The 60,948-nt window shown below is 40.5% G+C and overlaps 3 protein-coding genes across 7 annotated transcripts in view; all 3 read left to right on the forward strand.

Annotated features, from left to right (window-relative positions):
* The window catches only part of LOC119560340 (putative inorganic phosphate cotransporter), a 7,042-nt gene extending 3,498 nt beyond the window's left edge, over nt 1-3,544 (forward strand). The window contains exons 2-4 of one of the 3 annotated variants that reach the window (XM_037873736.1): nt 1,883-1,958; nt 2,014-2,153; nt 2,210-3,544. In XM_037873736.1, coding sequence (XP_037729664.1) covers nt 1,928-1,958; nt 2,014-2,153; nt 2,210-3,517 — 1,479 coding nt within the window. In that variant the 5' untranslated portion in view covers nt 1,883-1,927 and the 3' untranslated portion in view covers nt 3,518-3,544. Of the gene's footprint in view, nt 1-1,882; nt 1,959-2,013; nt 2,158-2,209 lie in introns of those variants that run through there. The other 2 variants (XM_037873753.1, XM_037873744.1) reach the window with 2 other exon arrangements.
* Nucleotides 3,545-8,616: 5,072 nt separating this feature from the next.
* Nucleotides 8,617-11,081, forward strand: LOC119560380. Its single transcript, XM_037873791.1, has 2 exons — nt 8,617-8,711; nt 10,240-11,081. Exons 1-2 carry the CDS (start codon nt 8,693-8,695, stop codon nt 10,995-10,997), a joined length of 777 nt encoding a protein of 258 aa, XP_037729719.1. The 5' UTR covers nt 8,617-8,692; the 3' UTR covers nt 10,998-11,081.
* An 18,981-nt stretch (nt 11,082-30,062) lies between these two features.
* On the forward strand, nt 30,063-60,637 carry LOC119560357 (CCR4-NOT transcription complex subunit 9). 3 transcript variants are annotated; one of them, XM_037873773.1, is made up of 3 exons: nt 30,063-30,082; nt 59,496-60,358; nt 60,416-60,637. In XM_037873773.1, the coding sequence occupies exons 2-3, from the start codon at nt 59,500-59,502 to the stop codon at nt 60,472-60,474; spliced, it is 918 nt and encodes a 305-aa protein (XP_037729701.1). In that variant the 5' UTR covers nt 30,063-30,082; nt 59,496-59,499; the 3' UTR covers nt 60,475-60,637. The 3 variants fall into 3 exon arrangements, with proteins under 3 accessions (XP_037729701.1, XP_037729692.1, XP_037729708.1); XM_037873764.1 differs by lacking the exon at nt 30,063-30,082 and having other exon boundaries at nt 59,361-60,358; nt 60,416-60,633; XM_037873780.1 differs by lacking the exon at nt 30,063-30,082 and having other exon boundaries at nt 59,363-60,358; nt 60,411-60,628.
* The last annotated feature ends 311 nt before the right edge of the window (nt 60,638-60,948 follow it).

Below are 60,948 nucleotides of genomic sequence, written 5' to 3' on the forward strand. Positions count from 1 at the left end.
GGGGCTACCATACATATTTTCCAAATTTCCTAGTTCAAAATTCTTGTGGATATGAGACGAAGCTTTTGTTTGGAGTGAATAATAACTCCGACAGAATCAAAATCGTTGTTAAGATTAACTTTTTCGTTCTGTATCGAGTTGTGTATAAGAATTCCTACTCCACCGTGGGAGTTGTTTGATGTGTTTTTACGTATGAATGTGAAGTTGATAGGGATGGGAATGTTATTAAGGGAATGTAAATGGGTTTCTTGCAGGCAGATGGCTTTTGGGTTATAACATTTAAGTAATAATTGTAGTTGGTCGTAATTGTTTATGTAGCCGTTACAGTTCCATTGCAGAATTAATACCATTGTGATCATTTAAATAGTTATTTTTTATAAATCTACTGAAAGTTCTTCCTCAGAGCTGTTGTGATTGGCTAGTCTACTTAATTCTTTGGCTAATTTGGTAGTATTTATAGGCTTTGTTTTGTCTGATTTATCTTTGGCTTTGAGAGGGGGTTTTGATCTTAGGTTTGTTTTATTATTATTTTGGCTTCTAAGCTTACGGTCGGATCCAGTCATCTTCTTCTTGGGGCGGGTCGTAGTGGAATCTGAAGAAATCTCAGTCTCCATTTCTTCGATGACGGTGCGTTTGGACGAAGTGCTGGGTTGGTGATCCATGATGTCGTTGTATGTCCTTAACTGACGGTTGGTGCTTGTGATGGTAGGTCCTTGGGTGCTGGCAGTCTTTTGGTCTTCATTTACAGTGGTAGTAGGTTGGTTGGTGGAAGTTATCTTGGAGTACGGAGTAGATTGATGGATGTGGCGCATATTATACATTCCTGTGGCGGTTTTGTGGTCAACTTTTTGTAGGGTTTTTATTGTTGTTATTTCCTTTTGTTTGATAAAGGCGGGGCATGTTTTATCTAGTGGGCTGTGATTGAACTGGTTGTTTATGTCATACTTGTAGTTTATGCAAAACTTTGGTTTGTCGCATTCGGTGTCCTCTGTGGTGTGTGCTTCTGCGGAACAGTTGGAGCAGGTTTTGGGGCTTCTGCAGAATTTGGTCGGGTGTCCAAACTTCAGGCAGTTACGGTATTTCAGTGGGCGTGGAATGTGTAGTCAAACTTTAACTCTCTCGTTTCCTATCATCAAGGTTTCGGGTAGAGTTGTTGATGAGTCCTGATTCTTGTAGAATATTGTTCTTCATGATACGTATTTCTTCAATGTTGGTTACCTTTTGCGACTTAAGCTCGTTTAGTATATCCAATTCATCTATGTTGCGAAGTTCATTAGAGTAGATGACTCCTTTTGAAAAATTTAAAGTTTCATGCTCAGTTACGGAAACAGTGAAGTTGTGGAATTGCGTTAGCTTTAGTAATCTATATGCCTGCTTTGTGCCTTTGGTTTTAACTATTAAGGTTTCGTTTCTATTCTTGTTACAAGACTCCACTTCGCCACCGCAGGTGAAGTCAATGACCTTTTTAATCACGAATGGTGAAACTTTTTCAAATGTCTCATTGTCCGTTCTGGTGATCGTGAGAAATTTCGGTTCGAATAATGTTGTTCTGGTAGACAGAGGGGGGAAGTCTAAGTCCGGTGGTCGTTGCATTATTGTTGTGCCTGGGCTGCCGCCCGCTGCACAAGGCACTTGTGCGCGTTTGTAACGGTTGCGATGTGATTTTTGTTATTGGGTTTTTTTGAAATTTTCTTTGAGCACTTGTTTGTGTTTACCAAAATTGTTAAAATGTTGTATTTCTAACTGCTGGTACTCGCGGAGTTCTGCTGATAGCACGTCTTTACTCGATGAGGTTTGGACTGGTACTGTGTTGCTGTTATAATTTTTTTTTTTTTTTTTTTTTGCTGGTATTAATATTTTTGTTTACATTGTTATTTCACAGAGGCTGTCTATGAACAAAAAAACCAAAGAAACTTAAAAATAGAAAATGGCTGACTTAGAGGAAGTTCCCGAGAAAGGTAAGAACGATAAAATCCTTCCCAACAGCTCTACATATCTTATTTTATTTTATAGTGCCACGCCTGGGGCTGCGACACCTGCAGGCCGGTCTTCTCTTCTATGGACTGGCGGCCAACACAGTCCTCCAACTAAACGTTAGCGTGGCCGTGGTGGCGATGACCAATGGGACCTCATCGAACGATAGCGACCCGCCCGTGGGTAAGCGAAAAGGCAGCAATAAGACCAAGCTCACCCGATTTCCCACCTTTAGCACTACAATTGGTCGGAGGAAAAGAAGTCGTACATCCTGTCGAGCTACTACTGGGGCTGCGCTCTGGCCCAATTCCCTGCGGGCTATCTGTGCAAGCGCTTCGGCTCCAAGGCGGTCCTCTTCTGGGGCACTCTGGGATCATCCCTGCTCAGTGCCCTTACAACCTACGGGGTTTATGCAGCCGGCTGGAAGGCGTACTGCGCGGTTCGACTGCTGCAGGGTCTTTGCCAGGTGACATGGCCCTGCATCCACCAGCACCTGGCTAACTGGTGTCCCACGGCGGAGAGAACGCGTCTGGGAGCGTTTGCCTACACGGGATTCGATTGCGGCAACGTGCTTGCCATGTACGGCGCGGGGACGATAGCCAGTTCCTCGCTGGGATGGCCGGGCATTACCTACTCGGCAGCCGTGTTGGGCCTGGTTTGGTGTGTCCTCTGGCTGCTTCTGGGAGCCAATAAGGCCAGCGAGGCCAGGTTCATTGGCGAGGCGGAGAAATCCTATATTGTGGGCGATCTCCAGCGGTCGGAGAGGAAGGAGCCCAAGAAAATGGAGATCCCCTGGAAGGGCATTTTCACCTCAGTCCCAGTCCTCGCCCTGCTCTGCGCTCGTTGTGCCGACAGCTGGGGATTGACCACCATGCAAACGGAGTTGCCCACCTACTTGAGCGGCGTCTTGAAGCTGGATATGAAAAGCAATGCGATCTACTCGGCCCTTCCCTTTCTACTCATGTGGGTGATGTGCTATGTTTACCTGATTATCGCAGATGTGCTGCTGCGAAAGAAGTGGATGAGCTTGACTGCGTTGAGAAAGACCTACACGAGCATTGCTCTCTGGGCACCGGCCACCATAATGCTGATGCTCGTTTTTGTGGGGGAAGGGCAGAAGTCCTTGGTCCTTGTGTTGGTAACTCTCAGTGTGGGCGTGAGCAGTGCAGCGACGATTGGCAGCGAGCTGAATACAATTGATTTATCGCCAAACCACGCCGGGATCCTGGCCGGCCTCATGAGCAGCTTCACCAATCTGATGGCTCTGCTGACGCCCCTCGTGGTGGGCGTTTTGGTCACGGACACCAGTCAGCGGAGCCAGTGGCAGGTGGTGTTTGGCCTTGCTGCAGGAGTTCTCTTTGCCGGGAATGTGATTTTCCTAGTTTGGGGCACTGCCGTGACACAGCCGTGGAACGAGTCCAAGGAATCGAGGCTAGAACTAGAGCCGGAGGAGAAGCTGTTTCAGCACACCAAACTCGAGATAGCAGCTGATGGTTCTGATGGTAACGGAATAGGCTTAAGACTGAACTGTGCAAGCCCTTGAGAAATATATTTATATTTTTATTTCGAAGCTTGTTATTACGATTTTCGTTCAGGAATGTGTTGGATATTGTGTTCTTAGTTTTTTAGGACAGAACGTTGAAAGGTAATTGAAATGGAAAAGTGTCTATTTATTGGTAGTGAAAATGTGCAAGGCAAGTGCATTTCTGCAAGGTGACTTTAATTATGAATTTTGTATTGCAGCTGGATATTAATGCAGGAAAAATGTAAGGAAAATGAAGAAAATTAGAAAATATAAAATTGATTTACCAGCATATGAGAGATGTCAATTTCATAAGCCTTTCCTGCCAATTTCTAGTCATAATTTACGACCGTCTGGAATGCTGTTCCAGCTTGCAACAGATATAATTCTTCCTTGTCCGGCTTAGGCCCTATCACCCTTTTGCCGCCTTTTCCGGACACCTGTGCAGCAGGCGGACTCGGTCCGAAGCCTGCATAAAGAAGACATTAAAACATGTAACTACAACCAGGAATCGCATAAATAAATAACAACAGCTGCTCACTTTCCGTTTGCAAGACAAGCGCTTTGTGCTCTGCTGCATATTTATAGGCGCATAAAATATTGTCGTTTACTTTTAATTTAATGACAAGAAATTTGTACGCCTTCCCCTCTCATTTCATCCTGGTAATGGCCTGTAGCAATTGCAATCTATCTTCCTGTTTCGCTCTCCGTTTACGACAAAGCAAAACAATTACAAAAACGAGTATCACATGGACCAGAAGCGATAATCAGCAGGGGAGACAAGGCTTGAATCATCCAGAGCAGCGTAGACCGCCCGTAGCCGCCACTTTGGTCAGTGGGCCATCCGTCAGTGGTTGAAATCAAGGGGCGGCAGAGTACGCAGCTACACTGGGAAGAATTCAGATACAGTGTAAAAAAAACCCACTTTAAGAGGAATAGAGCTGCAAACTCAATAACGTATTCGGTAACGAACTGTTATTGATCCCTTATGTACTTTCAACTAAAAGTATACAACTACGATTGCTAAAACTAAGGATAAGAGAGATTAACATTCCATTCGTATCATTCGATCGACACTGTTTTTATCAGTGTAGTCACTGTTTAGTGCGCTCCGGCACGTTGATAAAACATTTCGCTTCGTTACGTTATATTTTATTTTATTTACAATACGCACGCAGTTTACTTTCCTCCATTTCACCCACTACCGCCCCGGCAGCATTATGTATACGCCGCTTTGGCCATCAGCGAGAAGCATCGTTTCGGTCATTATTTGGTTACGTGCGCTAAATGAGACGCAACCGAGACACGCCCATCCGCCACATTTGAATTACGTGCGTGAAGATTACGTTATTTATAACTGGCCACAATGGACCCTCGGCACTCATTCTACTTTTCTCACCTTTATATGTATGGTTCCCATCTTTCGAAGCAGAGCCTTTTAGCGAAAATTAAATGTGGCGCTTAAAAGTTAACAACTAGAGACGGCTAATGATGCTGGCTGGCAGGGTGCATTTTCCACCGATCCGCTTGCAACTCGCTTTGCAACCGGTTACACCGCTCCCGAACTTAAACTACCCTTCTTGGGATACTTAAGGTGCCTGACGCATGGCCTTAATTAAAAGGTGCTCTCTCAGGCAGTTCTTCGAGAGAAATGAAAGTGGACACCAAAAAAAGACGCACCAATTAATTAATATAAATTTTTTGTTATTAGTGGCTACGAATACAATAATTAGTTTATAAATGCAAATGGGAAATGTATACACTTTTGAATTTACATTTATTACTATTATTAACATTTCTTAATTATCGTCAATAGTTTCTTTCAGTGTATGAATGTGTGTATAAAAATCAACTTTAACTGCAAGTCAAACTCAAATGCAACACAAACCGAAAAACTTTTTTGGATCCCTTCCTCAGGAACATGTTGCACGTTGGCAACTTTTTTAGGCACCTGGACGCGTGCCTGCCGAGCGTGGCAGCTTCTAATTAATGTTCACTATCCCCCAAACTTTTCTCAGTTGCAGCAATACTGCATCAGCTACAGACTCTTTTCTAGCTGCACCTTAACTTTAAAAAATGTGTAGAATATTCTCTAAGTGCCGACGGGCTATACTCTACAGTCTCGGAGGACTCAATTTGTTTTGAGTGACAAGTTGTATGTCTGATGCCCAAAGAAAAAATAATAAAATGCCCGTGATCAGAAAATATAATATACTTTCTCGGTAACGCAGACTATGGTAAAAGGATGCTGAGCAATGACCAATTCACTCTGCTTCAACTCATTCAACGAATCGTTTTCTATATTGAGTTAAAAATTTTCATTTGCTGCATGTGCTTTAATTGCCCATCTCCCCCGCGCTCTTCTTTTATCCCGCAGCTGTTTCAGTCAGCCAAGTGTAGCAAACTTTTAAATTAAATCCCTGTAATGCTTTTTGGACAAATGGATTTAGCCCAGGCCATGGACATGGACATGACCATGCGGCTGATCCCGTTCTGGCTGGCGGCTTCTTGGCTTTTTAGCTGAAGTTGTCACTGGCTGAAAACTCGAGCGGAAATGTGCAGCTTGAAAAACTTGCAAATTGAATCTTAATTGTTTTAACATTTTCGGCATTGGCTAATTGCCATGATTAGCACGTTAGGAAAGTTGGACTAAAACTTGATCATATTAATTTCGTTCACTGCTATGTTTCTATGTGAAAAAAGGTTGATAAGAGAATAATTTGGCTAAGTCATGTTATTTGATAGTTTCTAAATTTCATAATTATTTTATTTTATTTTTGGTCTGTCTTATGACTATAGGTGCATGTATGAAAATACACTACTTAGAAAACCTATAGGTGCACAATCTAACGACGAACTTATTCTTAATTGTACGTTGTGTAAATAATTGAATTTTACCAAGTTCCTTTAGCAATTTCCCCTCATCGTAAACTACTTAGTCTAACAATAGTTTCTTTCATTTTTAGCCAATTGATTTGCATCGCAATTTGGGCCAGGAAATTTTGAGAATACCAGTACAAAGGCTTGCACAGTTATCTAGCAAGCGGAATCATATTTTCTAGGGCAGCCAGGGAATTTGGATGCCTTTTGTTGGCATAACTGAATATTTTATATCATTTGCTTGGCATGTGGCGGTTGCCAATTGCCAGTATTGTCAGTGTCATTCAAAAGCGTAAAAAATACGCGAAAAACGCAAGAGGAAATTTTGTTGGAAATAAATAAGTAAAGGAGTTGCGAGTAGGACAATGACAACTCTTTGCCAGCCTTCATGCCAGGCTGAAATTCAGGCACATGCGATATGACAGGATGCTGCGATGGGGTGGATGTCAATTGTGGGACATAAGGGGTGCACGGAGCGCAGGGGTTGCTACACGGACTTAACGCACGCCAACATCAACAATGAATGTAATTCAATATGCAAATGGGCTGCAACAATTTTCTACTTTTTCCACTGATTCCATGCACATTTAGCGCAGGTTCCGAGCTGCAATTTTCGTTTCCCCAGCAGTCTACTGATTATGATGCGTTATTGTATCCATTCTCTGAAATTGAATCGCAAATATTGTGCCGCTAACCAAAATAGAAACTCGATTGGGTAAGACCTCTCGTCTCTGTCTTAGCTTGTATTTCACTCAGAGCCAATAGCTGATTTAGTTTTATGTATCCCCATTTATGGTTTTATATCCACATTTAAAGCTCTTTTACGGTATGCGGCATATTATTATTTTGAGACAGGAACTAAACATGTTAAATTTGTAGTCTATTTGTAGTTTATAAAATGTATTTATTTAAGAATGCACAAATTTCGGATATTCCGAATCAGACTACTATTTTTCTGTGTGCATAATACCTGACAAGCGCCAAACAAACGTTGGACATGGTCAAATCATGTCGCTGTGCTGTGCAGCCATTGAAATCGAAGGTTAGGCAAGATGACAGCCACGGATTCAACTCTGACCCAATCGGGCTCGGCACAATGCAGTTGGTTTGGGCATCGTGTAGTAATTAATTAGACTCGCAGGCATTTTATACGAACAAAGTGCAATACCGTTTCACTAATTGAACATGAACATGGCCGTCACCATGAGGATGATGCACCACTTGCGGTGCAGTCACCCACCAGCCGTCCGCCTTTTATTGGCCCCACTCCCGACATATACTGACTCAATTCATCAGTCGTCAATGATGACGTCCAAGTGTAGGCCCACAGTACTCGAAATCTCCACACTGCATTCAGGTGGGTGGGTGGTGCAAAGTGGCCAGGGGTTTTGCCTTTGGCCAGACCATCTTATCGAAATCAGGGTGGAGGATGTGTGGTTTCATCCCAGAGCTGCCTTTGGCAAATGCGACGTGCACGAATATTTCCCCAAATTAAATAAGCACAAATCAAATATTTTACAATTTCTGTCACTGCATGGGGAACGGCAACGGCAGTCCGAGTCGCAGTAGAAGTAGAAGCACTGAGAAATAAATGCCTTAGCTAGAACTATAATCAGTCCGATTTACTATAGACTGTCTTGACAAAAAACGACCTTTCTATAAATAAGTTAGTAATTACGGATTCTTCTAATATCTAAAAGGAATAATTCCAGAATTTTATGCTTAAGATTGCTGCCTGTTGAGTGCCCTTTTTCTGTGAGTGTGTGGCAGACATTTTGGCCAAACTGTTGTGGCATGTTTTGGGGACTGAACTGGAGCCTTTCTTCAGGCATTGATTTATGTGGTTTCGTTGTTCGGTTTCCTCTGCTGTTGATGATGTGAATGTGGAAGTTGGTGTTCTGCTCCTCGCAGTCGTCTCTGTTGCAGATGAGTAGAGTTCATTGGGCGTTGTGTTGTAGTTGGTGGTCTGGCTTATTGGCTAAAAAATTAAGTCCATAGTGGCATGTGTGGGCAGGTCTATAATAAGTTTAAAGAGATTGTGGTCGGTGGACATAAAAGAGATGATTAAACATTAATGTTGATTGCTGACGGCGCGAGTTTCAGCAGTTTATTTATTTCACGTATCGATTGCAAGTGAAAACAAACAATGAATCGGGTAAACAAATGCATATTGTAGTCGAACGCTTTGTTTTCGTTAGGTTAGCAAGCTTTGAAAAATTTGTTATTATTACTGAAAAGATTTTGACTTGGTTTTCGTTGTCTGACAAAAAGACTCAGTTGCATAAGTACTTCAATCTGAAGCTGATCGCAGGAATTATGGAAAACTCAACTTCTGGTAAGCAAGTGTCTTCTTAATTCTGCGAAGTTCATTGATATTCAGCGGATATCTCACTTTGTTACTTTAGTCAAAATTTTCAATATACAATAGTCTATACCACATTAGATTACAATAATCTGGTCTAGCTAATTAGCCAAAACAGTGGTTGGTCTATGGCAAATTATGACAAATTAAAAAGCGGCATCACGGTGCTATGGGTGCGATACAATGTCGGGCAGGTGGGAGTTATCCTGACACACAACCCCCACTCTCCAAAGCTCTTCGTAATTACTGCGAACATTGCAATAACAAAAGGCTGCCAAATGGCGTTAGGGAGGCAGCAGACCCAGACCCACGAGTGGGCCAAAAGGGTGACGAGACAAAAGCTGCTGCTGCCCCCTCATCTCCAACCCGTTCCCGTGGCCGTTCCCATTCCCATCGTCATCATCATCAGCAGGAGCAAACGCAGTCACGGTCGTTTGTGGCTCATTGGTTTGCGTCCAGCTTGGGTTATTTTTCATGCCCACCCCAAGCGCCCCACATAAATTAACCGAAACGTATTAATTCTTTTTTACTTCCTTCTTGCCCGCGTCCTTTTTTATATGCGTGCAAAAATTTATGCTTGAATTAAATATGATGACCAAAAAAGCAGTCGCACAAGGACACGAGGGCACCCTGCGATCGGTAGCAACATTGTCCTTATTTACACATGTACGACACGGCGTATACGCATTGTAATGTACGACAGCCGGCCTCAATTAATCTTGCCACGTGTTTTATGTGCCTCCGCCTTGAGTGCGGAGTTCTGTAAGAGAGAAAAGCTACTGAGGCTCGAAGTGGACCATCGTCATGCGGCTGGGCTATAATTGAATTTTCATAACCATTAACCGCCGCCGACTTGGTCATTATTTAAATGTAACGACGCTTTATTATTACCACAGTAATCGAAAGAAAATGATTGCGACTTTATAAATATAAATCAAATTAGAAGAATATCTCTTTGGACGCCACCACATGTTGCACGGCCATTTGTCCAGCATGTGGCCAAAAGCTAGGACAACACCACAACATTTATAGCCAAACAAAAGAGTCCACTAAAAGGACATTTAGGCCAGCGGAGGCCATTTAAAACGTTCCATAAGGAGACAGATTTATTTGAGCCTCGGGTGGTTTAAGTGCATCTTACTTAGAGCTATAAAAACTTGAACTTTTGTTTAAATGAAGTGAGCAAAAGGCAACTCACCAAATAAGCAATTCCAAGCGATGTTTTGTGTTCTGCAACAGAGGTAGATATTGTTTTCGTTAAATTGTCTTTAAGTTGGTAAAAATTATAAAAAAAATATCACGATTATTTATGTATCGTCCAAATGATGCAGTAAGTGATTACAAATCATAAAAACACGATACATTTCAGATGCTTGCTTAAGAAAATTTTCAAAGATTTTCCCAATTTGTATTCCCTTAATAACATTGAGAACCTTGTTGGCATGCTGAAATTTAATACAGTAAGTCAATTTCCATTAAAGACCCTTACTTTCTTTTGCAGATTCCTTTCGGGAGCGCGACTTCGTGTTCGCCCAGGCTACAGGCTATGTGCCATGGCCGGGAATACTCGAAAAGAAACTCCTTTGCACTGGAGTAGTGCAGTTTTTGTTCACAAATGGGAGAAATACCGTCCCCTATGAAAAAATCTGGCCTTACGACGATCGCAGCAAGGAGCAGTTTATCACAAGCCAAAATATGAAGCACGAGGCATTCCGCAAAGCGATTTGTATCGCCGAGAAACTTCGTTCTGGCGACGTGGATGTTATTTCTGAGGGCGCAGACTGGGAGCTGGTATCACCTGTAGAGGTGTCACCTGGAATGTGTCCTGCACTTGAGCAGAGTCGGGCAGAATGGGAGCTCAACTATGTGCGAGAGGTGCGATTGGAGCGCAATTCCTTGGCCGTCGAGGTAAAATTTATCCACGAGCTCAACATACTGCGCAGCAGCTTGACGGTCAGAAAACAGGATTACCCAACCGCCCTGTGGACCTTGCAGGAACTTCACGGTCTGGCCCTTAGCGAACTTCTCCTGGTTCGCAATTTCGGGGCCGTGGAAGCAATAAATAGTTTGTGCAGCTTTGCTTCCGCACAGCCGCAAGACAGACGAGAAGCGGAACAGGTGAAAAACTTCGCCAACCAATTAATGGATCGCTTCGCGTCGCATTTTAAGCAGCCATTTAGCACTCCCGATTTCTGGTCCGAGTACTGCTTGCGATCCAGAATCTATCGAAGCCACACCGTGAACATTAAGCCTAATTGATATGGAAATTGGAATCAACCAAACATTTCAATGTTATGAAAGTTTACTCAGCTTTCTTAAAAATTAAAACAAACAAGAAAAATAATGGTATCTTATCTGTAGAACCCGGTACCCTTAGAAACGTACCAAAGTTTCTTGATCAATTTACCATTTTTATAAGGTCTTTATTTAAAAAGAGAATTCTTTTAAAACATTTAAAAAAAAATGTTGATTTAATGAAACGATGAGTATGATACAAAAGGGTGCAAAGAACAAATAAAATACATTGATTATTCTTTCTTTGGCCCACGGATGGACTTTTTAAAGAAGGGTATCAAAAAGACAACAAACGAATGAAGTAAAATAAAAGTATGACAAATATGTGTGTGGTCAGCCAGCTGGCCACCGAAGAGGCGGGACCAACAGGGGGTGAACAATCGATCAAAAAAGTGAGACAAATCGTCGTGTCTTTTTGGTTGGCAGCAAACAAAAGCCAAATGTGTTCACACCTTGACAGCCTGACACACCCTCATCTACACACTCGACCTCCTCGACCCTCCAGAGTTCCCTCAGCTTTCGAGGCGGTCAAGCAAACAACATTTCACTTTTTGTGGCGCAGCCAAAAGGGCAGCAGCAAAAGGCAAATTCAATTTGAGCTGTCAAAAATCTGACCAATATTGCCTTTGAGTGTCCGTGTCCCCCGTCTGTGAATGTGTGCATGAACGTAAGGGTGTGTGGGCGAGGGGCGTGGCTTGTGGTCGGGCTCACAATAAATCGATTGAAAACGTAAATGAAATTGACAGTCAGCATTCCAGGTTTGCGAGGACGCAACGATGTATCCGTCTCCAAACTTCGTGTTAAATACCTTGACACTGTGCGCCGTTTGAAGTTTTCACACTTAGGTTAAATACTTAGATCCAAGACAACAATAAAAGGTTTTCAATAAAATTGCAATTTAGAAACCGTAGGGAATAACACATTTTTTTCGATGCCTGGCCAGGCAAAACATTTTTAGATTTTCCACAATAATAGCAAGATTTTATTCACGGTGTATGGTACTTAAATGCATTCTCTTGTGAGAAAGGGAGACTAAGTAAGGCATCAAATTAATTTGACATTTGCTTTGTCACTGTCAGCTCAACGCCTGGATTTGCAGACGCCGGGTTGAGGGCACATTCCGGGGTTAAGGATTCACCAAGTCAATGGCCCTGACCCAACTACAATTGATGATGATACATGGCCCGGCTTTGATTGGAAATGTTGGCACACGCACACGCTAATGCAGATCAAACAGCCCAAAGTGTTTGGCTTATTGACACTCGACAGGTCTTGCCTTATTAGCCCACTCCTCTAATAAGCCCCTAAAGTAGTCTTTGCTTTTAAGACAATTAGCTAATTTAAATTATTTTTTATTTAAAAATACCGTTAAATTGCTTTTCCTGCTTTGGTAAGATTGACATAAAAAAACAAATCAAGGAAACAGCCCCTGACAAAGTTAGCTATCACAATAATAATAATGTTATTTTTTAATTTACCTAAAATGTCTTGCGCACACATACATTCAAAGCAGGGTATACATTAATATGGCTAAAAGGAAAACAAAAACAACACCGCTGAAGAAAATATAACTAAAGACGAAGTTGACGCAGGTGTGGTAGGGGTGTATGATGGCTGGGGATGGGTCCCACCCGTGTCAAAACAGTGGTTCGAGTCTTTAGAGCAGTGGGTTAAATATTCAAAAGTTCTTATTTTTCATGTTAATTTTTTATAGCAGTGACCAAATAAGTTAATAGGTTTTTTAGAATTGAAGTGAAGGCCTAATGATAGTTATTTTTATTTAGTTAGTATTAATGTTCGTACTGAAAAAAAAGTGTTTATGTGTAATACAAGTACATAATTTACGAGTATAGGTATATATGTAGAACTATGAAGCTTGTTTCATATCAATGTAATCTGCATATATTTATCGTTGTCAATGCAATATATGTTAATATGCATTCCTTTTTTTTACAAATGCAAAAATGTTTTTTCATTCTATAATGGTGTAAACTTAATTTTTTCGTTGTCCACCAATTAATATCAGTATTTATAACTCATTAATTTTTGTAAATTCGCACCACTGTTTGACAAAACCTATTATGTCATAAGTATCGCTACTTATTGGCGGATTTTGTTTTCATAGAGCCCACTGGTAAATTGCGCCCTCTGACATATTTTTTTTGAGCTGTTTGAAGTTCTTTGAGTTGGCGTGTCCTGGTAATTGTCTACTTAGCGATGGCTTGTCAACACCGTCGTGGGTCGCTAATTTCATTGAATCGCGCATCATTTAATGAATTGATATCCGCATAATAGCCGGCCAGCTTCAAACAGATGCAGATTGCTGTAGCTCCTTTGTGGAGTAATTTATGTGCCGGCGCCAGATGCTTATCGCAGTATCAGCATAAAGCCAGGTCAGCACCTGACCAAGCTTATCACGATGCTGTTCTTGTTTAACCCCGCACACAAAGTGAAACCTCTGATAAGGCAAACAACCTCAGCCCGACAGCGTTGATTTATTTCACTTTCTTCCTTCGTTTTTAAAGACCACTTTAAAATGCTGTGGGTCGCACAAATATCGCTGACCTTTATGGCCGGCTGTAAAAATGTTGCTAGTGAAGGCCTTAAAACACCGGACAGACGTGTTGGCGCCATATTTGCACATCGTTTTATTTTTTAATACTAATTAAAATTTTTATATTTTGCAAAGTTAGAGAGCGGGACCGCAAAGCAATTTGCACAAAGAACTAAAAAACCAAAAACACATGTGGCAAGCCAACGCATGCACACACATTTAATTTGAGGGGCACAACGATTTTTGTTGACAGAAATTTACAATAAAACGAAAGTTTAATGCACAAGTTCTGCTCCACTCTTCCACATGCCCCAAAACCATTTGATGGGTGGGGCACCAGTGGCTGCACTACCCTGTGCCACAAAGAACCACATAAAGCCAGGCCGAGGTGAGCCGGCGGTCTGTTTGCGCAACTTACAGCCAAAGTAAACTCATTACCAATGCAAACAAACAGAGGAGAGCGCCCCGAAACTTAAAAAAAAAGTGTAAAAATATATTTTCATACATATTCAGCTCCCACCGAAACTATTTGCTGCGAAACGAAACCAAAGAAAAATCGTTAAAAAGTGTGTTAAAAAATAATTAAGTGCTCGGCATTCGTATGCAGGCATGTGCACTGCACATCTAGCATACGCCACGTGTCCCTCCTTTTATTCTAGCCCACCGGCCATTCCGCTAAAAAATGTTTGTGTTGCATAATTTCGAGCGCCGCATAGACGGCATTTTCGAAATGCCTTCTATTCCACGCTTATTGACTCCAAATTCCATGTCGAAACCAGGAGAGATCCTGCATCCTAACCGCAGGATACAAATATGTGCTCATTGTTTGGCGTGCGGCTGCCGCGGTGTCTTTATTGATCAAATTGCTTTATTGGTGTATTAATTTTAATTGGTCGGCATGTCGTGTTGCCCAGTCACTATTAATTAACATGCAGTTCACACACACTACTCGTTTCCTCTCTACGTTCGCCCCTCTGTCGGTGTGTTCAACATCGAGTTACATTAATTATTTAATTTATTGTAATTTTTGCTTATTTGCTTAACTACCGTTGAACCTAAAGTTTGTTGTTGTTAGCCCCAGAGTGCCGGTAAAAGTTAAAAGGATATTTAAATAATATTATACTCTTGGGCAATACCAAATAATTTTAATGTAGTTAATATGTAATATGTTTTTTGTGTCAAGAATGGTTTACCAATTGAGATCCAGTTTCTAAGAAATTGGACTACACAAACTTTTATTTCTGAATTACAATATTTTCATATTTTTCGAAAATAACATTTTTAAGTAAAATTTTGTAAACGTAACTGAATTCTTAAAAGCAAAAGCTTAAAAGCTTTAATGACAAAACTCGTCTTATTAATAAAAAATTTAAAATATACACTGTACAATGATTGGAAGAGTATCCATTTTTCGTGGAATTTCTCTTATTTTCACAGGGTTTTGTTTCCGGCATTTATTTTTTGTTCATTACTGTTGATGTTATCACATTTGTAAAACCGCAGAGAACAAAATGTTAGTTCGTACAACTTTTTGGGTTTCGGTGTGCACACATTAATGTGTAATTAAAATGTGGCAGGCAACATTATGGCAGTCCTGCCGCATATCCGCTGGTGCAGATACAGTTCCACACCCGCACACATATTGACCGCACACAAATAATTAATTGAGATACTACAAGCCAGGCAAGATGGAGCTAGATGAAGCTGGCTCGCAGGGTTGGGCATGTTGCACGGAGAGCAGGCCATGTCTGTTAATTTATTAATACAATTGATTTATGCACTGATGAGGGCTAAGGAGTCCCTTCCTCCTCAGATTGCGGCTAGTCGCAGACAGACCTCAAAACCGAAGCTCTGACTCTCTGGCTCATCCTAATCTGATTAACTTTCCCACATTAAAGGAAGAACCCAGTTGACTGAGCACCGAAGAGCGGTTGCAGGGGCATTGTAAAGTGCTAAACTGAAACTAAAGTTTAATGACCACAAAATCCCATCAGGGCCCTCAACGATTCCAGTTGGTCTAGCTCTTTCTGACCAATTACAAACGCATTTCAACCCAAACGCTAATCGGCTTCTTCGCCACTCCCCGCTGCATTTCAGGTTGAGTGCATCTCATTTAAATGAATTACAAGCGAAATATGAGCGTTTCCACTCTCCCACTTAACCGCTCATCTTGACTGTTGCCGCTCATTAAGCAGCCGTCGCCTGAACGCCAAATGTTAATCAGTTTTTTCAATTTCAATTACATCCGGGCGGACCGGAGCTAGGAGAAAGGCACGGGCCCCAAAGCGCAAATCACAAAACACAACAAAGCACAAAAATTGGTAATTAATGCTTTGCTACACTGTAAATGTCCACCGTGCCTTTTATGTTAGTTAGCCCTCAGTTTAGAAAATATAAGTATGTTTAACTTCTAAGACCCCAATAATAGGATAAGGCCTTAATTCAAAGATTACTATAATACAATTTATTTTACTTTTTTTTAAAGCAAAATCAGGGACATTTTTTTTGTGTATACAGACAGTACGAGAAGGGGGATGAAGAGCGATAGAAACCCAGAGCAGCCCGGATATTTCTTTAGCCACCGCCCCTGTTAATTTGAATGAATTTAATTAATTAGCATTAAAACAAAGCTGACGTCAATTGCGCCAAAAACGAGGAGCAGCTCCCCAGCACTTGGCTGGCCCTCGAATTGCCAGCTGGGCTAATGGTGATGGCGTTGTGCAGACGACCGACTGACGTCCTTGCCGCAATAAGCGGACAAGACCAGATGGCGGAGCGGCGTTCTCGGCCAATTTGCGGAGACCCTGCATAAGCAGCTCGATATTCGAACTCATTACGATGATTATTATTGACGGTGATGATTGTGTTTGCGGGAGGCAGATGCTAATGACGTTCGCCAGCAAAGCTTATAAGCGGATATGGGCCACAACTAATACGCTCACAAGTCCACACACACGGCCACACAAATCGCAATTAGAGAGGAAGATTTCATGGCTGTTTAGTTTTTAATTAAAAATTGATTGAAGCATTTGCATTATATTTCAAATTCTATTCAACTCAGAGTAAGTCCAACGGCTTAACCTCCACCCAGCTTAATTGCGATTAATTTAACAATTTAAGGTAGGACAAGAAAGCCCTAAGCGATTAGTAAGTTTTAAGGGAAGCACACTTGGTTTTAACGCAACAAAACTTGATAATTTGATATACAATGGGAATTTGAACTTGAATTGTTTGTAAGAACGATTCACTTAAATAATTATATGAAATATCAATATAAGACTACTTCGCCACAAATTAAAAACCCCGAAAGCCAGTCTTTAAAGTCCATTAATGCAGTCAATAAATTTTAATAACAACAGATTATTTGCCGCAGCGAATAACTGTCATAAAAACAATTATTGAATATTATTATCCATACCTGTATTTGTCGGCTACCAGCCATCTCTTTCTCTCCCCAAGACCAAGGATTACTTACTTTACGCCAAGAAATGACATTTTAATTATTTTAATAAATGTGTGGCCTATAAATTCTTTTTTTTTCCATTTACAGTCCCCGACAATTTTGGGCAATTGGCTTATTGAATTTCCCTTAAGGCAACTCAATTTCAATAGCAATTAAATACAATCCCAATATATTGACACATCTGAACGAGCAAACGTAAAGGAGTGGTGTGGAAAATAAAAACAATAGAGCAATAAAATCGCACGGGTTACACGCAGCTCCACACGAAATATCCAGAATCTGATACTGATGCTGATGTCGATACAAATGCAAACAGAAAACGCTGCCTGCATAGTAAGTGAAGTTGTTGCAACATTTTCTAGTTGTTGTCTCTATTGTTGCTGGTGCCTGACAAGTGAAACAATAAAGCCAAAAATCGATGGCAAATATTATGTATTGGCGAAGCGATGCAAGAGTGGGCAAAAATAAATACGTGTAGTAATGTGCGAGTCGTAAGTGTACACATTGTCGGGCTTAGATAAAATCTTTAAATAATTCCGAGGCCTGAAATCCGACAGATAGGATTTTAAGATATAAATTTTTATTTTACAATTTTTGAGCTGCAAATTAGGTTTTCTGTTTTATCTGCTTGAAGCAGCGAAACGTACTGTACCCATGTATAAACGCATACAATGTAATTCGCGAGGAAAAATAAGAGCAACAACAACCCATGCACGGTGGGTGAGGTTGGGGTCCTGCGGACATAAATACGGGCACAAAGACATACATGCGTGACGAAAGCAGCAGTAACTGTGGTGAACCTAAACTAGGGGTTTAGCTATATAAATGTGCGTGTGTGTGTGTTAAAGCTGTCAAAACCTAGCCCTGAACCAAAGAACAAAAATGTTTAAAAATTGGTTAGCCGGTGGAAGTGGTAAATGTTATTTCAGAAAAGATTTTTAATAGACACTATGGTTACGGTAATCTTACTTATGATATATCTCTTTCGATTAGCAATCAATGATTCATATAAACTTAATCCTAAACTGTTCATAAATATGTCCTCTCAGTGTAGATGATTGACTAACCGAGCATATAATTGATTTAGGCCATGACACAGTCACAGTCGCAGATCCCCAACAAGAAGGAGCGGTATGGTCTCGATATCTTAGTATCGTCAGCCGGTTGACAGGCAGGCGCAAAATTGATTTTCGAGTAAGACAGCAGGCAGCGCCGCACGTTAGATTGTGTTAATTTTACGCTAAATCTGGTTTAGCTCAGTCAGCCGCAGCCGCTTTGATAAACTTTGACATTGATGAGTTAATGATGATGAGACGACGTCGTAAGTCGCGTGGGACGAACAAAAAAAAGTACACCAACAACAACGACGGGAGCAACAAATGCAAGCAGATTGTCACCAGCAACGTGATCTAGACGCAGGCATTTGCCGAAGGAAAGCCTAGCCTAAAACGTCTGTTTTATGGGCAAACTTTGTAGATACGACTTTGTCATTTGTCATGAGGGCGCTCAGCACAAACACTCTACTGCTGAGAGACAAAAATTAAGTCAGGTGCAGCAAAGTTTTTCAATAACTTTTCTTTTCGGCTTATTAAGAGAATGAGAAATTATCTCAATAAATCCAGCAGTCATTAACTTGGCTATAATATGAGTTGTTAATGCTCAATCACTACAGTTGATAGGTCACGGTGAAAGGGTGCGATGTGGCAAATAATTAAGACAAATATCGTAAGGATGGATAACGCACCTCAATGACTTTGTTTTACACCTACTGAGAGAGATGCCGAGAAACAAACTCAGTTCATGGGAATTACACCTGCAATTAAATGAAAATAATTGTCCATATCTTTCGCTCACCCTTGACTAACTTTCAAATGTTTTCCCAAGTTTTGCCAACATTCACTTTTATTTCAGTCATTCATGGCATCCCTATCCATCCGCCCGGTTCAATTCTTACTGGTCTATCAGTTTTCTGCCCGACAAACTCACAAAAAAGTAATCTGGCCGGGGGCTAACTCTCTAAACAAAACTTGAATCAAGCGAAACAGACCAAATAACAAAAGCTTTGCCACCGCCTGCTAACCAAAATACAATTTCCGTTCGCAAAACTCATTTCGCATTTTGGTTGTTTTAAATCAACAGCGTTAGAAGGGGCGAAGCAAAGGCCGCTCGGGCCAACTGCCAAACAATTGCGTAAAAACAATAAACAATGAAACAGGAGCATCGAGAGCAACCGGCGCTGGATGAAGCCATAGCAAAAACTCCACTGCTCATGTGCATGCCCACAATTAATTCACAATAAAACAATCAATTGATTACCATTACATCCGGCCGCGTAACGGAAATTGTTTGCAATATCCTATTGTTAAGCGAAATGACCTAACGGCCATCAGACCGAATTTGGACAAGGAAGAGATGTGGTGTTAGAAAAACCGGCAAACTAGGAGGGAAAGATTTCTCTTCATTGAAAACTGTAAACTAGTTACTAGCATTCCCTTACTTTTAAATCAAGAAGTACGGAAACTTTGTAAGCCACCAACGAGGCCACGCAAAACTTCAAACCGAAATTGACAAGCCAGCGGTTAGACTGTTTTGACAGGCTTCCAACTCTGGTCAGGTAAATTCGCTTCCTTTTCTTCCCGCCTTTGCCGTTGCCCTATGACCGCCGCACGCACTGCAACTGATTAGCGTTGAAAAACGTTCGCGTGCCTTGCCTTTGGCTTCGCCTCGAGGCTTGATGAATTCATTACACAAAAGGAAAGAACAGCACGACCACAACAGTTGCGACAACTATTTGACCACAACCGGAATTGCCTATGCTGGAAAATGAAAAGCTCCGTTGGTGCAATGGCGGTTTTCCGATCTGTCACAAGCAAATGTGCAATAAACAATCTTAGATAGAAGCGGATTAAGAATTTTGCTGTACAGTTTTCAATATATATATATTTAGGACTCATAATTTATTAAGACAACGACATTTTGGACTACATTTGATCGGAGTGGCTGTGGTATTCCGTTTCGAAAAATACTTATTACGTTATCACATAGGGGGTGTCAACCAAATGATGATTAAAAAATTCAACCACAAACTCATAGAGATATTCCACATCAAAATTAAGATCCAAAATTACGGAACTTAGAAGTCTAATTTTTGGTTCCCATTCTAGGAGCCATTTGAAATACGGCAAAATCGGATATGAAAATGTGTTAAAATTTTGACCCTCGTATAAAAGATATATTTGAATGTCGATTATTAGAAAATTCAACCACAAATTCATAGAGTTATGCCACTTCGAAATCGGGATCCAGTTACCAAAGTTATGGAATTTAGAAGTCTAGTTTTGGGTTCCCATTCTGGAAGCCATTGGAAATACGGAAAAATCGGACATGAAAATGTGTTAAAATTTTGACCCTCGTATAAAAGAAATATTTGAATGTAGATTATTAGAGAATTCAACCACAAACTCATAAAGGTATGCCATTTCGAAATCGGGATCTAATTACTATAGTTATGGAATTTAGAAGTCTAGTTTTGGGTTCCCATTCTGGGAGCCATTGGAAAACGGAAAAATCGGACATGAAAATGGGTTAAAATTTTGACCCTCGTATAAAAGAAATATTTGAATGTAGATTATTAGAGAGTTCAACCACAAACTCATAGAGGTATGCCACTTCGAAATCGGGATCCAATTACCAAAGTTATGGAAATTAGAAGTCTAGTTTTGGGTTCCCATTCTGGAAGCCATTGGAAATACGTGAAAATCGGACATGAAAATGGGTTACAATTTTGACCCTCGAATAAAAGAAATATTTGAATGTAGATTATTAGAGAATTACACCACAAACTCATGGATGTATGCCGCAAAAGTTATGGAATTTAGAAGTCTAGTTTTGGGTTCCCATTCTGGGAGCCATTGGAAAACGGAAAAATCGGACATGAAAATGGGTTAAAATTTTGACCCTCGTATAAAAGAAATATTTGAATGTAGATTATTAGAGAGTTCAACCACAAACTCATAGAGGTATGCCACTTCGAAATCGGGATCCAATTACCAAAGTTATGGAAATTAGAAGTCTACTATTGGGTTCCCATTCTGGAAGCCATTGGAAATACGTAAAAATCGGACATGAAAATGGGTTAAAATTTTGACCCTCGAATAAAAGAAATATTTGAATGCAGATTATTAGAGAATTCAACCACAAGCTCATAGAGGTATGCCACTTCGAAATCGGGATCCAATTACCAAAGTTACGGAATTTAGAAGTCTAATTTTGGGTTCCCATTCTAGGAGCCATTGGAAAACGGAAAAATCGGTCATGAAAATGGGTTAAAATTTTGACCCTCGTATAAAAGAAATATTTGAATGTAGATTATTAGAGAATTCAACCACAAACTCATAGAGGTATGCCACTTCGAAATCGGGATCCAATTACCAAAGTTATGGAATTTAGAAGTCTAGTTTTGGGTTCCCATTCTGGAAGCCATTGGAAATACGGAAAAATCGGACATGAAAACGGGTTAAAATTTTGACCCTCGAATAAAAGAAATATTTGAATGTAGATTATTAGAGAATTTAACCACAAACTCATAGAGGTATGCCACTTCGAAATCGGGATCTAATTACCCAAGCTATGGAATTTAGAAGTCTAGTTTTGGGTTCCCATTCTGGGAGCCATTGGAAAACGGAAAAATCGGACATGAAAATGGGTTAAAATTTTGACCCTCGAATAAAATAAATATTTTAATGTAAATTATTAGAGAATTCAACCACAAACTCATAGAAGTATGCCACTTCGAAATCGAGATCCAATTACCAAAGTTATGGAATTTAGAAGTCTAGTTTTGGGTTCCCATTCTGGAAGCCATTGGAAATACGGAAAAGTCGGACATGAAAATGGGTTAATATTTTGACCCTCGTATAAAGTAAATATTTGAATGTAGATTGTTAGAGAATTCAACCACAAGCTCATATAGGTATGCCACTTCGAAATCGGGATCTAATTACTAAAGTTATGGAATTTAGAAGTCTAGTTTTGGGTTCCCATTCTGGGAGCCATTGGAAAACGAAAAAGTCGGACATGAAAATGGGTTAAAATTTTGAACCTCGAATAAAAAAAATATTTGAATGTAGATTATTAGAGAATTACACCACAAACTCATGGAGGTATGCCGCAAAAGTTATGGAATTTAGAAGTCTAGTTTTCGTTTCCCATTCTGGAAGCCATTGGAAATACGGAAAAATCGGACATGAAAATGGGTTAAAATTTTGACCCTCGAATAAAAGAAATATTTGAATGTAGATTATTAGAGAATTTAACCACAAACTCATAGAGGTATGCCACTTCGAATTCGGGATCTAATTACCCAAGTTATGGAATTTAGAAGTCTAGTTTTGGGTTCCCATTCTGGGAGCCATTGGAAAACGGAAAAATCGGACATGAAAATGGGGGTTAAAATTTTGACCCTCGAATAAAATAAATATTTTAATGTAAATTATTAGAGAATTCAACCACAAACTCATAGAAGTATGCCACTTCGAAATCGAGATCCAATTACCAAAGTTATGGAATTTAGAAGTCTAGTTTTGGGTTCCCATTCTGGAAGCCATTAGAATTACGAAAAAATCGAACATGAATATGGGTTAAAATTTTGACCCTCTGTTAAAAGAAATATTTAAATGTAGAATATTAGGGTATTCAACCACAAATTCATAGAGGTATCCCACGTCTAAATTGGGATCCAATTACCCAAGTTTTACAAGTTTGAAGTTCTATTTTGGCTTACCCTTCTGAAGGCAATTGGAATTACGGAAAAATCGAACATGAAAAGCGGTTGAAATTTGGACCCTCTGTTAAAAGAAATATTTCAATGTAGAATATTAGGGAATTCAACCACAAACTCATAGAGGTATCCCACGTCTAAATCGGGATCCAGTTACCCAAGTTATAAAAGTTAGAAGATCAATTTTGGCTTACCCTTTTGAAGGCAATTGGAATTACGGAAAAATCGGACATGAAAATGGGTTAAAATTTTGACCCTCGTATAAAATAAATATTTGAATGTCGATTATTAGAGAACTCAACCACAAAATCATAGAGGTATGCCACTTCGAAATCGGGATCCAATTACCAAAGTAACGAAATTTAGAAGTCTAATTTTGGGTTCCCATTCTAGGAGCCATTTTAAATACGGCAAAATCGGATATGAAAATGTTATAAAATTTTGACCCTCGTATAAAAGATATATTTGAATGTCGATTATTAGAAAATTCAACCACAAATTCATAGAGGTATGCCACTTCGAAATCGGGATCCAGTTACCAAAGTTATGGAATTTAGAAGTCTAGTTTTGGGTTCCCATTCTGGAAGCCATTGGAAATACGGAAAAATCGGACATGAAAATGGGTTAAAATTTTGACCCTCGTATAAAAGAAATATTTGAATGTAGATTATTAGAGAATTCAACCACACACTCATAGAGGTATGCCACTTATAGATCGGACTTAAATTACCCGAGTAATAAAATTAGGAAGTGCAGTTTTTGGATCCCATTTTGAAAGTCATTCGAAATACGAAAAAACCGAACATGAAAATGTGTTAAAATCTTGACCCTCCTATAAAAGAAATATTTGAATGAAGATTATTTGAGAATTAAACCACAAACTTTTAGAGTTATACCACTTATAAATCGGGCTTAAATTACCCAAGTTACAAAATTTAGAAGTGCAGTTTTTGTTTTCCATTCGGAAAGCCACTGGAAATACCGAAAAAGCAAACATGGAAATGGGTTAAAATTTTTAAAAAACTTGCGATTTGTCTAGATGTTCAAAACTAATGGCTTAAAACTTATTACTTCTTTCAAATACTTCAAAATAATTAGGAACTACCCTATGTAAGTTTTATTTCTCATTTGGACTACCTCGCCATGTTTGGTATTTGATCTCGGTTTCTGTTTGGCTTCCGTTGTCAAAACCTTACCTCGGCGCAAATTGTTATGCAAAACATAAGTTAAACTTTCGACAATGATGACAGCAGCAGCAGCATAGGCAACAGGAAAGGAGCGTGGCGTAGGCGTTTAAAAAGTTAACACTAGTAAAAGTTAACCGAATTTGTTGCATACTTTGCAGCTACGGTTCACAAAACACACTGAGCAGGGACTTGGGAACTGAGCCGAGGGAGCTGGTGGCGTTCACCCGGGATCTGAGCGAGAAGTGAGACCGGACGAAGTGGGGCTGCAAGCATGCCACCGTATAATGAGCTGCGAAGGCTGCTGCCACTGCTGGTGCCTGATACGAAGTCCCAGAACTGGGACGCGGCTGAATGGGATGGATGCTGGGCAACAAAAAAACAGTTGCGCCAAAATGCTAAAACGCAGCGGGCGCTCATCACTGCCAGCTGAGTGGGGAGCGCATTATGACCCGCCGGCAAGACGGGAATATACGAGAACGGGGATAAAGATGCAGGTACAATGGTTGTCTGCCAAAAAGAATAGCATAAAAATGCAAGTGCCGTTTTTTATGCAGTAAATGAAAACCAGCACGTTATCCACTAAATTACAAGTATGTTGATAAAGTGCTTGAATAATTGATCGATTGTATTTTTTTCATAAATCACCTACAAACAGGAAAACTAATTTTGTATCCTAAAAATAATTTTTTGGGGATGCGAATTAAAATGGTATTACTCTCTGCATAACACCAAAATACTTAAATAAATCGCAAATAAACGATGTCATTATTTCAATAATTAAGCCAACACCATTTTCATATTAAATTTCTTCCCTTAATCTAAACAAAGTGCATTGTTTCCTTTACAATTACACAATGTAAAAACAAGGAAGAACGCTATAGTCGAGTACCTCGACTATCAGATACCCGTTACTCAGCTAAAGGGACCAAAGGGAAATGGAGATATGCAAGCAGCAAAGCGAGATTTAAATGCGCCACCTACCGGCGGAAGACAGATTTAAGCATTGTGGGCGTTAGGGTAGGCGTGGCAAATTTTTTTTTGGATCAATCGATAGGTATTGACGAGACCAATACATTTCAGTTAAAATTTTTTATCTAGCATAAAAATTTTGAGCGCCACAGGCTTGGGCGGTTTGTGGGCGGTAGAGTGGGCGTGGCATATTCGCATAACAAACCTGCGCTGCGTACAAAGCTACGGAATCTAAATCTGAAATCCCAATACTCTATCTTTGATAGTTTCCGAGATATCCGCGTTCATATTTACGATTTTTTGAAGTTTGTGGGCGGTTTGTGGGCGTCCAAGTGGGCGTGGCAAACTTTTTTTGGATCAATCGATAGGTATTGCTAAGAACAATTCATTTCAGTTTAAATTTTTACTCTAGCATCAAAACTGTAGAAGCCACAGTTTTGGGCGGTTTGTGGGCGTTAGAGTGGGCGTGGCACTCTACTGAAACAAACTTGCGCTGCGTAAGAAGCTCAGGAATCTGCTCGCCAAATCTCAATAGCCTAGCTCTCATAGTTTCCAAGATCTCAGCGTTCATCCGGACAGACAGACGGACAGACGGACAGACGGACAGACGGACAGACGGACAGACGGACAGACGGACAGACGGACATGGCTAGATCGACTCGGCTAGTGATCCTGATCAAGAATATATATACTTTATGGGGTCGGAAACGCTTCCTTCTGCCTGTTACATACTTTCCGACGAATCTAGTATACCCTTTTACTCTACGAGTAACGGGTATAACAACGTTTATTTAAACACCAGCTGGTTCTATTTACATTTTCTCATTGTTAATAATTAAATATGGTGCTTGTTATTTCCCTCCTTACGTTTATTCAAACATATTCGATAAAACCAATTGTACTTTACATTTGTTTTCATTGCTGTAGTGGTCGCAGTTATTGATCAATCCAAACTGCTGCATTCTTTGAACAATGGGCGCTCAGTTATTTTTCGCCACAAAAGATTAATCTGTACCCATTGTGACTCTTTTTGTTGGCCGCCATCGACCCCCCATCGGTAGGTAAACTGCACATGGTTGCGAGTGTATACTATTTATCAACACTTTCGCCCCCATTTCAATGCTAGTTAATTAACAGCCTGCGATGACGTCAGCCATGCGGTTCCAGCCGTGCTTTCAATTGATATTTTCAGGGAGAAAATCGCTACCATGGCTGTCGCGCGATTTTTGAGCGGCAGTCTAGCGCCAACTTAAGGGCCGCAGGCCTCCGAAAATATGAAAAAATAATATGACCCACTTACAAGTCACAACTACAAGTACAAGTCCCGGGCCATTTGCCAGCCCCATTGCATGTGGCCTGGCACTTAACTCAATTTGCAATAAAGCCGCCGTAGTTGGCGTTGTCGTCGCCCTTGCAGTCCGGGAAAATTGCTGCCATATTACCAACGACACCAGCATATTGTTATTACTCGTCTTGTGGTTGTTGGCGTTTCTGGTGTTTCTGGTTCCTGCCTTCTGGTGTCTGGTGGTGTTGGTGGCAGGAACTATCAGTGGTGACAGCGTCTTGACTGTGTGTGCCAACAGAAATCGAATTGAGCTGGTGGAACCGCAATTGAAATGTCGCTTCAGACGCAGCGCAAACTTTTTCGGTCTGTGGCAGAAGGTGACCCACATAAAATTCAATTGGAATCGAACTGAAAGTGGGGTTTTGGGTTGTGAAGAGGGGCCAGAGATAGGACGAAGGCTGCTGCCAAGCCACAACAATGACTCGCTTGTTGCGCGCCATTTTGTGTGGGCCAATGCAATGCATGGCCCACGAAGCAGGAAGCGGGAGGTGGTGTAGACAAAGGGAAATCCCCTACTTCGCGCAACAGGAGGTGACACATACCCAAACACAAAGGACTATACAGATAGAAGGCGCCCGACTATATTTGAAAGCCTCTTGTAGGCGTTGCCAAAGGATCTACGCTGGAAACAATTCCTCGCAAAAACAAGGTTAAACGATTTCGCTGCTTTAATTTGTATCATTTTTCGAGATGAAGTTCCAGTGATCTATTTTATTTAGTTTAAAAAAAATGTTAATGTGAACTTTAAAAGTATTTAATACTCATTTAATCGTTTTATCAGTGCAGCGAAAGGCACAAAAAGTGTACATCTTCCCTGCCACAAATGCATTCATCTTAGAGATTATTCGCCCCTGTTGACGACGCTCAGGGCCTGTCGTCGTGTCAATTGTGGAACCCAAACGGAGGGTATAAATTTAAGTCGCTCTGATGACGATGATGGCATAGAAATTTATGCATAAAACTGTCATTGGGATTGTTGTCAAATGAGCGCTGGGCAAAAAGGAAGGAATAACTTAGAAATGCAGGGCGAAGCAGAGCATGCAATTGGATTCCAGTCACGTGCCCCGAATGACACACTAATCACGTTCTTCAAGTGCAAAAAGATCAGAAGTAGGAGGGGAGGGGGCTCGATGGGTGGTGACATTAGCCGGGTCAGCAGCTGCATGTCACATTATCAAATTGCACGGACACAAAATGCTTAGACAAGAAATCAAAATTCAATTACCCATGCATTGCTCGGTCCGGGCCCCAGCTGTTAGCCGTGGTGAGTTTCACCCGCACACTCACATGGTCGACCCTCTAGTGTGCGAGAGCGAGTTTCCATCAAAACAAAGAATGCCATGAGTTGGAAAAACTCGTTGAAACTGGGCACAAGACGGCAAAAAAAGAAACAAACTACAGACAACGAAAACAAGGACTGAAACAAAAAAAATACAGTCAATTTTGTAAAGCGGAAACTCTTGCTAATCTAATGGGACTTAGTTGTATGTGCTTGGTCCTGCCATAATAAACGACACAAGCCAGATATTAAAAAATCAAATCCATTTCTTGGCGTCAGTATATTAAGACAGATTGTTGAGTTGGTTTAATTAGAACTGTCACATATATTATTAAGCACTAACGCTTAAAAATGTAACTATACAAGTTTCATTTATTGAAGTTAGACTGTGGCAAAAAACGCATACCCCGAATGACTAAGCAAAGTTCGCGAATTCAACAAATGACAAAAGCCACGACAAGCAGCAGAACTTGGAAACAGGGGGCCTTAGATGGTTGCCCCGTGGGCGGTGAAAGTGGAAAAGGGAACCGGGGGAAAGGGAGGCCCGGCAGGGCTAGAAAATGCTGCGGCGACAGCATCAACGGCGGAGAAAGTTGGGAAGGGGCCGCAAGTCAGGCAAGCGAGCAAGAAGCGTAAGCGTTTTGTGTCTCTGCGGTTGACGCGCATGTGTGTGTTCGCCGAGAAGTCTGCACGTGTGTGCGTGTGGGTGTGCTTGGGTGGGGGCGAAAATTACAGACTAACAAGTGGTCGTTGAATGGCAAACCAGCCAGGCAGACAGCCCCAGCCACGACAGTTGATTTGATTTGACAGCAAGACATGACATCTCGGGTTGCAAGGAGCGGAGCCCGAGGAGGCGCAACTCGAGTGAGCTGAGGCCGAAGAAATGCCACGAGAGCGCGCTGCCAGGATCCGCTGCCGATGACTCTGACGTTGAGGCTGAAACTGCCGGCGTAGTCTGCTTCTGCCGATGGCAAAAGCAGGCATCCGCGAGGATTTACACAGAAAGAATTAAGTGGTCTTACATCCTATGTATAAATTAAATTACTATCGTTCCGGCCAAATTAACCCTAACCGAGGATCGTCCGATTTGAAAGTCGTTATTAGAGTATATTTAAATGTGACTTTTTTGTTAAGTTTATAAGGCTCGGCTTTTTTATCTGTGTGACAGAACTCATATAATGAAGATGGATCTAAGCTGGGAAGGCGAGGATAGCATAACAATGGGAAGCGGACGCAGCACTCGGAAACGGAAATGAAAAGCAGGACACCCACAGCCAAAAGCCGCAGTCATCCCACAGGGACCGTTTTACCACTAGGATGGGGAGTCAGTCCCCATTCGCAGTTTCATTGGCTCTTGGCCATAAAATATGCCAGCGAACATATGACGTCGCCATATATTTGGAATTTGAAAGCGTGCAATTGCATTTTGTCTAGATGCCTGTGTGGGGACACAGTGAGTCCTGAATGTCAGTGTCCGGTTGTCTAAAAATCAAAAAAGGCTGGAAGACATACAGTCTCAAAAAACTGTGAGACCTTGAAGCTCTCTGCCGTTCGAAGCAGGCCTTTATTTAAATTCAAGACAATATTATTTGCAAAGAGCCAACGGGCTGCTAAATGCCATCCGCATGCTTTTCGTACCCACTGTTGCGCTGCACGGCCTCGTGTCATATCAATATGCTGGCTTGTCTCCACTCACCTCTTTGTTTGTCTCGCTAGGTGCGCATTCCTCAGCCACTGTGGTTGTTGAAGGTGGTTCTATTATAGTCCTGGACCCGCACGTGAGCAGGTGCCAGTTAGCGGTTAGGCGAGGTGGGTCGGTGGGCGGTGGTTCGGTGGGCGTTGGGTAATGCGTTCCGCCTCGCTTTGGTTTGGTTCGGTGAGGTGATGCGGCTGGGGTGGTTGGGGGTAGCTTCAGGTGGGGGGTGAGCGGTTGGTCTGCCAAAAGATAATGCCGTAGTTATAGTCTTAGGCCTGACTAGTCAGACTGTTAGCGCGTGCTGAAAAGTCGCTCTCGAGTGTTTTCACTTTCCATATGGTGTTGCACGTGCGCTCTGCTTGCCAAGTGCCACTTAAGCTAGAAAGAAAGGTGCGGCGGGGGAAAGGCCCGCAGATAGCCGGAGTATCGCCGCGCGTTATGGCCTTGAATTGGTGTTGGCTAGAGGAAACAACGGGGGAGGGGAGAAACACGGAGAAGACGTTCCATTGAGCCACTCAAAACGTTGGTTTTCTTAGCAATTTTTGCCCGTTTGTTTTTAGTTTACGTTGCTGTTGTCACCGTTTTGGCCGCATTTGCATGAAATTGAGTTGGGCAATTAAGTGCAGCGGGCATATTTGCATAGCCTGCTTTTTGGGGCTTTCACTGCCTGAATTATGCATGTGCGGCACATGTGCTCGAAACCGTAAAGGAAAGTGGCGCCGGCGTTGACATTTCGACAGCTGCGCGGCCGCAACGGGATCCGAAATTCGTTTGAGTGTAAGTACCAACTTCACTGGCCTCTTAAATACGTATTTTGTTTGTTTAATTTTCTGGTTATACCGACTTCTTGTTTGTGTTGTGTTTGGCTTGTTTTAATAATGTTATAAATTATTTAAGCTCATAGCACGTTGCAGCACCAACACCAGCGTAACTTCACGACTCTCCACGCGCTCTCTCACACACGAACACACGGACACAGAGACACGCACACCTAGGCGAAACGTGGCGTAGGACGCGATTTTGGCGTATGTCCTGATGCCGTAATTTTCGAGGCACAGGCTCGGGCGCTTAGAACAGATTTTTTAACATTACGCGACCCACACTAGGTGGTTAGGGTTTTGGCCTGCCAGCGAGCCCGCTTTCACGGTTTAAGGCTGCTATTTGGTAATTTTTTGGATTTATTTTGATATCTCGCAGCGTGCAGTGTGCAAACCGTGTTGATTTGTTCGCACCTTGGCCATTCGTTACTGAGCCAACACACAGCGAGAGAGTTCTCACACGGAGAGAGAAAGAGTGTGCGGATGAGAGAGAGAGAGTGGGAGAAAGCTGCGGGACTCGCTGCTTTCGCTCTCTGCTATGTGGTGAGTTCCCTTCAGCGGAGAGCGTGCGCACCATTTTGGCGCTAGGAATTCAAAAAGGGGGAACATTTCTGTAAACAAAGAAATAAAACAAATCTTACTAAATATGTGCGATGAGTTAAAACTTAATAATAACTAAGGTGCCCTAGTTTTAGGTCCACATCAAACCCATAGGGGAGCCGCCAATGACGTAGCCTTCACCACGGACAATTCATGCGCAACCCTAGTTCTCACACCTCCATTCTCTCTCCTTGCTCTCTTTCGCTCAGCTGTGTCCTGTCTGTTGCCTTTCGCATGGAAATCTGTTGCATGAGCGCAATTTGTTATCCTCTTTATCTCAGCTGAGTGTCGTCCAAGTGTCAGTAGTGCTTCTCGCTACATAAATTACTCCACGGCTTCTTGAGCAATACCATAACGGTAACGGCAAGAGCAACAATAGCAACAGCACTAAAATTGAGCATATAAAAACAATAAAATTTCGTAAGGCCAAATCCCCAAAGTAAAAGTACAAATGCAAAAACAAAGGCAAACACAAACACAAAGCTGGCCCATAACAAAAATAACAATCAAGCTAAAATAAGAAACACACTGTGTAAGCCTAAGCAGGGGGGGGAGCGTCAATGGGGGGACGTATGGAGGGGAATACCGGTTCGCTGGATTTACGTGACAGGACTGTTGCTCAGTCACCGCAGTTGTTGCTCTGGTTACACTGAACTATACAGAGTCAATTTCGATTTTTGCAGCCAGCATCATAAATTATTTATTTTAAAAAGAATTGAAAAAAAACTTCACTACATAAAAAAATTATATTTCCTAAAAAAAAACAGTGTAAAAATAAGAATAAAAGAACATGGTTCGAAAATTAACACACCTAACACTTTTATAATCAGTTAAAGGTCCAAAATAGAGACACTGGGTCATCGTTTTAAAAAGTAAGTCATATTAGGGATAGAATATAACTTACAAGCTGTCAGCAACAAAAAAGCACAATTTTAAACTTCTTAAGTTCTGGGGAATATACCATGACCATTGCTGTGCATACTTAATTAAATTTCTCAAGCTGTTTTATTGACTTTCCATATGAAATTGATTGAATTGAAACCAATTTTCCCATATGGTTCGAAGGTTTACTGCTTCCCAGGTTCCCACCTGGCTAGCAGCAGCATCATCAAACCGATCCTAACACATTCACCGCTGGAAGCCTCACTTTCCTTTTACAAATTGATTTCTTTATACTCCCAGCCGCTCACAGTGAAGGTCTTGCTTTATTAGAATAAGTAGAACTCCAACCAAACTTGGTTGGAAGAGATTTCTATGAGTACAGCGGCAATGAAGTTCTGATTTACCTATGGGGCGAATAGCTTCCGGCTTATAGATAGCATACTTTATTGAAAGCCAAAAATGATAGTGTTATTTAAGTTGACTAATTGAACCATGAAACTTTTAGTGAAATAAATGCATTTAAGGAAAAGCCTTTAGTTTTGTTATTAACGCAACAGAATAGCACACATTTCAAACTATGAAATTGTTATATTTCAATGGTTAAATTATTCTCCAATTCGCAAATGACTGGCGCTTGATCAAGGGTTTCTATTCACAAAATATTTTAAAATAACAAACTAAAAATGTACTGCAAACTTATATACCCCTCAATGAACTGCATTTTCCTGCATGCTTTTGACTCCCCAAAAAAGGGGAAACTTCAAACGAAATCGAGTTCAAACATTTTTCGAACTAAAATTACCCTAAAACTAAAACGAAGCACACACAAAAAATATTTGCCAATTAGAGCCCCGTGAGTGAAAGGTGAAAGCAATTTGTGGCCTCAAAGGTTAAGTGTTTGCCAAAGTCGAAGGGGGAAAGCAAAATGCAACAATCGAATTAATTGGCAGCCCGTATCGAACAATTGATGGCAAATGTAATTTCCAATATCATTAAGCTAGGTAAGCCAATTTAAGGCTACGGTAAAGAGAATGTGGTCCGTTTTTTCTAGCTCGCTTTGTGATAAAAATGAAGGGAGTTTAACCCCCTGCCTGCCGCAATTCAGAAACTTTGTCAACGTTTTTACCCCTAGCCAAAGTAAACTCAATTAACTTTTTGCCACTACAGTGCAACAATAAACAATTTTTTCACCTTCTGCCTGGGCCTGAGCGAGAATCGCAATTACGCAAGATAACAGTCAAGTGCAGATCTCCCCTCTTCCATTCATATATAAATGGCTTAGAAAATGTAAACTGTAAAGTAGAATGGTCGTTGTATTTGTCATGGCGGTCTGTGGCCCTAGCCAGAGTCACGGCCAGAGCTAGCCGACATTAACCAAGATTTGTTGCCGCTTATGGTGAGGCGTTTGTCAGGGCTTCTTGCTGCTTCTTTTAATTAAAAAAGTTCAAGTCGGATGCAATTAGCGGGAGCAGGGGCAAAACTGCAAGGCGACTCCTAAATTATGAGTGTTGTGTTTAAGTGAGAGTCTAAGCAAATGTTGGCAGAAAATTACTTCGGAAACTGGACGCCATTTTATTTTTTGCTACGAAGTTCCCATTACACACATCACAATAAGCAAAAATATTTGCAATATGTTTTGTTCAAATTTCAGCCGTGCCCCCATTTAAAATTGATGATGATAGCACATCTCAGACTTTCATAACAAATTAAGATGATCCGTAAGTTAGTCCAAAAGCACCTAAGCTACAATGAAAGTGACTAATTTGTTGCATGGTGTAAATAGTTGATAGACTTAGCAGGGACGAACATATTCAAATTGCAGCACTCAGAGATTGTAGTTGACTCCGTGTCCTTTGTTCTAGTATGTAAAAAAGGGATAAATGCCATCAAGGATGAGCTCACAAACACACGCGTGTACCCACACTCCCGAAGAGGAAGACATTCTGAGTCTCACAACGTGGTCCGTTAAAATATGCAAAGCAAAGGAGCACGCATAAGACAGGGAACGGCGTAAGAGAGATATACTGGGACTCGAGAGCCAACACCTATGCATAAATAATGAAAACACACACGGGGAAACGCTCGTCCACGTGCACCCACTCCCACACCCACTCCAGCCGAGATCCGGATGCAATGTTTGCTGCTGACGGCTTACATGTTAAAAGCGTCAGTATAATAGCCAAAGTAATGGCAAAAGTGCAATTGTGAGTTCAAGTAAATAAAAACTATTCAAATATGCAAAACACAATGCAAAATGAAGAGCACGGAGTATAGCCGGGGGCCCTGGTGAATGTGTATGTATCTCAAGTGCATAAATTTGCTTGTTAAATCCTGATTGATACTTCATCCTGGGATAGTAGTCCTTGCTCCGTTGAGGCTCCTTTTCAGCAGCTATGGATGGAAATAGTGAAGGCATAGCGGAGGGACGAAAAATACCCAGCTATTGCCGTCATATTTTACCCAAAGCGGAAGTCGAGCGTCACTGTGCACGGAACTTGTTGTCCTTTGGGCCTGAACAGTCAGCGATTTGAGCTTTGCTCATTTCGTCCGGGGAGCGACCACTATTTCAAGTTGGTTGAAAAAGGTTATGCCGGAATACTGTTTGCATTTATGGAATACGTGTTTCTTTAGTATTTTAATGACGACTTACAGTGGTCGGCATAAGTATTTTGACAAAACAAAAGTTAAATATACTCATAATTTGAACTTACTTCTTGTAAACTTTGGCATAAATGGAAAGGTAATTTAAATGCCATTTGAATGATACAATACATTTCTTAACCCATTCAGTACTTATTGAAAAGGACGAATTTGTGTAAACATCTACTTTTAAACTTTTTTCCTCGACTTGAAAACTTAAATTTTTTGATGCAACAAGTTTCTTCAAACAAAAATAATAGTAACTGCAAAAATAATTTTTCAAAAATCATTTTGCTTATATTTTTTATGATTTTTTGAAGGTGACAATGTCGGAAAAAATTTGTATGAAAAAGAGAAAAATATGGCTCAAATGCATGTTTTTAAGCCTTTTCAAAAAATCATAAAAAATATAAGAAAAATGATTTTTGAAAAATTCTTTTTGCAGTTACTATTATTTTTGTTTGAAGAAACTTTTTGCATCAAAAAATTTAAATTTTCAAGTCGAAGAAAAAAGTTTTAAAAAAATATTTAAAAGTTGATTTACACAAATTCGTCCTTTTCAATAAATACTGAATGGGTTAAGAAATGTATTGTATTATTCAAACGGCATTTAAATTACCTTTCCATTGGTGCCTATAGTTTACAAGAAGTAAATTCAAGTTATGCGTATATTTAACTTTTGTTTTGTCAAAATACATATGCCGACCAGTGTACATGGTGGACTAATTAATTTCTAAACATATTTCAAACCTAAAAAACGTACTTCAAAATTAATAGCGAGAAATTATAAAAGCTTAATGAACTAATTATCCCCTAAGGAAAATTGACTTTTTATTCATCTTAACAGTTAATATAATTTAATAATTAATTCTATAAATGCAGTCACTTTTTTTTTGGAATGTTATGGTATTAAATGGCTAGAGCTTAAATAGCTTTAAGATTTTAGGGCCGAGGCAAAGGCATCACTTTGACTGCCATCGACGGACATGAGGCTAACTCTGGAAAAAACGAACTCCCAACCGCGTGACATTTGGGTTGACACATGGGAAACAAAGCAACAAAGATGGTTCCAGGTAAAAATTGATTAATTTTTCTAGCGCCCTTGAAGGCTTTGACAAAGCAACGAGGAAATTGAAACAGAAACTGAAGCTGCAGTTGACAGCGATGTTCATGGAGGGGATTGGAAGCTGCAATAATTCTGCTGTATTCTTAGGCACTCGCTGCCCAAAGCAGCTTAATGGCTCGAACAGCAACGCCTGAGCATCAAAGACACCGTTGTAGAGTACAAAAATCGATGAAAATCGTTCACACCCCCTCACGTGAAAATGGGAGGAAGGTGCATATTTGGAGAGAGGGTGAATGAAAATAGTCGGCCTTAAAAAGCCACTATCGATGCTGCTCTCTTGTTTTTGGTAAGGTTGGCGGTTTTTGGCGAGGCGGTGATAGGCATCATGCAATGATTATAAAGCAACATCAGTGCGGTAAAAAACCAGGCGTAACATCTATGCATGCGTTCTTGTGTAATGTGTGTTTTTTGGTTTTTGCTTGTGCCTGTATTGGCACTTTCGCTGAAGCGCTTCAATTGAACTTTATTGACACACAAGAGGCAAAATTGAAAAATTCTGCACCACCAACAATTTCATATATCCTCATGATTACGACCTGCAAGCAAGCAGTTCCCCTATCTCTTGTATAGCTTTTACACTTCGCACCCTTTCTGAGACTATATCCTTAAGTTTGTCAGATTCGTAAATTTAAACATGTTATATAAAAACACACCTCAATTCGACTAAAAGCAATTATAGAAGTTTAGTATTAAGAAAAATTAAGGTACCTATTAATTTTAATAAATGTATTCGTATTTGCTTTCAAAATTTATGTGTGTTGTTTTATGTTTTTATACAGTAAGATAACAACCCCTTAAAATCATTAATCATTGATTTTTAGATGTTTTTAGGGTGTTAAAAAAGTAGACTTTAACAAAAAAGTTCAATTTTTTAAGAGCATCACACCTTTTGGGACTCATCATTGTCGCTATTGTAGTCGTTCTTCCCTTTCGCAGGCAATTTCCCCCGCGGTGGTATCCTGACGAGCGGAGCCGCTCAAAGGAGCGCTTTGTGCGTGGCCGGGTGGGCGTGTATTAGGACTCGCATTCAATAGTTGGCGAGGACTTCGTTTTTATGTGTTATTGCATATTTCTGCTTTATAATGCAGGCTTGTGCCAGACCTTGTACGGGTCACGCCCCGTAAGCCCACCAACGCCCCCGCTTATTATTGCCCGTTGAACCATAATGGGTTAATGGCAAATTGAAACGCGATTGAAAGGGGACTGAAGATGCTGCACACTTCACTTCGTGAGTCGCGTATGAAATTCGTAATTGAATTAAATTTAATGGCATATTTCAAATGCCTTTTGAGGTGGGCGTGGCACTCAACACATGTGAAAACATTTTCCTGCTGGTCTTTTGTCAGTGCTGTTAATTTGCTTGGAGTGCGTGGCCTGCACGAGAGTGCCGTAAAGTGCGATAAAATTCAATTTTATTGTAGAGTACCAAGGTGTCACGCAACTCGGCGGATATACACCGTTTTTGAAATTTCGCGGATTAACATTTATGTAATCTTGTTGGAAATTGTCAATTATGTTACTACTTTAAAGTCCACTGCCAAAGTGCCAAAGTAACATAGCAGTTGGCTATGTTATGGCAGTTCTCTCAGTCGTATATATATTTTTTTCATCTTGATTTTTTAGGTTCCGAAACTTTTCGATGCCAAGGTGCTTAACATCCCAACCCAAACTCGAACTTGAAAGTTTCTTTCCATTATTTTCTCTGTGCATAATTGGAATAATATTTGATTAAAAACATTTTATTTCAATTAGACAAAATGGCAGAGCAGAGCAGAAGCAAACTAAACACGCAGTGTACACTTGCCGGAGGCTCATTGTCCAACCGGAGCAACTGGAGAAACTCAGGCAGAAACAGAGGCCAGATCCAGGACCAGAAGCAGCTGGTCTGTTCGCTGGAGCTGAAGACGGAGCTGTGCAACTGTTACCCAGAAGCTGTTTAAAAATTAATGAAAGAGAAAAAACTTAGAAAAACAATGCGGGAAAAAGGACAATTAGCTGAGCAGTAGAATAAAGTTAAGCATTTAATGAAACCCAGACAAGCGTGAAATGATGAAATAATATCGCAAATAAGGCATGGGTAATTAAACAACTTCAGAAAAAAAGCGTTTATACCATCTCCTTAAAGTCAATTGAAAACTGCTTTCCACTCTAAGGGACTAAAGTTATCTTACAATTGATATATTAAGTGTCTTTTTTGAACTCAAAAAAAGTCTTATATTTTACAATGTGCGCATATAATAATCACAATACACTCCTGAACTACAGGACCGCCGGGTAAAAAACCGAATTGAATGAAAGACTCATTAAGTCTACCTGATGCTCGTGCTTTTGTTGACGTTGTTGCTTTGGCAAAAGTTGGCCAAGTAAATTGCCTCAATCATTTACCACAATTTGAAAAGGAGCTGAGCGGATCTGGGCCATGATAAAAGTTTCAAGCACCCTCCAATGCCGATATAATTGTCTGTGTTAATTGAAAAAGTTGCTACTGCTGATGCAGCTGTTGCTGCTGCTTAATTTGCATTAGTTTTCAAGTGGAACTGTGATTGGACTCTCAAAGTGTCCTGTTTGGTAAGCACAAGCGAGTGCACACGAAGACAGCTGAATCACATTTGCCAGAATCCACTTGAAACATATCTAATCCCTGCATTGCCCTTCAAGCTGAACTCGACCGAAAGGACAGGACAGCAGTCCTTTGTATTTACCCATTGTTGTGTTGATTATTGGTTTTGCCGTATTAGTTGCCATTATGCATGTCCATAATATGCAATTAATTAATGTTCAATGCAAATTACAGTCTGCAATCTGCCGGGCTGCAACATCAATCAGTTTGAATGGAACCCATGCCCCAGCATCGGCTCGATAATCAAGAAAACAAATTCCAAATGGAAAGTCTTACGTCTTAAGCAGCTGTTCAAAACTCTGCATAAATTATAATTGAATTAGCAGACGCAATTGAATCGATTTGATGCGAAAACTCATTGATTTACAAATCCTTTTTCAGGGTGATGGGTCTCGAGCGAAACAAAATTAATCTACGCATATGCAATATGCAAAAGGCTTTAAGCAGATTTCCACCCCGAGTCCAAATCAATTTGATGCCTGAGTGGCTTCAATGGTCGCATCAAAATATTTCTTAAGGTCACATTATGGAATACTTAATTAATTGAAACTTTTGATTTGTTATCCGCGCAGACGAACTACACTGAAGAGATATTTATATCAACTTTGCTTCTGGATTTGCATACAATTAAATAAAAGCTTCGCCATAACAAGCAGGTTTGTGTCATATTTCTTAGTGATAAGAAAAATTTAATTGTCTAAAAGAGGTTCATTTCACTAATGCAAAAACTGATTTGGCAGCTTCAAAGGGAAGGTATACAAAAATTATCCTTGCAAAGTTTTTTGACTTGAAACAATAAGCCACTTATTATTTGAGGTTGCCACAAGCAACACAAAAACCCTAAGGCGCCATATGAGGAGCATAATGATGCAGCAGCAATCTGCCTTTCCTTGGACTAGATAAACACCCCGTCCTTAGCTTTATTATTAAGTATTCTTGAGTTAATTTTGTTGGATCTCAGCTAAACTACACAAAAAATGTTTCAGGGGAGGAAGCGAGGAAAAAAATTTAAACGCGACCTCCCTGCCACATCAGCCGTGTAAAACTTTTGACTACCCTTCTCCTCCCCTCTTAAACTTGTTGTAAGTTTTGCGTACAACTTTTTTGCACCACCCCCCGGCACACACTGACCCCCCTTCACCACACCCCACTTGTTTTCGCAAGCAACAAAAATTATATAAACGACGTCGACTAGAATTGAACGCCTTCGGTTATTTGCGCGAAGTTTAATGGAATTTTCAACAGTTTTTGCAACAGTGATTTGCCAGCCGCAGAGAGCACAACACAGATCTCGCAGCATAAGCAACCCCCACCCCCAGTACCCCTTTATCATATGTTTGTTTGCTGGTGTGTGCGGGGTCCCCTGCCTTGCGTATACATACATAGATGAAGTTTTAAAACTTTGTTTGTGCGGCCGCCAGTTTTGTAATTGACATTTGTTTGGCAGTTGACGGGAAACAGGAACTTCCCAATCCTGACTGTCCCTTACCTGGAGATGAAGCCCTTTCAAAGCGCACTCAGCCGCTTTACTTTGCATTCATGTGAGCCTACCCTGAAAGCAAGAGCAACTAATTTATGATACATTTACTCAAACCATTTTGGGTTTTTATCATGATAATAGGGCTGTCAGCAATTTGAGAGAGTTTAATCTAACCACTAATATCCTCCTGTTCGGCGGAATCCCTTATCAAATATAGGTTTTCTGGGAAATATCTACTAGCCTTCTGAATTGTATTATAGATCGTGTGTACCACGATTTCTGGAAATTGCTTATCAACAAGAATCTATAAAACATGCATTGCTATCAACCTTATCAGTCATTAAGTACACGATGGATCGCCTGGTGGGCAAACTCCCCGAAAGCAACGCCTATGACTGAGTCATCCTTGTTCTTTATAAGATTAAAAAGCTTTGTCGTGATATAAGCACGCTTCCATCGATTCAATTGATATGCAATCGATCAAATAACTGGCAAGCGCCACCGAAAGATACGAGTTCCCCTATAAAAGGCTTACTCCTCGATCGCAGAATATTCACTATCATATCGGCGTTCAGCTCACAACAATCGATTGAAATGGTTTCCTCCTTCCACCTGCTGATTGTCGCCCTTCTGGGTCTTACCGTTAGTGCCACTCCTGTGGTGCAGCAGGCGGGCAGCGCACAGTTTACCCCGGCGGTGACCCGCTTCCTGAAGGCTTTTAAGAGCATCATGCCCTGTGGCTACGGAGACATTCCCGTCCTGGCCCCCATCGAAAATCCCTTCTACGAATTCGACTACGTCAGCGATGACTACACCGTTGTGGGCAACGTGACGAACATCCGAATCCAGGGTCTGGACAGCTTCCAGGTTCTGAGTGCCAGCGACTACGGCAAAACAGGGGAGGCCGCCTATGATGTGCTCTTCCCCAAGATCCAAGTGCTTGGCTTTGCGGAAATTGATGGTTTCATCAACATCGGCGGCTTTAAGTTGCCAATCCGGCAAAATGATGTGATCAACGAGGCTCTTTTTGACCTGCGCTTCGTGGGAAGCTACAGCTTTGCCAACAGTCTAGCCAACTCGTCAGGCTTGCGCATAGTGGACTTCAAGCAAACCATCTATCTGGCTGGCGTGGAATTGGATAACTGGAACACTCTATGGAACATCTCCACCAACAACTTCTGGAACCGTTGGATGAAGACACTGTTGCCACTAGCTCTCGAGGAGATTCAACCCAACATCACAAACTTCTTGTACCAGAACTTCTTCGTTCCGAAGATCAACGATCTTTTGGCCAACGTTAACATGTCAGAGATGGTGAGCTTCTTCCAGACTCAGGCTCAACTCTGGGAGAATTCGAACTGCCAGGCTTAGGCGCCTCCATTTATGTATAATAAATAGCAAGCAAATCAACTAAACTTGTTACATTTTTGGGTGCAATAGAAAAACGGAAACTTGGCTGTCAGAAAGTGAAGCTGGTTAATAACACATACATAGCTGTCACGCAATAACCAAACTATGGGTCCCAAAATCAATCTTACTTGGTGTAGAAAGAATGCTAATGTGTTTGCCTTGAAACTTTTTTTAACTCTTCTTAAAACATAAATATGTCAAAAGGTGTCCAAAACATGGTTTAAGCATTCGTTGCTGTTTCATATTCAGGAGTGAATTAAAATGTCAAAATGCTCACAATTTCAGCCAGCTCTTGAAATGCGAACTCAAAGACTGAGCGAAAATACATGTCCCATTTTTCTTTATTTTAATGAACTAAATTAGCATAAAATGCCAGTGACAGGTATTCTTCTTGCCTCCTTCTCCCTGATGCCCATTTAATTTGTCAAAAATAATGACAAGGTTTCAGCAGGCACTTTAGGGATTTACACAAACAAAAAATTATTATCCAAAAAAGGTCAGCCAGAACTAGCTTTTACTTTGAAGTTTTCGATGTTACTAGGCCACACTCACTCTCACAAAATATTTGGAAGATATGGGGCATTTTTAATTCGTACTGAGTAGCCGAGGGGTGTATGAGTGGACTGGGAGATAACTTAAAAGTCATGATGGGTATTAAACGTCCAACCCTTCATGCACACAAACGCCATATACATACAGGCCCCCAGCTAAATATGTTCGCATTCGGTTGGGTCGACAAACCCTTATCAAAATATTTATATGACTTCACATATGCTAAACGCAGAAACTGTTTGAAAAGAGCTCCCGAACCCCCGAATGGACCAACCACCGCTTATATATGAAAAAATGCTTAATGGCCTGTAATCTGCTTAAAACTTGGACCCGAGTTCAATTTGCCAAATGGCAGCCACGAACAGAACAGAAAAGAACAAGGGGCAGGGGGATTTTAAGCTGCCCATCATATGATTCGGTTACATTGTGTGGAATGCCGACTTTTTTCGGTGCTTCTTTTTTTAATTTATGATCTCTGCACGATGAAAAAGGCATGGGCTCTTATATAATTTTACTTTTAATTAATGCCCATACACACATCAATCTCAGTGGGTTTCAGCACAAGAAATGGTTCACTTTGCACTTTAAATATAAAAAACATCTGAGAAAAAATAAGCAAAAAGGGTTCACATCCTGACTCGGACCCAGAATTCAATTTTGCGTTATTTGTGCCTTGTTGCTGGGTGAGTCCTGGTCCCTGTTTCGTGCTGTCGTGCCCCTCCCTCAGAGGATGATTTCCTTCGTAAATTGAATGTTTCATATGCTAACTAATCTGGCTACGAAGTAAAAATGTGGCAAAAACGTTAGCTTGGCGGGTTAAAATTGATTACATCCATTTCTTATGATGAAAATTAATTGGGACATTAACTTGTTTTGTACACTTGATAGAGTATTCAGAAGGAGTAAGCTATAATTCATTTCAATACATTAATTATGTCTGATTGCGGAACATTTGTTTGGTAAAAAGGAATTCATAGGAAATAACTGTTAGGCTTGTAACATTTCATTTAGTCGTTTGGTGCGCCTTGCTAAATTAAAGCATAATGCCATTCATAATCAAACATTTGCTAGTCTTGCATTATTATGCCCGCTAAAAAATGTATCCGAACATTCCAAACCGATGTAATCAGAACCAAACAGCAAGAAGAGTATGTTAACTAGACCTTCATACAGCAAGGACAACGGAGGGGTCTGACAGGGAAGGAACGTTGAGAGGAAGTACCACAATGTACACATAATAACTTCAATGCCAGCGGAAGACAACTGTTGAGGGACACCGAAGCACATTCATTACTAAGCCACAAACGCTGCCACAACCGTTGCCAATATCGACATTGACGGCACTGGATTCGGTGGGCCCAAGCATTGCAGGAGTTGCAGTTAAGGAACTGTGAAACTTGAGAAACTAGTCCTATTGTTCGCACAAGAATATGATACTCGGAACCAAACAGCAGCAAAGGAAATCTAATACAAGTAGACAATTGGATATAAAATACCTTACATGCTTAATGCCCTGCATTTTATATGAATTATTACAAAACTAACGAAGATTATTTCTGACACTTTGTAAACAACCTTACATCGCACTCTACTTCACAAGCTTCATTAGAATTTGTATTACGCTAAGTTAGCAATCTTCTGTGGTGATGACCCTTTGGTAGCTCCAAGGTGAAACATGCATGTACGCAGAGGCTGTTTTGCTTCCGATGTTGTGAGTTGGCACTGAGTCGATAAAAAATTAAAAAGTTTGCTAAAAACTGCTGAAATTGTAGAATGGTCGACTGAGCTAGTTAAACATTTAAAAGTGCAAATATTTTGTAAGTTTAATTAATACATGTCAATCCAAGATCCAACTTTTAATTGGGCATAATCTGACTCGAAGTCAAGTACTAAGCCTGCAGCGACATAAAAAGTTAACGACGTCAACTAAATTAAAACATAATTTTGAAACCGAATAAGTCGAAACGATGCCCTCCTCCAAATGTTTCTCAAACTTCAATAAGGCAGGCACCAATGTGCCAGAATGACAGAAATCTGAAAAATATTAAGCAAATATAAAAACCATTTCTTCTTGTTTGCCGGCATGCAAATCAACTGACACACCGAATAACATGCGTATTCATAAAGCAAAAATTTAAAAAGAAGGAAGCTATGAAGAATGGGTGTGGGGGCAGCAAAGCAAACCAAAGCCTGCAGAATGCTGGTAGCAATATTTCTAATCTAATTTCAGAAAAGTTGGGGGGGAAAAAAATTAAAAGAAAATACTGGCGAGCAGAGCGGGCAGGCAAAATGCAAAATAAGAAAAATAAAATGAAAAGGTGAATACCCAAGCAAAGAATGACGAAAACACAACAATGCATCAGGGGCACGAGCCACAGAGGAAAGGAAAATGTTGGGAAAACTTTAAAGGCGTTCGGAGAACGGGGAAAAGACGGCAGCAGGAGTGCGGTGGGAGGAGAATGTCGAATGTCGCTTAATGAAATTAGAAACGCATAAAAGAATAACACACTGCCAAGGGAGGTGGGAAGTGCTTACACTGGGGATAATGTAAGGTAGGATACTGGAACAGGAGAATACAAATCTTTTTAAAAAGTATAATTTGCTCTGCAGAAAAAGTCGTATTTCGTAAAAAAGTAAGAATTGTTGGAATCATTCTAATGTCTATTTTTTATACAGATATATGTATAAGAATTATTGGAAATTCAACTTTTTGCATCCTATAAACTGATTTTTAAACCTTAAAGATTCAAATATTACTCGAAATTGTGTATGCTCTTTTTCTCTCCGCTGTGTTAAGCCAAGGGAGGCAAATGTTGACAGGAGGCATTTGACTGCCCTGCAGGCTTTGATTCAAAAGAAAAAACGACCTGAAGAATCTTGCTCTGGAAAAGGTGTAATATGAAATTCCCGCCCTTGCAAAACAAAGAAATGCACAGCAACATAAAATAATAAACATAATTTGCCTTTGTCGTCGCATTTTATTATTAACAGGCAAATGCGTTGAATTTCATTAAAAGTTATTTTTTGCTCCGGCATTGTTTGCCCTGCTGCACGCACAATCAAAGTTCTTAACGTCTGCTGGAAGCCTCCGGGCGACAGCAACTGAAATTAGCAACGCAGCCCTGGCCAAGGAGAAATCTCAACGGTCGGGCGGGGGAACGAAAAGCGGAGTTTGTAAGCCATTTAGCTGCACTGACATTTGCCGCAGGTGTGCCATGGGAACAGAACCAAATCAAACCGACCTAAACCATGCCAAGAGGCAACCGACGGCTAACAAAGCCAACTAAACTAAATGCTAATCTTGTTGTCCGCTGACCCGCTGCTCGCTCCCTCCTCACACCTGCAGCTCTACTGAAAGCCTTTGACGCTTCCCAAGGCCACAAAGCCGAGCAACATGTTTGACAAGTGACAGCCGTATAGCGCAGCAGGAGGCTACTGGGGGCGGGAGTGGGCGTGGCACCGGCGCTTCGGCATGGACAATGGCAAGGACTGCTGTTCGATATCTCAGAAAGGTACTACCAACACAAAGTAAGCAGTACGTTTTGAGTTTGAAATATGTACACAAGAATTGCATCGCAAATTGTAATAGTTCTTAAAAATTTTTCTTTATCTATTTTTCATATGCCTACTTTTTTGTGATATGCAGCTTCACATGCTTTTCAGATTTTGCACCGTATTAGCTCTCGGTATATTGCAAATTAAAATTTAAAATTCAATAAATCCTCCGCACACCCATTCCTACCCACCTAGAATATTCAACGCGACTAAAGCATTAAAATGCAACAATTTGTTTTACTCGCTGGCACACAACTCCACTCGAATCGACTCGACCTGAAGCACATCCAGGATGCAGCAGTGGTACGAGTGACCGGTGGCAGAGGAGCTACTGTGGGGGAATCAAAAAACATTTTACGAGCGCATTTCAACTGTAACAAATGTCCCAGGGCCATTGACAGAGGGGCGGAGTGGGAGGCGGGAAATGCATTGGCCACCCATCCAGGGCGGAAGGATGGTGCGGGGCAAGCTCAAAAGCTGACCTCATGCACAAAATCCAAAGCCAACGACAATCGAAGGCAAAAACCACGAGAGGGGATTGGCAGAATCGAGAGAGGAAAATCTAGGGTCTGATACTCCACAACGAAAAATCTGCTCGTGATTTAGCGATTAAATGCAAGATTTTTCTAGGTAAAGGGTCGGTTTATAATATAAGTATAAATAAATGTTCATGATTTTTCTAAGAACAATTTTCTTCATGTAAAAGGAAATGATTTTATGATGGTCTGTAGAAGATAAAAATTAGACACTTTGTCAGCGAAAATGCCATGGTTTTGATATTAATCCAGTAATGAACTTAAAAACGCATATTAAACAAAATCATACAAAAAATAACACAATATTCTGCAAAAACAATTCAAGGAGTATTTCCCCAAATGTAGATTAGGAATTATTGAATAAAACTCGAACTTTATTTCTAAGTGCAAACGAGGATAATGTAAAGACGGGGTTCGAGGTACAGGCTATCCCTGGATGATGCCGAGTATTTGGGTGCACGGGGGCATCCTGCCCTCACACCCACATCGACACACTGGACTGGCAGCGCGACATGGACAAGCGCTACCTGTGTGCGTGTCTGTATATTTAGTATGGCTCTGGGTGCAATTACCAATGAACGTAACAGGTGATCAATTGTTATAAAACTCCCAGGGTGCTTTTGCTTTTCATTATTTTCATTTCACCGTTGGTGCCTCTCTGCATGTGTGTCAGAATGGGTGGGGCGTTGCTGTGTGTGCGGGGTTACCCCAGGCCTTTGAGTCCCCGTCGAGGTTTGTGTCCTGTGTGCAGAGCCCTGCAATTTTAGTGTCGCCGCCAAGGCATGGAATTATGTACATGACGCGTATACTTGATTTCGCTCTTTCCGCTTTCGCCGCTGCCGGGCAAGTCGAGCAGGCGATTAAGCGTGACCAATGGCTCTGCTACTTAGTTACCCTAGATGTTTATGTCCCTGCACTTCTCACGACAAAAAGTAAACGCCAACATTTAATCACGCCCTAGCGTTAACAAAGGAAGAGGGCCAAAATAAAAAGGGGAACGCTTGGCTTTTGTTTGCCAATGCTGTCAGCTGCATAAATTGTAGGCCATCGGCAGGACACCGTGTTGCTGCTCTTGGAACTGTGTTCAGGTCCCTTAACTGGGGATCTGCAAACTACCTAATCGCGACTGTTAGTTACGGTGGATTGATTCCTGAAAAGGGCCCAAGTGGGTGGCTTTCAATGCGATTTAAGACCAGGCAAACACTCTCCTATATAAACTGACAATTAGTTCAACTTTTCATTCAGCTTAGTGGATACACTAAGAAATCTATTTGATTCCGTTCAGACTCAATATATAACGTAATTAATTTTGCGAGTGCAGAAATCACTACTCATGGCTTCGTTAAGTGGACTTTAAAAGAGAGTGCACACAAATTCCAGATAAGCCTGGTGCTCAGCAAACCAAACTTCATGGCACTCAACTAAACGCATTATACCATCGGCTACCAGTAGCAGGCACATACCCACATTCGCACTGGAAGAGAGCGACACAAGTGGAAGCTAGACAAACCGCTAATTGAATTAAAGCCACTTCAAAGTTGTAAACAGGGAACGGGCTCGTTGCGAACGATTTTCTGCCCTGCCCAGCCTCACCACTTAACAGGCAGCACAATAATTACGCTTTAAAATGCTAATACATCAGCGCGAGCGTAATTACTTCAAACACCTTGCCACAGGTAAGCAGGCAGATGTGTTTGGGAGTTGTTGGCGCCAGCAGCTGCAGCTCCTGGCCGCTGACAAATCCCCGTAGCTACGCCAGGACCCCAACTCATTAGCAGTTCGAGTTGGCCAAAAAACAACGCACACACAAAAATCAGTCAGAAGGGCAAAGTCAGGCCAGAAGCCAGGCGCCCGGCGCCAGGCTATCTCAGCTCCCCAAGTACGGGTGCGAGTGCCTGTGTGTGTGTCTGCACTAATGTGTCATGTTAAATTAACACTTTAATTTATTCCGCGTTTGCCAAGCTGCAAAGTGCATATTTAATCAGTTTGTATTTGCGTTTCCTTCGTCCCACGTTTTTTGGGCTGCGGCTGGGGACGGCGATGGGCGGCTGTCTGCCTAACGCTTTGTATTTGTATATACAACCGAGACCCTAACACCACCACGCCGTCGCTACTGAGAGCTTTTTTGTAAGCCAGTTTAATTCACGCTTGTATTTTTAATTGCTGCGTTTAACACACAAAGGGAATTTTCAAATATGCAAACACATACCAAAATAATAGAAAATAATATCCGAACATTCATACAAATGCATCGCTAATTGTACAAGTGTTTGTGTTCCACGCGAGCAGTATGAGGCATAATGTAAATATGGCATTTAAATGTGCATTTAAGTAACACAAGGTCCTTTACAAAAATGTTTTTGTTATTCAAACCGATGGAGCAATAATATAAGGAAAATTGGTTTCAAAAATCATTATTTTATACAAATGTGTATGCTTGAAAACCTTTTTCCAATAATTTCAAATGAAAAATTAATTTGTGCCCCTAAACCCAACTTGAGACGTAAGTGTCAACGCCTAAGAAATGTATACAACTCGACCCTTGAAAAATTCGAATGGGATGACTCTCAAAACTTAGATACAAAATTAAAAACTATTTAAATCAGTTTTATATACTTCAACAGAATTCTCTTGGTTTCCGAAAAAACTTTCTAACAAATATACGTTTGTAATGTACAAAATAAAACAACATTATGACCTATTGCTAAGTAAAAAGGATCAACATAATTATAATCTTTTTTACAGGACTGGTGTAAACTCCAGTGTCAATAAAGACAGTAAATATATAATATAAAATGGTTATAAGATGTGGCACTTTATACCAACTCGGCCAATTTTATTGCTTCCCTTTAAAGTTTTTGTTAATTAAAATTTAACGATTGCTGCTAAGAGCTTACTTGTTGTCATAATACTCCAACCGAGCTGTCTGTGGATGATCGGCTTTTTAATTTAACAATCAGTTCTTCCCTGACCCTTTTGTGTGTAAGTGCAACATGTGGGCTCATAGTCCATTCAAGTGAACAATGCAGTCAATTCAAAGTCCGCGCTGGGCAAAAGGCCAACCCTGTGCCGGGTCAAACAGAACAGAATGTCACTGCCATTATGATCAAGGGCCAAAAGTGCAGTCGTTGTGGACCAGCAGCAGCAGCCAACTAGCAAACCACATAATGCTATAGCTGTATGGTAGAAACCTTTAGGTCTGCCTTTAATCCAAATCGAATTTAACACATGTTGACGCTTAACATTTGTTAACATTTCCCTTAATCTAGCTACAGGACTTTCAGCACCATAAAAAAGGAGGTTGAACAAAAAGACAAGCTAGAGCAGGAAGAATTCCAGAAAAGGCATGTGTTTGTGAGGCATAATGAAATAAAAAATTTAGATGTTAGCTTTAAGATGTTGAAAAAATGGTTTGTATTGAAAAAGATTCACCCCGTATCAGATGAGAAAATATAAAACATTCCAATTACAATGACGATTGTTACACAACGTAAAAGTTGATTTTCAAAGAAAAATGTATGAAATCTATATTAAGGGTATGTATATATGAGGCTTTTAAAAAGAACTCACATTCTTTTTCCTTTTAATGTTTTCTTTATGACGAGGGCACAGTTAAGTTAGCCAGTTCTTGTTTCCTTTGTTTTGATCGAGCCACGCAACTCTCCTTTGGTCGTTTCGGTTTCTAAGCAAAACACCCACGGCTCGGCGGCAGCAATTCGGTTGTAAAAACACAGCTGCACCAGCTGAGGCCTACCTGGAAAAGGAGAGAGAAAATTCAGTTTTAGGTCGGGACTTTTCACTTTTCTTGCGCCACCCCCACCATCAGTTCGACCGCAAATCAACCTCCAAGCACTTTTGGCTATCAGACTGGACGGAACCGTTCCCACATCCTGAAAAGGATGGCGTGCGACTGGGGGTCGAGCCTACGCCACCAACTTTCAATTAAGTCGCACACACATCCACAGGGAGGGCGCTGGCAAAGGCAATCACCTGAGGTGGCTTCGAAGTAATTTACGCAGTTGAATTAATTTTCCCGTCGAAAAGAGTTGCGGTATGGTCCTAGCCCGAAAAACGGAATTACCCTGTTTTCCCACCTTCGCATATCAATCACAAATATCGCCGAGAAACCTCTCCCCAACCTTAATTAGAAAGTAAATCGTGAACATTAATTAAATGCTGGAATACAACTTCACCCTTTTCGCATTTGAAGGTTTTTAATCAAAGTGGCTTGCAGCTGAGATTATTTTTAGGTGGAGAAAAGTATATTTAGCACCTTGAGCAATTGTATAACTGGAGGCAATAGTAAGGTTTTTGAGCATCATTTGCACGTCATCAGCGCGCCTCGGCGTGAAGCTCAGTCATAACTCAATTTGGTGTGCAATTTCATGCACCTGTGACAACACGTAGTATCAGCTCCGGCCCACACTTAACGCTATAGTAGCGCTTTCTGCATAGTCAAGTTGATCCTGACGGCCACCATTTTCTAATCACCGAACTGTCTTCTTTACAAAATAAGAACTCAACGGTTGAGTGCTTCGCCTATAAGACACCGGTGAGTGAATACCCAGTAGAAAAAAATGTGTAACATGCCTGAAAGGTGTTTGCCTCGAAAAATATGTTGGCATGGAATGAAAAATACATCCCTAGTTGTTTGCGAATACAGTGTTGCACTTACTTTTTACTTTACGCAAACATTTTTTCAAAATAAATGCATCTATAGCACATTCTTTTTTAGAAAACAATATACTTTTTGTATTACATTAAACAGTATAAAAATCGAAAATGGAAGGAACAAATCTCCTTAAAAGTGTTTCTTTCGGCTTTCGATTCCTTTTTGTTGTCGTGTGCTGCGCCTTACGTGCATCCAGTCAAGTAGTAAATTGATCATTTTTTAAAGGAACACTGATTTAAAGGGTGCCTGGACTGTACCGTCAAGCCTGACGCAAGTCCTTCTAAATAAAACTGAGTTTTACGTAGAACAAATAACCAAATCTTAAACAATTAACCTTATTAAAAATACATAAGCCTCTTCTAATTATTATGTACCACAAACTATTATATCAATAACCTTGTCTTATTTATCAACAATCAGTAACTAATGAAATGTTTCCCAGCGTCAATGTTAAAAGTTCTTTAGACGATGGCATCTTTTCGATCGGATTTTACCTGCTGCAGATACACTTTACTAAGTAATTCGCGTGTGCAATTACAACTGGAAAAAGCATGTGGACGTGAGGAAGGCAAACAAATCTTTTATCAACAGTCATTTCATTGTGCAATATGCCAAATAGATATGCCCGGAAATAATGATAATTTCCGTTAGAATAGTTTGCATTCCTTTGTAATAATTTGTCATTTCTATAAACTTCTTTAATGTGATTTTCAAATTGGGATTTCCCTATTTCGGTTCGATTCAAGCACATAAGACCGGGCCACATTCTTTCGCTCACAAACCAATTACATAAACAACATAAAACGGAAATTATTAATTCTTACGCACGATTTCGCTCGATTTGATTTTGATTTTTATGTGCTCACATACATTGCATTCGATATAAAAATGGTTAGGTCATTTTTTCTTATTTCCTGTGTGGCAAATAATTGAAATGGATATATTCGATTGCTTTCTTATTGGGGGCTCCGCTGGAGCGTGCATCTTTTGTGGGTTATGAATTTTTATGATGGGGAAACAAAATGTTGTAATGGAATTTATTATACATATACGTACCAGAAAAAGGGATAAAATAGTGCACAGCAAATTAGGGTGGCCTTCCCACTCACTGAAAAATGATTCCAAATATTTATGCAGTATAACAAACACTCGCTAAGCAATAATGCGATTAATATGTAATGTATTTTTGTTTGTAATTTGCACATAATTAAGCCCCTCAACAATGTTATTAAAACTATGCATGAGACCAGTAAAAACTAGTTTAGGACGTTGTGGGGTGGTTATGCCTTAGCCTCCCTAACCGAAAATTCGCATGTTTAATTGGGCCTCGCCAAAATTATAATTAAATCATGCGCAGTGCTCTGGAGAATTTTGGATGTACCTGCACCATGTGTTAATAGGTTGCAAACTCAATATCTGCACGAAATTATGCACATGCATTCTGGGATTTGATATCACATTCCCGCATATGAAAACAAATTAGCGTCGTTTTGCCTGAGCATTCGTCCCTATAGCCGTTTTTACTCTACCTGTTTGGCCCACGTCAATAACACAGAAAAAATGCATACAAGAAAATGTTTTTTGTTGCTTGTTATTTTGGGGCTGTATTCCGTAACTCGACTATGAAAGTTTAAGATTGGCGTAGCTTACCGCGTCTCCCAAGCTGTGCAACATGTTAATACTTAATATTAATATTTAAGATTATGAAACACATATTATTGTTTTTAAAATCATATTTAAATTTATAAAACACGCATTGTTTTTAAAATAAATGCTGTTTATAATATTCTATGTTTTTTATTCAAATTCGGATAGAAACCAATGTACAAGTAAATTCCTCTCAGTTTAAACTAAGGTTGGACCAGCCACACGTAGAGTGTAAAACAATCTGCGAGATGTAAACGGAACCTCAGCAGTCATATTCGCACTATAGCCCACAGCCACATCATCAGATCTAATGTACGTATTACTCAACAGATTGGACTTTATTGTGCCTTATTAACGATGAAAATTATTAAACTGCACAAGAGTCTAGCAGCAGCATCAGAATGCAGGCTTTCACGTACGATAATTAACATAATTGGAACAATTAAGACTCGCACGCATTTGTTGGCAATTTATCGGCTCTTGCTCACTTACACAAATGGTGTTAAAAATAATGCATTTAACTCGTTGCCATCGAAACGACACGGCGCCTGGATGTGTGTAGCTCAAAAAATGAGAATGTGAAAAATGGCGATGCTTAAATGCTAACGGGACTGCCGGACCATGGCCATTGACCATCGGCAATGACGGCAATTGTGGGCGCACAAATGGCGCGCAATTGCACTTGGCCATGTGCCAGGACCTAACCAAATAGCCGGCATTAAAATTTAGAAAATCCTTGCCTTGCATTCCCCCATGTAAATGACCAGCACACGTAGCACAGCGTAACAGGTTAAACACTGCGCCACGTTAATTGCGTCGCTTAATTGCACTACAGTTGCAACTGTTGCATGTGTGTGGGGCAATTTTTATGCAATAACAATAAGGCTGCATAACAATGAAGGCAACGTTTTTTGTCATCCCTCCCTGGCCTCTCCTTTTTTTGAAAAATTACTCCACACAGTGAGAACAGCAAAGGGCCATTTGCACTGGCTGCCACAAAATGCGGCCAAATGAACAGCACACAGTCACGGGATTGCTCTCTAATAGTTTGCCGGCCATATGCCTTTGGTAACTTTATTTTCCCATGCACCGGAAAAACGGAAAATTCTTTTGAAACTTTAGACAGAAAAGCTGATTAAAAATATCAAATAGTGGGATATGACCTAGCCCTAACCAAATTTAAACTACAAGTATTTACCTATTATGGTACAAACCTTTGAAGTATAAACCTCTATATATTTTCTGTCTGTGCACCATTCCAGCATATTCACAATAGCTACTCTAATTGCCATACATTTTCGGTTTTTCAATGGTTTAGGCCTGGCACAAAAACGTCCCGAACCGGCAGACCAACCCCCCGCCCCAGATAACGGCCATTCCGTGCCTTGTTTGTGGCCACTGGTCAGCAGCGTCAGAGGAGCAGAGTAACAGAGGAGCTGCCATGACATTCTCAATGCCCACTTCCCGACATTGTTCCTGGGACCCTTCGGGCGTATGAGTTCTGTGCTCAATAGTGCATGCAAAAAACGAACATTTAAGTTAATTTTTGGTTACGCAAATTGCACAACTTTGTCAAGTGATTAATTCTGGGACTATTTCTATGGCTGTGGTTCAGATATGGAAGTTCGGAGCTAGCACTAGCCTTGTATTTATCCCAGGGGTTAAATGGTAGTTCGAAACGTTTTGTGGTTGCCTTGCGGGAGGGCTACATAAAATTGACTTAGTGTAAACGATATAGTATAAATTTGAGGTACCATTTATGAATACCATTTGTATTTGCAAAATTTTTTAATGATTTTCGACAGAAACTAAGTTTATTTGCTTCCACCCCCTAGACCCGCGCCTGAACTAGCTTATTTTTTTATTAAGGAGTATGATTAAAACAAATCTGATCGGACCATCTATCTGTGCTTAATTACTTTAGAATAAAAGCGCAAAAGCAGGAGCCTATAAACTTATTTCCAACATAAGTTGAGGTGATGGATTCATCGAAAAATAACTTACATTCACTTTACAAAAAACGAAAAATGTTTATAATGCTCCATGAGACCAAAGAAACAGTGAAGCCGCAATCAGAGCTAATTCTATCGAATGCTCAGGGATAAGCGGGTCACCAACAGACTTTCAGAAGCCTATACAAACCAAAGGCCAAATTGCAGTTCGGTGCACCGTCCACCGCCCTACCGCTTAGTCCCATTCCAAAACCTGCCGTGCTAGGGACCTGGCGTTTTGTCTAATTTAAATTAATATTATGCCAAGCTTCAGTAGTGCAGCAGGCCTCAGGCATTTTGGCTTTGTCCTCTGGTCCTTTTTGGCCCAGACAGCCCATTGGCCATTGTTCGCCGGCCACGCAAATTGAAATTGAAACTGCAACCGGATGTAATTGGGCTTGCATATGTACGTTCTGTTCGGTCGGGTTCGCTTGTGTCCCTCTGTCTGTCTGTTGATAATATCATTGATAGCTTTTGCCACAATTTGTAACCACAATAAGTTGTTGCTGGTCACAGTTGGAGCGGCAAAAAACCATGCGTACGTCTATGTGCTGCGGATGGCAACTGGAAATTGGAAATTTTAAGCTCCCTTTATCTGCTGAATGGCTTGTTGATTATTACCGAAGCTAGCAAATGGATTTGCAGTTGCTTCATTTGTGGAAATTAATGAACCAATATACCTGGCTGGCATTGTCTTGCTTCGTTGGTATATACAAGTGGCAATCGGTCCCAAAAGACAGTGTAAACTAAGAAGATAACAACGTTATCGAGAAATTTTGTACAACAAATACATTTTGTAGAAAATAGTTTAGTAAAATAAAAAAAACACTAACTCTTTCATTTAATACCTATAGGTATTCGTATACGAATTAGTCATAATAGAACCTTAAAAGTTTATTAAGTAATTTAAGTTTACCGCGCTCCTAGTGTAGTCTGCGGATCCTGATGGTATTCGCATAGTTCAAGAACCAAAACAAAAAATACTTTACCCACCTACGTAAATGAAATATTAGAACCGCATCCGATAAGCAACGAAACAAAAAACCCAACAGGTCCAGCGAGTTGGAAAACTAAAAAGTGTCGCAATTGTTGTGACTTGTAACTAGGTACAATTGTTTAACTTTGGTCAATAATATCACCTGTGCCTGCTGGCCCAGAACTACGAAATGGCATTTAGAAAAAAAAAACAGAGGAGTCAGAAGAAGTCGAGTAAAGTGGCGACTAGCACGGTAATGCAACAAGTACGAAACTGCACGTATTTACCATTTACTAAGTAATTTCTATGACTTTGTGCCATTGTTTTTCTTTTGCTGGGGATTTATTCTTTTACAGGTTTACTCGAGCATCAAATAAGTCGAAGCAACAAAAGGGAGGAGAGGGTTCGGGCCAAGCATGCCCAGCTGCCTGGGAACAATTGTCAACAGAGCGCATTGTTTTGTTTACAACATGAAACTTTTGTGCTTAGCTCTGGCTTTGCCAAGGAGCATTAAAAATAATTTTCCTAACCAGCTGAGCAATGCGGCTACTTTGCCCAATAAACACTTTTTTTTAAATCATCACCACAACACCTTAAGGGGCCGTCCATAAACCACGTGGACAAATTTTAAGCACTTTAAAATGTTTTTACGGAATTGTATAGAATTTGCATACGGGAATTTCATGTTCTGACACCCTTCCGACAAAGAAACCTAATTATCTGTTACTAAGCATATGTATATCAAAATCTTCAAAAATGCATTTGTGGGCGTTAGAATGGGCATGGCACTTTAAAACAAACTTGCCCTGCTCGTTTTTTTTTTGTTTTGTTTTGTTAGGTTTGTGTTAGGTTTGTCATTACCATAACATTGCCATGTGAAGCAATCAAAATTAATGCAAACGCACATCTCTAAACTTTAATTAAGTCAAACGCGTTTAAAATGTCTGCCAAACCATGCGTTGCCTCACAGAATAAAACTTTGTATGTCTGCTCAGCGGATGGCAATATTTTGAAAACGATAACTGACAGTTGAGCGGAGGCTAATGGTTGCGACGGGGTAGAGATTGTCATTAAAATGCTTCCGCTTTCACCCAACAGCATCAGTAACGCCCATTGTCAGTCGCCGCTGCTAATCAGAGATGATGCTAAAAGGTATTCATATGCAAAACAGAGAGACTCGACGCCCACATTATTCATTGCAAATGGCAACCGGAAGGGATACCGCTCATGTTCTGGGAAGGGGTCCAAACTTTAGCGGCGCTTAAGGTAAAATATAATCAAAAGCCGTGAAAACATTTTTACACGTCATTAAACTCAAATTCAACAAACCATGGCGCGTATGTTACAGCATCCCACGGATCGCACACACACATTTATATAGAACCAAATGCCTGTCGGCGGATCTCACATACATACGTGTATACACTCCCACACGAAGACTTTTCGTTCAACCTTGCAGAAGATTGATGGGCCTCGATTGCAAAAATGAATTAAAGCTTCATCCAAATTAACGGGGAATAATTTCGGGCCTATCGGCCTTGGTCCTGTAGCAAGTTTCGGAGGAAAACTTACAACTAAGTGTAATGATTGCAGTAAACACACACGTACCGCCCACACCCCGTCGACACTTATGAATAAGAACTTTGTCACAAGTTTCATGAAAGTTTCCAATAACGTAAGATTGTGTGTCTGTATAAACTGAATATAATTGCATAGAACAAACTAATTAACTTTATAGTCAAGTATTTGAGAAATTCAATAAAATTTGATTTCCGGTTAAAAGAGCAATACCCAGGGGCAAGGTCCAGCTTGCCCTTCATCCATAAGCCATTGAATTATTAATTTTTAAGCTTTTGCGCAGCACAAAGGGAGTGACCCAAGGGCCTTTCATTTGACCCACAGGTCAGCGAAGCTCAAGTAATAGGATGGTGCGAGGATGGTGCCCCTTCTTCCTCATATGTGCTTTCCACGCTTGATTGCGCATTTTCAGACACAAGTGGCTGTAGGGCAACATTATTAAAAAGTCAGAGAGCGAAACCTCAGCAAAAAGATAACAACATATTGATTGAAAATCACATGCATAATGCATTAATTTTCCAAACCATTTCGCCGTTTTGGCGGGAGACTCAGCATTTTGACTTCAAAAATTTCAAAAATAACACAAAGCTGATTATTTTTACTACCCAGACAGGCAATTTGTCCAACTGCCAAAAGCAGAATGATATAAAAAGTAAAACATAAATAATGAAAATAAAACCTAAAAATATTCAAAAACAGACCAAAACGTTTGCTCCAGGCCCTCTGACAAACGAAATAAAGAGAAAGGGGACTGACGGACAGTTTTCCTCTCTGGCTGCATTGTTTTCTTTAGGAATCGTTGTTGGCTGGCAAATGAATTGATTCATTGTGCCCTTATCAATGGGTATAAAGATACTTACAACCAACTCGAAGCTTCTATTAGATTTAATCATCTTTTCGCGAAAGACTGTGTAGTTACAGTTTGCATTGATTTGTATGCCAATCTAATCTCCGCTTCTTCGCAACCTAGTCTCTTAGTTTGTAGTTCATTTCAGATAGTGTATGAGGCGGAACGGACCGCATCGGAGAGGATTAATTAGAAAAATCAAAGAACAAAAATTATATTTTCGTTGTTTGTGGACTTCTACTTTTCAACTTTGGGATATAAAATTTAGCTATCTTTCTTGCTTATAGCTATAATTATAGACTATAGATAATAATCGATGTATTTTGTATTATATAAGGGTATTTTAGAATGAGTTCTGACCACTTTGTTGCTTTACCGTTTGATGGGCATTCAATTACATTATCAGTCAAATTGAGTTCGGGACAATCAGCTCAGCCCTCAATGCCACTTTTAACATAATTGACTAAAATGTTTTGACAAATTAATTAGAGGCAACTAATATAATTTTCATTCCAAAAATGTTCAATGCACTGTCATACATTAGCTAATTACCAATTGACTATATCAGTTTGGTCGCTAGTAGAACTGTTTGCTCATAGGCTTCGACGTCGATTATATCCTGCGGTTAAATATTTAGAAGGACACCTTTTTTCTTTCTGTACTTTGGAGTTTACACACTGCTCCAAAGGAACTCAGAATGAAAATCATATTTTAGCAGAAAACAAAATAGATAAAATGCTAATATGTAAGTTTGGAAAAGAGAAAATTCTCGATTTTATCATAAGCATTTTGTCATTGTGTTATGAAGTAATTATTAGTTTTCTCTCTTAAAAAGAAATCATACAATTGCCTAGTATACCGTATGCCTAGCACAGTATAATGTAAAATGTTTTCCGTTATAATTCGACGTAAACATTAAATAAGGGCACTGCAACCGGATACCCACACTGCAACTGACTGGCCTTATTAGCCAAAATATATTTTATTACAATTGTATAATACGGGACACAACAAAAAGATTACTGGTAGTCGAGTAAAGATAAGAAAAAAGTGCTGTCTGCGCATTTGGTTATTTTTGCATTTGTGTAGCATCACTTAATTAATATACATTACGCTGGCATATGCAAATATTTTTTGAGAACTGGTGCAGCTGGCCAATGGTATTGTTTGAGAATCTGTGTTTATCGCTGCGATAATATTGGTTTGACTTTTTTAGATAATAGTTACCCAAATTAGCAAGCCAAATTTTGTGCTAATGACGGGTCAGCAATTTTTTCTTCTAATAGTAGAGTTGCTGCCAATTAACACGCCATGCTCGTTTAGAAGCCTATTTGAACCCGCACATGCAGAAGACCGAAACAGATTTCCGCTTCCGTTTTGTATTATCCGCTTCATGGAAGGGGTCCTGATGACGTCGAGCCACACATAAATTATTGCAAATTGTTTGCATTTAATTGCATGGCTTAGTTCGTGTGTCCTTGCTCATTGTTATGCATATTTCACAGGGGCGAGTGGGGGAGAGACTAGTTTGATGCATTCGCTCTAATTAACTGCAACTCATCAGCTCGTTTATCCGATGGCCTAGCAGTCGCCCTGTTGATATACGGTTTGAGAAATGGCTTGGCCAGTGGTGATGCCTCTGTCCCAGAGATGACAAATGGGTTGTCAGATGGGTCTACACGAGAAGAACGCTCTACACTCACACCCAAATTGTATAATTTGTATTAACAATTGCTATATTCATGATAATAATACAGAATCTCATCTTTTTTAGAATTTGAAAAAATCAATAAACATTGGTTAGATAAATTTAATGCATTTTCAACAATCCTAAACCAAAACTTCAAGGCGTCAATCAAATACGTTTGTAGGGGAAAATCGATATGAAGTTGTATATACGAAAATAATTAAAAGCAAATTTAAGCTTCAATGCGTCAATGCAAAATTGATTTAGTTTAAGACAAAAAATTTGTTGTCAAGCTTCAACAGAACTTTAAATTACAATTTGTACATTAAACGGTTCCCAATTCCTAATCCATTTATAAAGTGTAGCGATTAAACACGGAAACCAAACAAATCCAACATAATTAGATCAAAAAGTCAACATAACAAAAAGTGTCAAACTTTAAACAACCCCAGATTCAAAGGAAAAAAAGTACAAGATAGCAGGCCATTCTACCGAAATTTCTAATAAAACAGTTTGATTCCATTTATATTCAACTTTAACTGGCTTGGAAAAATTGACTTCTCTATTCGACAGTACAATGAGTGGCTCAAACTCGGGATGCGAACAACGCAGCGAAACAGAGCATGTCTACGGCTGGATCACCGATCTTTGCAACAAGGAAACGCGCTTTTTGGCCATGTTGGAGCTATTCGAAAGACGTGGCAACATTGACAACTTGGGTCCCTTGCTATGGCATTCCTTTGGAGCCGTGAGTGGATTGCTACAAGAGATTGTTTCCATCTATCCGGCAATCTCTCGGTACAACGAACTGAACGGCCAGCAGTCGCACCGGATCTGCGCTGCCATCGGACTTTTCCAGACTATGGCCTCACATCCCTTTGTTGGCATTGAGCTGACGCGTTGCCAATTTATGTGCTACTTGATGCCGTTGCTTAAAATGACCTCACAAACTCGGGCCGTGGAGCATGTTCGTCTCTCCGTCCTTGGTGTCATCTGCGGTCTACTGAAATCGGATCATCCAGAGATCGTTGGCTACTTTCTGGGCACCGAGTTGATTCCACTTCTTTTGCGTCAGCTGGAGCTGGGTAGCAGTATGAGTAAAGTTCTCTGCGCATTTGTCTTGTGCCGCATCTTGGAACACGAAATTGGCTTGAAGTTTGCCAGTCGAAGGTTGGCTCGTAGACTTCATTTGATCCACACCCTTGCCAGAGTGGTTCACCAACTGACTCTGGAACCGGAGCCTAGGGTTCTCAAGCACGTGGTGAGGTTATATTCCCGTCTGGCTGATCACCCTCAGAGTCGGGAGCTGATCCTAAAGCTCCTGCCAGCGCAGATTCGAAACGGCTACTTCTGTCAGGAGGGTCTTCCGGGCTATGAAAGCGCTTCACAGGAGCTGGCTGATCTCAACATTAAGCTGACCGTGAAAAAGGACCAAGGTAAGGGTAATATAAACCGCCAGAGTCGTATTTAAATCTCTCTTCCTTTCAGCTCAGGAGGCATAAAGGAGTGCCGGGGCCCAATTATTCTGAAATTTACACGTCGACTATTTTAGTCCCCCTAATTTTCCTTTTCAAAATATATACACAAGGCAAGAGTTCAACATGTAAATTCCATTACTTCTTCTTCGGTGTAACTTTGCTTGGAGGATTTTTTGGGAGCAATAAAATTGCGTAATGCAATAAACAGCTCGTAAATATTTTGATACCAATTTTCCCCCGTAATTGAATCGACGGTACTTTAAATGTCAAACAATAAATTCAATTACCAATCCCCAGCCCTAAAACTGAATGCTCTTCCTGTTTCCCAACCCCCTGCAGAATACACACATGGCAATTACCCTCATCCCTACCATGCACGTGCAATGGCTCGGCTTTTGACATGGATACTCCGAAAAATATTTGAAAGAACAAAAGGTTGGAGGAAAGGATTGAGTTGGGATACTGTTGGTGCTGTAAGCCTAAGCAAGTGGAAAATCAATGCATGGGGCGTTAGGAATTTATAAAAGAACCCCGAGCAAAACGTAAAG

The sequence above is a fragment of the Drosophila subpulchrella genome, chromosome 3R (genome assembly GCF_014743375.2).
Source record: "Drosophila subpulchrella strain 33 F10 #4 breed RU33 chromosome 3R, RU_Dsub_v1.1 Primary Assembly, whole genome shotgun sequence".
NCBI classification, from domain to species: domain Eukaryota; kingdom Metazoa; phylum Arthropoda; class Insecta; order Diptera; family Drosophilidae; genus Drosophila; species Drosophila subpulchrella.

Coding starts and splice junctions, on each gene's coding strand:
- LOC119560357 (XM_037873773.1), top strand. CDS start 59,500: ATGAGTGGCTCAAACTCGGGATGCGAACAACGCAGCGAAACAGAGCAT. Junction 60,359..60,415: donor GACCGTGAAAAAGGACCAAG/GTAAGGGTAATA, acceptor CTTTCAGCTCAG/GAGGCATAAAGGAGTGCCGG.